The sequence below is a fragment of the Scyliorhinus canicula genome, chromosome 19 (assembly GCF_902713615.1).
Source record: "Scyliorhinus canicula chromosome 19, sScyCan1.1, whole genome shotgun sequence".
In the NCBI taxonomy this organism is placed as follows: Eukaryota; Metazoa; Chordata; class Chondrichthyes; order Carcharhiniformes; family Scyliorhinidae; genus Scyliorhinus; species Scyliorhinus canicula.
The window spans coordinates 45,181,378-45,253,466 of NC_052164.1; positions in this window are offsets into that span (position 1 = coordinate 45,181,378).

The window sequence follows — 72,089 nt, forward strand, 5'->3', positions numbered from 1 at the left end:
CTAAGTTATAGGTAGATCTCACTCAGTCATAATTTCCTGTCATTGTGGCACTGTATATGCTTTCAAAAGCTTCCTTCCATTTGATGAATGGTAATCATTTAGATTTACAAATATTTTTATTAATGCCGAATATGCATTATGCTTCCGAATATGTTTCCTCCGGGTGCTCTGGTTTCCTCCCACTGTCCAAAGATGTGCAGGTTAGGTGGATTGGCCATGCTAAATTGCACTTAGTGTCCAAAAAGATTAGGAGGGTTTATTAGGCTACATAGATAGGGTGGAAGTGAGGGCTTAAGTGGGCCGGTGCAGATTCAATGGGCCGAATGGCCTCCTTCTGCACTGTATGTTCCATGTTAATAAATCAAATCAAATCAAATCCTGCCCTTAGTGTCCAAAATGTTTGGGTGGGGTTACTGGGTTACGGGGATAGGGTGGTAGTGTGGTCTTAGGTAGAGTGCTTGTTCCAAAAACAGAGCCGGTGCAGACTCGGTGGGCTGAATGGCCTCCTTCTGCACTGTAAATTCTATAACTCTATGATTTGATGGGTTTGATGAGCAAGTTAGGTGGATTGGACATGATAAATTGCCCTTAGTGCCCAAAATTGCCCTTCGTGTTGGGTGGGGTTACTGGGTTATGGGGATAGGGTGGAGGTGTTAACCTTGGGTAGGGTGCTCTTTCCAGGAGCCAGTGCAGACTCGATGGGCCGAATGGCCTCCTTCTGCACTGTAAATTTTATAATTCTATAATATAATAATTCTATAATTCTGTATATCCCATAATATTACCAAAGCAGGGGGAGGAATGGGAAAGTGAGCTGGAGTGTTGCCATTTAAGATCCTGAGGGATCTTGACATGGTGGATGTGGAGAGCATGTTTCCCCTTGTCAGAGAATCTAGAACTAGGGGTCACTTTTTAAAATATGGGGTCGCTCATTTAAGACAGAAATTAGGAGAATTCTTTTCCCCCAGAGGGTCGTGAGTCTCTGGAACTCTCTTCCAGCAAAGGCAATGGTAGCTGAGACTTTGAATATATTTAAGGCAGAGCTAGATGGATTCTTGATTAACAAAGAGGGTGAAATGTTATCAGGGGTAGGCCGGAATGTGTGGCTGAGGTTACAATCAGGTCAGCTATGATCTTATTGAATGGCGAAGCAGGCTCGAGGGGCTGAGTGGCCTACTCCTGCTCCCGATTCGTATATTCGTATTTCAGGCCACCAGAAGCCATGGAACCTGATGATGCTCAGTGGACATGGACTGGAGGCCGCTGTGGCCTGAATATGCTCCATTTAGGATGCTGTGCTCTTCAGGGTTTACAAAGGGCAAAGAAAAGTACAGCACAGGAACAGTCCCTTTGGCCCTCCAGGCCTGTGCTGACCGTCTAAACTAAAATCTTCTGCACTTCCAGGGTCCGTATCCCTCTATTCCCATCCTATTCATATATTTGTCAAGATGCCCCTTAAATGTCAATATTGTCCCTGCTTCCACCACCTCCTCCGGCAGCGAGTTCCAGGCACTCACTATTGTAGCCACCTAAAATGGACGCTGAGCTACAAAATAAGCCAAGCGCTAAGACTGCTGGGAAACAGACAGTTTAGCCAGACCAGCAGTCTGCAAAGAGAGCATTTTTGCATTCTGCAGCAGCAGAAACCAGTTTGGGCTCAGGTGAGAAGACCTCAGCTAGGTGCAAATGGCAAAACGCTTTGCATGCTAATGAGGCAATCAGACCTGAACACCCACACAATAGATACATTTGATTCTGAATGGACACATTTGAATCAAGGCCCAGACATCGAGGCACCAGAAACCTCCAAACAAAAGGGCATAAGAAACGCCCCCCCCATCACGGAGACCCCCTCGCATTGGGGAATTAAAGCAGTATCGATGAGGAATTGACCCAATAGGTAAAGCCCGCCCAAGAAGAGGGAAGGACAATGGAATCCCTATAAAAGACAGGAACCTCGTGTTGTCCGGTCTGCTTTTCCGTGCTCCGGCTCTGACCAAGACCTTGAAGATCCAATTTGACTCCAGCCGTCGAGCACCAGCCGCCGAACCGTAAGTGCCAGTACGACGCTCGCTACGCGAACTAAGCCCGCTAGAACCCCCAGTGACCAGAACGCTTGCTGAAGGTTGCAGCCCAAGACCAGGACGAAGGCCTCGCTCCCTGACCTTGCCTGTTCCTGTTAGATAAGTATTCTGATTACTTTAGTTTAGTCATAGCTTAGTCTCTTAGTGTGTGCATGAATATTTATTATAACTGTATAATAAATATTATCGTTTGGACCTTACTAATCGGTGTATCGTCTTTATTACTTTGAACTTGACCTTGGAATACTCGTGACGTTGTCTATACGGCAACTGGCGACTCCTAAAGCTGAATAAATACATAAGACAGAGCCTAGTGGTGTTAAGCACTTGGAAGTTAATACACCCCAATAAACGCGTTTTACGCCCATAGTAAAACGTGCAACACTATCCTCTGTGTAAAAAACGTGCCTCATACATCTCCTCTAAACCTTGCCCCTCGTACCTTAAACTTATGCCCCCTAGTAATTGACCCCTCTACCCTGGGAAAAAGCCTCTGACTATCCACTCTGTCTTTGCCCCTCATAATTTTGTAGACCTCTATCAGGTCGTCCCTCAACCTCCTTCGTTCCAGTGAGAACAAACTGAGTTTATTCAACCTCTCCTCACAGCTAATGCCCTCCATACCAGGCAACATCCTGGTAAATCTCTTCTGCACCCTCTCTAAAGCCTCCTCATCCTTCTCATAGTGTGGTGACCAGAATAGAACACTATACTCCAAGTGTGGCTTAACAAAGGTTCTATACAGCTGTAATATGACTTGCCAATTTTTATACTCAATGCCCTGGCCAATGAAGGAAAGCATGCCGTATGCCTTCTTGACTACCTTCTCCGCCTGTGTTGCCCCTTTCAGTGGCCTGTGGACCTTTACACCCAGATCTCTCTGACTGTCAATACACTTGAGGGTTCTACCATTCACTGTATATTCCCGACCTGCATTAGACCTTCCAAAATGCATTACCTCACATTTGTCCGGATTAAACTCCATCTGCCATCTCTCCGCCCAAGTCTCCAAATGATCCAAATCCTGCTGTATCCTCTGACATCCTCATTGCTATCCGCAATTCCACCAACCTTTGTGTCGTCTGCAAACTTACTAATCAGACCAGTTACATTTTCCTCCAAATCATTTATATATATTATAAACAGCAAAGGTCCCAGCACTGATCCCTGTGGAACACCACTAGTCACAGCCCTCCAATCAGAAAAGCACCCTTCCATTGCTACTCTCTGCCTTCTATGACCTAGCCAGTTCTGTATTCATCTTGCCAGCTCACCCCGATCCCACGTGACTTCACCTTTTGTACCAGTCTGCCATGAGGGACCTTGTCAAAGGCCTTACTCAAGTCATTATAGACAACATCTACTGCCCTACCTGCATCAATCATCTTTGTGACCTCCTCGAAAAACTCTCTCAAGTTAGTGAGACACGACCTCCCCTTCATAAAACCGTGCTGACTCTCGCTAATATGTCCATTTGCTTCCAAATGGGAGTAGATCCTGTTTCGAAGAATTCTCTGCAGTAATTTTCCTACCACTGACATAAGGCTCACTGGCCTGTAGTTCCCTGGATTATCCTTGCTACCCTTCTTAAACAAAGGAACAACATTGGCTATTCTCCAACCCCCGGGACATCACCTGAAGGCAGTGAGGATCCAAAGATTTCTATCAAGGCCTCAGCAATTTCCTCTCTTGCCTCCTTCAGTATTTTGGGGTAGATCCCATCAGGCCCTGGGGACTTATCTATATTTTTCAAGATGCCCAACACCTCGTCTTTTTGGTACTTGTTATGGGGGACTTTAACTTTCCAAATATTGAATGGAAACGCTATAGTTCGAGTACTTTAGATGGGTCCGTTTTTGTCCAATGTGTGCAGGAGGGTTTCCTGACACAGTATGTAGACAGGCCAACGAGAGGCGAGGCCATATTGGATTTGGTACTGGGTAATGAACCAGGACAGGTTCATTAATCTTGCCAGCTCACCCCTGATCCCGTGTGACTTCACCGTTTGTACCAGTCTGCCATGAGAGTCCTTTTCAAAGGCCTTGCTGAAGTCCATATAGACAACATCCACTGCCCTACCTGCATCAATTATCTTTGTGACTTCCTCGAAAAACTCTCTCAACCGTGCTGACTTTCAATAAGATTTGGAGGTAGGTAAACACTTTGGTGGTAGTGACCACAATTCGATTACGTTTACTTTAGTGATGGAAAGGGATAGGTATATACCGCAGGGCAAGAGTTATATTTGGGGGAAAGGCAATTATGATGCGATGAGGCAAAACTTAGGATGCATCGGATGGGGAGGGGAACTGCAGAGGATGGGCACAATTGAAATGTGGAGCTCGTTCAAGGAACAGCTACTGCATGTCCTTGATAAGTATGTACCTGTCAGGCAGGGAGGAAGTGGTCGAGCGAGGGAACCGTGGTTTACTGAAATAGTTGAAACACTTGACAAGAGGAAGGAGGCTTATGTAAAGATGAGATGTGAAGGTTCAGTTAGGGCGCTTGAGAGTTACAAATAGCTGGGAAGGACCTAAAGAGAGAGCTTAGAAGAGCCAGGAGGGCACATGAGAAGTCTTTGGCAGGGAGGATCAAGGATAACTCAAACGCTTTCGATAAATATGTCAGGAATAAAAGAATGACTAGGGTAAGAGTAGGGCCAGTCAAGGACAGTAGTGGGAAGTTGTGCGTGGAGTCCGAGGAGCTAGGAGAGGTGCTAAATGAATATTTTTTGTCAGTATTCACAGAGAAAAAAGACAATGTTGTCGAGGAGAATACTGAGATACAGGCTACTAGACTAGAACGGATTGAGTTTAATAAGGAGGAGGTGTTAGCAATTCTGGAAAGTGGGAAAATAAATAAGTCCCCTGGGCCGGATGGGATTTGTCCTAGGATTCTCTGGGAAGCTAGGGAGGAGATTGCTGAGCCTTTGATCTTTATGTCATCATTTACTGCAGGAATAGTGCCAGAAGACTGGAGGATGGCAAATGTTGTCCCCTTGTTCAAGAAGGGGAGTAGAGACAACCCTGGTAACTATAGACCAGTGAGCCTTACTTCTGTTGTGGGCAAAGTCTTGGAAAGGTTTATAAGAGATAGGATGTATAATCATCTGGAAAGGAATAATTTGATTAGAGATAGTCAACACGGTTTTGTGAAGGGTAGGTCGTGCCTCACAAACCTTATTGAGTTCTTTGAGAAGGTGACCAAACAGGTGGACGAGGATAAAGCATTTGATGCGGTGTAAATGGATTTCAGTAAAGCGTTTGATAAGGTTCCCCACGGTAGGCTATTGCACAAAATACGGAAGTATGGGATTCAGGGTGATTTAGCAGTTTGGATCAGAAATTGGCTAGCTGGAAGAAGACAAAGGCTGGTGGTTGATGGGAAATGTTCAGCCTAGAGTTCAGTTGTTAGTGGTGTACCACAAGGATCTGTTTTAGGGCCACTGCTGTTTGTCATTTTTATAAATGACCTGGAGGAGGGCGTAGAAGGATGGGTGAGTAAATTTGCAGATGACACTAAAGTCGGTGGAGTTGTGGACAGTGCGGAAGGATGTTACAAGTTACAGAGGCACATAGATAAGCTGCAGAGCTGGACTGAGAGGTGGCAAATGGAGTTTAATGCAGAAAAGTGTGAGGTGATTCATTTTGGAAGGAATAACAGGAAGACAGAGTACTGGGCTAATGGTACCAAGATTCTTGGTAGTGTGGATGAGCAGAAAAATCTCGGTGTCCATGTACATAGATCCCTGAAAGTTGCCACCCAGGTTGTTTCGGTTGTTAAGAAGACGTACGGTGTGTTAGCTTTTATTGGTAGAGGGATTGAGTTTTGGAGCCATGAGGTCATGTTGCAGCTGTACAAAACTCTGGTGCGGCTGCATTTGGAGTATTGCGTGCAATTCTGGTCGCCGCATTATAGGAAGGATGTGGAAGCATTGGAAAGGGTGCAGAGGAGATTTACCAGGATGTCGCCTGGTATGGAGGGAAGATCTTATGAGGGAAGGCTGAGGGACTTGAGGCTGTTTTCGTCAGAGAGAAGAAGGTTAAGAGGTGACTTAATTGAGGTATACAAGATGATCAGAGGATTAGATAGGGTGGACAGTGAGAGCCTTTTTCCTCGGATGGTGATGTCTAGCACGAGGGGACATAGCTTTAAATTGAGGGGAGATAGATACAGGACAGATGTCAGAGGTAGGTTCTTTACTCAGAGAGTAGTAAGGTCATGGAAAGCCCTGCCTGCGACAGTAGTGGACTCGCCAACACTAAGGGCATTCAAAAGGTCATTGGATAGACATATGGACGATAAGGGAATAGTGTAGATGGGCTTTAGAGTGGTTTCACAGGTAGGTGCAACATCGAGGGCCGAAGGGCCTGTACTGCGCTGTAATGTTCTATGTTCTAAGTATTAATTTAGTACCTCGCCCATTTCCTCTGGCTTCACACATAGATTCCCTCCCCTGTCCTTCAGTGGGCCAACCCTTTCCCTGGCCACACTCTTGCTTTTTATGTACGTATAAAAAGCCTTGGGATTTTCCTTAACCCTATTTGCCAATGACTTTTCCTGACCCCTTTTAGCTCTCCTGACTCCTTGCTTAAGTTCCTTCCTACTTTCCTCATATTCCACACAGGCTTTGTCTGTTCCCAGTCTTCTAGCCCTGACAAATGCCTTCTTTTTCTTTTTGACGAGTCCTAAAATATCTCTCATTGTCCAAGGTTCCAGAAATTTGCCACATTTATCCTTCTTCCTCACAGGAACATGCCGATCCTGAATTCCTTTCAACTAACATTTGAAAGCCTCCCGTATGTCAGATGTTGATTTACCCTCAAACATCCGCCCCCAATCTAGGTTCTTCAGTTCCCGCCTAATATTGTTATAATTAGCCTTTCCCCAATTTAGCATACTCACCTTAGGACCACTCTTATCCTTGTCCACCAGCACTTTAAAACTTACTGAATTGTGGTCACTGTTGCCAAAATGCTCCCCTACTGAAACTTCTACCACCTGGCCGGGCGCATTCCCCAATACCAGGTCCAGTACAGCCCCTTCCCTGGTTGGACTATCTACATATTGTTTTAAGAAGCATTCCTGGATGCTCCTTACAAACTCTACCCCATCCAAGCCCCTAGCACTAAGTGAGTCCCAGGCAATATTGGGGGAGTTAAAGTCTCCCATCACAACAATCCTGTTGCTTTTACTCTTTTCCAAAATCTGTCTACCTATCTGCTCCTCTCTGCTCCTCTATCTCCTGCTGGCTGTTGGGAGGCCTGTAGTAAAACCCCAACATTGTGACTGCACTCTTCTTATTCCTGATCTCTACCCATATAGCCTCGCTGCCCTCTGAGGTGTCCTCCTGCAGTACAGCTGTGATATTCTCCCTAACCAGTAGTGCAACTCCACCACCCCTTTTACATCCCCCTCTATCCTGCTTGAAACATCTAAATCCTGGAACGTTTAGCTGCCAATCCCGTCCTTCCCTCAACCAGGTCTCTGTAATGGCAACAGCATCATAGTTCCAAGTACTAATCCAAGCTCTAAGTTCATCTGCCTTACCTGTTTTACTTCTTGCCTTAAAACATATGCACTTCAGGCCACCAGTCCCGCTGTTTTCAGCAACATCTCCCTGTCTGCTCTTCCTCAGAGCCATACTGGCCCTATTCCCTCGATCTCCCTCATTTTTTTCACCTTCTGACCTATTGCTCCAGTACCCAACCCCCTGCTAAACTAGTTTAAACCCTCTCGTGTGGAGCCCTCCGAGAATGTGGAGCCCACACGGTTCTCGCCAGGACTGTCAAACCTCCTAAATCTTCCAGCCACTGAATGCGGGAAGTCAATGAACAATTCAAAAGTGACTGGCTGGCCAGATTTCAAACCACCAAAAGCTGATCATTATGAATTGCAAACTACAGAGAGAGAGAGACATGAGGCAACAATAATTTAGTCTGACAGATACCATGAAGGCGGATAAACCCTGAGAGAATCTTATCGGAAGTGGCAGAATCCCCATTTTCATTTTTATTTTTCGTTTTTCGAAGAAAGAGCTTACATTTATCTCATGCCTTTCACACCTCCCTGAGCCTGTTATAGCCAATTTGTGGACAGCCAGCTCCCACAAACAGAAACCTGGTATTGAACATACGAGCACACAAAGACAAACTAGGACCAGGAGTGGGGCACTCGGCCCTTCTCGCCTGTTCCTCCATTCAATAAGCTCCTGGCTGATCTGACTGTAACCTCCCGCAGACCTCTGCTGACCTTTCACCCCCTTGTTAGTCAAGAATCTACGTAGCTTTGCCTTAAAAATATTTAAAGTCTCTGCTTCCACAGCCTTTTGAGGAAGACAGTTTCCCAGAACTCGTGATCCTCTGAGAGAAAAAAATACTCCCATCTCTGTCTGAAATGGACGATCCCTTATTTTGAAATAGTGACCCCTAGTTCTAAATTCTCCCACAGGTGGAAACATCCTTTGGACCATTGGATGTCCAGTGACTGGCCAAACCTATGGCAATGTCCTAAAAACAGCAGAGAACACTGATTCTAAAGAGTTACATAAACCTGTTTTGGACAGATGTGCATTGGTCATCCATTTTAAAGCCTCAGGGAGCTGATCAGCTAGAGACTTTTTTAAAACAATTGCCTTCCTGTTGCACCATTTTCCAGCATGAACAGGGAAATGGGCAGAAGGCAAATTGTCCCCCTGTGTCTGTACGTCAGTCAATGTAACCACACCATTAAAACCATTGTAATTACTTTGAGTTTGATTCAGCAGGAAACATTGAACATTGAACCACATTGGGGCCTCACGGTAGCATGGTAGTTAGCATCAATGCTTCACAGCTCCAGGGTCCCAGGTTCGATTCCCGGCTGGGTCACTGTCTGTGTGGAGTCTGCACGTCCTCCCCGTGTGTGCGTGGGTTTCCTCCGGGTGCTCCGGTTTCCTCCCACAGTCCAAAGATGTGCGGGTTAGGTGGATTGGCCATGCTAAATTGCCCGTAGTGTAAGGTTAATGGGGGGATTGTTGGGTTACGGGTATACGGGTTACGTGGGTTTAAGTAGGGTGATCATTGCTCGGCACAACATCGAGGGCCGAAGGGCCTGTTCTGTGCTGTACTGTTCTATGCTCTATGTTTACGGTTAGGATTAGGCCTATACTCATTAGAGTTTAGAAGAATGAGGGATGATGTTATTGCAAGCTGTAAGATCCAGAGGGGATTTGACAGGGTGATGCTGCGAGAATGTTGGGATTCTCCGGTCTCCGACGCCAAAATCGCGTTTGGCCATCGGCCGGAGAATCCCCGTTTGCGACAAAACCGGGAACGGCGCAGCTTTCATGATGCTCCGCCGCCTCCAAAGCAGCATTCTCTAGGACTATGCCGCACGCGTATCGATGGCATCAGGATGTTACCTGAAACCCATCCCCCGATGCTCCACCCCCGACCTGCTGAGTTCCCAATGGCGTTGGTCGCATGTGCTATATTTTGTTGGGAACTCAGTCCACTAGCTATGACTGCAACATTATATTCTGCAGTCTCTCCTTCCTTCCCTATGTACGGTATGCATTGTTTGTACAGCATGCAAGAAACTATACTTTTCACTGTATATCCTGGGATGATCATGAGGTGTAAAGGTTCAGGGCTGCGATGACATTGACAGCCACAACGAGCCGGTATCATCCTCCTCCGGTGGTGCCAAGACCACAAGGACATGGCACAGGTGCCGCACCATCTCCTTGTTGAGGCAGAACCTCCTGCGGCACACTCTGTCCGTCATTTGTTTGAAAGACCAGCGACGCCTGCACACCTTGGACCGTCGCTGGCCTCCCCCTCTGGGTCCCTCCCTGGTTTCCCGGCGACAGCATGGCCACAATAGAAAACCTCATTGACAGGAGGCGGGAACGGAGGAGAATCCTGCTGCCGGTGAGGTTGTGCCACCCAGGAAAACGCAGCTGGCAGACTGGACAAAACCCCACCCTACAGCTTTTCTTTCTGTTTGCGTTGACGGAAATGTCTAAATTAGCCTGAGCCAACCACCTCCCAGGGGCAAAGAACCATGGTTGCCATGGTAATTTCAAACCCGGCAGTGTTTTTGACTTCATTTAAATGTGAGATTAGAACTTGCCCTCGCCACTTTACTTCAGAGTGAACATCGGCAGGAGGCATTGAACTCTCATCTTTAACATTAAGTCACCAATTTATAAATGGATTAACATTCACTTGGTCAATGGAATCTCACGGACTAATTTTAATAACATGACGAGAGGAATTCACTGGATTTTTTTCCCCCTATTGGCCCTTTCTCAGCTGATTCCTTGGCTGTGGGACAGGAGCTTTCTGCTCACGATGGCCCCAGCACTGTGAGGTGTGGGCCAAGGTCACCCAGTTGATCTTTTCTTGTCCATCAGTCATAGAGACGTGAAGGGATAAAAACTGCTTCCAGTCTAGTCGAGGAGAAATTTGCTAAAGGCTTGTTCAAGAAGGCAGGTTTTTAAAGGAATGTCCTTGTGGTGAATGTACATCATGTAATTCACACTGTATAGTATTGCGTTCACATTGTATAGCATTGTGTCCTTGTGGGCTCTGTCTGTGAGCCGTTGCGCGGCTCTGCCCACAGGGGGAGATGAGCTTGTACAGGGCTCCACCCTTGGCTCCGCCCATGGCTCCGCCCATGGCCCCTCCCACTACCGGAGGTATGAAGTGCTGCAGCCTTGTGAGTCTGCCCTCAGTTCTTCTGGTCGCAGGCAGGCTCAGTTGTAAGTCTATTAAAACCACAGTTTACTTCCTATCGTGTCTCGAGTAAATTGATGGTCACATCAGTCCTTGATGCACCTTCAATTCACAGTGAGGCAGAGAGCGCGAGTGAACAGTAGGCTTTATTAGTCATGAACTTACCTAGCCAGAGTCAGTAGTACAGATAATGCCACCCACAAGAGGTCGGCCTATATATGGCCCCGGTGTGGGCGGAGCCAGCGGCGGAGCCATACCGGGGTTATTGTACAGTACCTGGAAGCAGTTGATATCACCACTTCCAGGTCATAGGTCACAGGTTATGGTATCATGCATGCATTATGGTGAATACATTCACCACAGTCCTAAAGGAGGAAAGTGAAGCCGCTCGGTAGAGGGAGAGGATTTCAACAAATTAATCTTTTACCTCAGGGACTGAGTTGTTCAAAAATGATTGATTTAGGGGGAATTTTCAGCTTTCTCTTGTCTTTGTTGGTCCCATCGCTCTGCCTCTGACGGGGGTACGTTGAACCCACTAGGATGGGCAGGAGAGCAAGGGTATATTTTTATAAATGGGAAACAAATGGGCAGCATTGTAGCACAGTGGTTAGCACTGTGGCTTCACAGGGCCAGGGCCCCAGGTTTGATTCCCGGCTGGATCTGTCTGTGCGGAGTCTGCACGTTCTCCCCATGTCTGCGTGGGTTTCCTCCGGATGCTCCGGTTTCCTCCCACAAGTCCCGAAAGACGTGCTGCTAGGTAATTTGGACATTCTGAATTCTCCCTCAGTGTACTAGGGGCTTTTCACAGTAACTTCATTGTAATGTAAGCCTACTTCTGACGATAAAGATTATAAAGATTATAACTCCATGGCACCTCACACTTTCAATCCCCCTGGCTGCTGAGTGAGGAACAGAGACAAAGATTTAATTGGCGTCCTGCCATTTTAAATTCAGCAGGACTTCCACATGACCAGCATTTCTGGGTTTTCCCAATATCACAACCGCTCCCTGCTCTATCCCAAGATCCTTGTCAATATTGGGACCTCTGTTGAAGTCCCTGGTCTGGATTCTCTGCCCCGCCGCACCACATTTCTGCCTCGACCCGCTGGCAGGATTCTCCGTTCCGCTGGTCGGTCAATGGGGTTTCCCATTGTGGGGCAGCTGCACGCCATCGGGAAGCCCTCGGGCGCCGGTAAAATGAAGCATCCCGCCGTAGGAGAATCCCAGCCCATCTCCTTCTCTCTCTCTCTCCTCTATTCTTCCCCTCTCTCTATTTCTCTTTCTGCCCCTTTCTTTTTGTCTCTGTGTTCCCCTCCCCTTCTTCTCACTCTCACTCTCTCCTTCATGATACTTTTCTTTTTCTCTCCTTCGTTCTTCCCCCTCCCCTTCCCGCTCTTTCTTAGTCTCCTACTCTCTCTCTCTGTCTCTTGTTTTCTCTGGGCTGGATTCTCCATTCCCCCAGCCGCGTGTATTTCTGCAGTTCGCTGGGGGGCAGGATTCTGTACGCTCGCCGCTGGCCAATGGAATTTCCCACTGAAGCCATCCCATGCCTCTGGGGAAACCCATGGCGGGGGCGCACTGTCTGCGGGAAAAGTGAATCGCAACAGCCATAGCTTCCAGCCTCTGTCTATCCATTCTTTTCTCCCTATCTCTTTCCCAGACTTCATTAATAAAAGCAAAGTTATTTATTATTAAGAATTGTTCAGCAGCCTCATCGCTGCCCCTAGTTCCCTGCATATCTTATTGCCTAAGAGGGCTGCAGCCTCTGGGGTGATTCCCTACTCTGAGCCCCCATTTGTCTTGCAGGCCTGGTGACCTTTTACCTGCAGTGCTACCTGTTATATATTTGGGGTTGTTGTTGTGTTGTCGCGTGATCACTTTAAGAGTCTAGTCACACGTATAGTTTGTGACTCCATCGCATGCTTCACGAGCTTTGCCTCAATCTGGATCAAACCTTTGCAGAGTTAACAGCTCTTCAATAAACCTGCAATGTTATTTGCATTCAACCTCACATGTTACATCTTCATTTTTTTTTGTCCTGAGCGCCAGGAACCCTGGTTCGATTTCAACCTTAGGTGACTGTCTGTGTGGAGTTTGCACGTTCTCCTCATATCTGTTTGGGTTTCCTCCGGGTGCTCTGGTTTCCTCCTACAGCCCAAAGATGTGCAGATTAGATGGTTTGGCCAATTGTTCCTCGGTGACCAAAAATGTTAGATGGGGTAACAGGGATAAGACGAGGGAGTGGGTTGGTGCAGAATAGGTAGGGTGCTCTTTCAGAGGATCGATGCAGACTCGATGGGGAGATTGACCTCCTTCTGCACTGTAAGGATTTTATAGTTCTATGAACATAACCCTTAAAGGAACAATCACCACACTCACTAATGTTGTCCCTTTCTCGCACTCTGCGTGGGATTCTCCATTGCCCCACGCCGATATCGTAATTGGCAATCGGGCGGAGAATCGACTCCAACGCCCAAATCGGGGCCAGCGCCGTGACACTGGTCAGCCATGCTCCGCTCCCTCTGAAATGGGGTCACCGCGTCACACTTGTGTGCCATTGCATCGGCAGACCCTCCCGCAATACTCCCCCCCCCCTCCCCCCGATAGGCTGAGTTCCCGACGGCACGGGACACGTGTGGTCTCAGCAGTCGGGAACCCGATGTAGCATCTGCGGACTGTGTCCAGCGCCCACACTCGGCCGGGATCGGTGCTGCTAGCCAGGGGGGCTTCCCCGAGGGCTGGGGGGACTGGTGGTGGGTGGCCTGTGGGATCACGGATGGCGGGTCGGGTCTGCACATGGTTGCTGCCATGTTGTTCGACGCCACCACTGCAGGTCATCAGCCGTGCGAATGGGCGGCCAGAGGCCCGGCCATTTTCAGCGCGGGAGCCGGGAGTTTCACCTGGCGCCGCTGCTAGACCCTCACTGGTCCCGGAATCGGTGAGAGTTCGGCTCCAATTTATTCGTCATAGACCTCCCGTGAATTCTCCGTTTGAGCCGGAACTTAGCCGCTGAAACGGAGAATCCAGCCCTCTGTCTTTTCCACCTCCGCCTTCCACTCTCTTTTTCTCCCTCTCTCTCTTTCTCTCTGAGATTTTGTATAAAGTAAGTTCTATTTGGGTAAAGATTGTAAATAACCTATCACTGGGCTAATGCCCTTTTTGGAGAAGCAGAAGTTGCTGAGACTGACAGGAGCATCATGCTGTGCAATAGGAGGTTTAGGGTTCATTCTTACCTATGAAATCGAAAGGTTAGAGCTTGAATAGACCAAACAAAATCCATGGCTGACTTTTCTTGATTATTCCCCAGGACTGGGAGCTTTGTTATCAATGATTACTTTGAATCGCTGTGTAGCTTGTGGTCATTCAGAGCTTAGGTGTGGCGTTGCTTTGAGGAATTGAAATCTCTTCTGTTCCAAAGTGGATATAGCGTAAAATAACAAAAACAAGTGACTGGGATATTAATGTTTCATTGCTTTTCTTCTTACGGGTCAGAGCACAGGCAGATGCTTCGTGAACAGGAAACAGCACGCGCACTAAAACTCTGTAAAACAACTACAGCTCGGGTGATATTGCTTCCTTAGTTTTGTGTGGCCGTGACAGATTGGAGTGGGAACGGCTTTGATAATCTTGCTTCATCCCGTCTCTACCCCAGTGATCTCAGGTGTGACCTTTTCCACCTTAAATATATACTAGTGTAACTGGCTACGTCACCATAATAAGTAACATGAGGAACGGTACCTGCTGCTTTCGCTGCCCACCCAACAGATGAGTCCATCTTTAACTCATCAAATTCAAATGTGTTCAACTTATTCGCTGAAAACAAATTGCTCTTGCACACAAAGGGAAGGGTCCCTTGCAACGGTGTTGGCGCATCATCGGCTGGCCTCCCGCGATGCTCCACCCCCGATGGGCCGGGTTCCCGATGCCGCGTGTGGTCTCAGCCATGCGGGAACCCGGCATGGCGGCTGCGGACTGTGTCCAGCCCACCCCACTCGGCCGGGATCAGTGCCCCTGGCTCTGGGGGGTGCTTGTTCGAAGGCTGGGGGGACTGGTGGGAGGTGGCCAAAGGGGTGACCAGGGGTGGGCTGTGGGGTCGCAGATGGCGTGTTGGTTTCACGCATGGCCGTGCTGTATGGCATGGCCGCTGCAGGTCGTCAGCCATGCGCATGCCATTCTCCGGGCATTTTCGGCGTGGGAGCCGGGAGTTTCACTCGGCACTGCTGCTAGCCTCTCACTGATCCGGGAATCACGTGAAAATTATGGTTGCAAATGACCACACATGCTCCGTTGGCATCAACACTTAGTCGCTGAAACGGAGAATCCAGCCCCTTATGTATTCTTGGTTGAGACAGGTATTAGAATACTAGAACAGCTGCTCCCCAGGGGAAGCATTGTTTGATTGACAGCTCAGGATGTTTTATATCTGCCGTCAAATTTAAAATGTTTGTTTACTCAAGTTAAGTTTAAAAATAAGGGGTCTCCCATTTAAGAAAGATATGCAAAGTTTTTCCTTCCCTCAAAGGGTCATAAGTCTTTGGAACTCTCCTCCCCAGAGAGTAGGAGGCAGAGTCATTGAATGTTTTTAAGGCAATGGTAGGCAAGTTCTAACATAACCAGGGTGTCAAAGGTTATCAGGGGCAGACAGAAAGTGGAATTGAGGCCAGAATCAGATCAGCCTTGATTTTATTGAATGATGGAGCAGGCTTGAGAGGCCAAATGGCCTACTCCTGCTCCTGATTCATATAGAATCATAAAAAACCTATGGTGCAGAAAGAGGCCATTTGGCCCATCCAGTCTGCACCGACCCTCTGAAAGAGCATCCCGACCGAGGCCTATTCCCCCCCCCGCCTTATCCCCGAATCCCCACCTAACCTTTGGTCACCAAGTGGCAATTTAACATGGCCAATCCACCTGTCTTGCACATCTTTGGGCTGAGGGAAGAAACTGCAGCACCCAGAGGAAACCCATGCAGACACAGGGAGAACCTGCACACTCCACACAGACAGTCACCCAAGGTGAGAATTGAACCCCGGTCCCTGGCGCTGTGAGGCAGTAGTGCTAATCACTGTGCTGCCGTGCCATCTGCAGAAATTATGAAAGTCACGTGAACCTCGACAGCCACCTTATGAGTCTTTTCATGTTCATTTTTGAACAGAAAAATCAGCTCCATAAAATTCTATACTGAATACAGTCCATGTTTGAAGTTATGGGTATGACATGCCTATCATATTATGTATGCAATATGGGTTCTTCATTTTGCAATGGTGGTGGCTCATTGGTTAGATCTTGAGGTCTGTGTGTTTAAACATAAACACTTTTCTTGGTAGGCTTTAACCATTTACAGTTCCAAGTAAGGTCTTGCATGGTGTAGCTTTCATCATGCAGACTTGCTGTTTACAGAATATTGTTCTGGACTGTTCTCTTACCATGTGACGACATGCATCACACTGTGGGCAATGCCACTCCCCAGTTATAGAATTTCCATTGCAAAAGGAGGTCATTCAGCCCATCGAGTCTGCACCAGCCCTTGGAAAGAGCACCCTACTCAAGCCCACACCTCCACCCTATCCCCTTAAACCAGTAACCCCACCTAACCTTTTTGGACACTAAGGACAATTTTGCATGACCAATCCACCTAACCTGCACATCTTTGGACTGTGGGAGGAAACCGGAGCACCTGGAGGAAACCCACGCACACATGAGGAGAACGTGCAGACTCCACACAGACAGTGACCCAAGCCAGGAATCGAACCTGGTACCCTGGAGCTGTGAAGCAACAATGCTAACTACTGTGCTACCAGTCCACCCAGTCCTACGTTAACCCTTGCTCTGCAGAGCATCTTATATTATAATGCTTGCAGGCCCATATCATCGCAATGCATCTACCCAACATGACAATCAGTCCGAATTTGCTTTTAAAGAGGGTTTAAAGATGTCAACATTTTCAGGCCTCTGTAACTAGATTACTGCGATAAGCGCAGCCCAGCTAGTACAACAAACTGCATGCGAGACAAATGTTTCTATTTATTTGACAAATTAGACACTGGTTTATTTAAGGATTATGTTCGCTGTAAGTAAGTACACCAAATAATCAGTGAGGCAAAACATCTGTCAGCATATTTCTAATAAGCATAATGAGATCCAGTAAGGGATTTAGCTGCAGAATAGCAGAATGACATTAAACTCATAGAGCCTGACATTTCTCATGTTTGCTCTTTTCGTGTCACCTGTGACTTTTTTGTCGAACCTTCGTCTCTGAATCACTGTGGGTTTAAAGCCCACTGTACAAGATCCATTCTGGTGCTTCCGCGCACCACTGAGGGAGTGCTGCACTGTTACAGTGACCGTCTTTCAAGCGAGATGGTAAATTAAGGCCCAGCAGACCCCGCAGGTGGATGTAAGAGATATCATGACACTATCTCAGGGTCTTGGCCCCCACAACCAACACCTCCAAAATGGGCTACCTGGTCACCTTTCCTGTGACAACATCCTCGCCATTGCTACACCCTTTTCAATCTGGAGGTTTTAGAGAAGCAACAATCATCTCCTCTTTCATAGTTCCTCCCTCTTGATTTGAGTTTCATACGTAGACATAGAGACATAGAATTTACAGTGCAAAAGGAGACCATTCGGCCTATTGAGTCGGCACCAGCCCTTGGAAAGAGCATCCCACTTAAGCCCACACCTCCATCTCATACCCATAACCCAGCAACCCCTCCCAACCCCTTTGGATACGAAGGCCAATTTAGCATGGCCAATCCACCTCACCTGCACGTCTTTGGACTGTGGGAAGAAACCGGAGGAACCCTACGCAGATATGGGGAGAACTTGCAGACTCCGAACAGACAGTGACCCAGCGGGGAATTGAACCTCGGACCCTGGAGCTGTGGAGTGACAATGCTTCCCACTGTGCTACCGTGCGGCCCACATATTGCTGGATCCAATCTTGTTTTAAAATAAGAAGGTCCTTCTACTTTAACCTGGCAGTCTTGACCCAGAACACAGATGCCATCCATTGCCCTGTCAATAGGAGCATTTGCGGCTTACTGCACGGTATATTATTTCCACCGATAGCCAGGGCTGAGTGGATACGAAAGCTGGAAGAAAAGGTGGGAGCGACCCCACCACAGTTATTAAGCTGTAAACTCAGTGACATCGGCTCTTTTTGTACCCACACAGGTTCATGGAAAATGGCCGAAACAATTTGCTCTCAAATCTAATGTAAATGATCATAGTGCCCATTATAGGGGTGGGCCAATGATGGAGCAGTGCTAATGTTACTACACTAGTAATCTTGAGGCCCATGCTAAAGCTCTGGAGACATGGGCCGGGATTCTTCCGTACCCGGCTGGGCGGGGGGGTCCTGGCAGGACGGAGTGGCGTGAACCACTCTGGCGTCGGGCCGCCCCAAAGGTGTGGAAGCCTCCGCATCTTCAGGAGACCGGCGCCGGATGGTTTGCGCCCCGCCGGATGGCGTGGAAGGACTTTGGCGCCGCGCCAGCCGGGGCCGAAAGGAATCCGCCAGCCGGCGCGGGTCCGCACATGCGCGGGAGCGTCAGCGGCTGACGTCATCCCCGCGCATGCGCAAGGGGGGGGTCACCTTCACGCCGGCCATCTCGGAGGCCTACACGGCCGGCGCATGGGAATAGAGTGCCCACACGGCACAGGCCCGCCCGCGGATTGGTGGGCTCCCGATCGCGGACCAGGCCACTGTGGGGGAACCCCCCGGGGCCAGATCACCCCGTGCCCCCCCCCCAGGTCCCCGGAGCCCGCCCGCGCCACCAGGTCCTGCCAGGAAGGGTCCTAGTCCAATTTACACTGGCAGGACCTGCATAGAATGAACGGGACTTCGGCTCATTGCGGGTTGGAGAATCGCCGGAGGGGGCTGCTGCGAGCGGCCGCTGACCGGCACGGCACGATTCCCGCCGTTGGCGGGGGCGGGATTCACACCCCCCCCCCCCCCCCCCCCCCCCCCCCCCCCCCCCCCCCCTCGGTGATTCTCCCCCCCGGCAGGGGGTCGGAGAATCCCGGCCAATGTTTCAAATCCCAATTTTTAAAAATTAATTTATGGGAGGTGGATGTCACTGGTTCAGTCAGCATTTATTGCCCATCCCAGTTGCCGTTTCGAAGGTGGTGATGAGTTGCCTTCTTGAACCGCTGCAGTCCTTCAGGTGTAGGTACACCCACTGTGCTGTTAGGCATAGAGTTTCAGGCTTTTGGCCCAGTGACAGCGAAGGAACAGCGATATATTTTCAAGTCGGGGTGGTGAGTGACCCGGAGAGGAACCTCCAGGTGTTGGGGTTCCTAGGTATCTGCTGCTCTTGTCCTTCTATATCGGACTGGCTGTGGGTTTGGAAGGTGCTGTCTAAGGAACCTTGGTGAGTTACTGCAGTGCATCTTGTAGATGGTACACGCGGCTGGCACTGTTCGTCGGTGGTGGAGGGTTTGAATGTTTGTGGAAGGAGGAGCAATCAAGCGGGGCTGCTTTGTCCTGGTGGTGTTGAGCTGATTGAGTGTTGTTGGAGCTGCACTCATCTAGGCAAGTGGAGAGTATTCCATTACACTCCAGACTTGTGCCTTGTAGATAGTGGACAGGCTTTGGGCAGTCAGGAGGTGAGCTACACGCCATAGAATTCCCAGCCTTTGACCTGTCCTGGTAGCCATTGTGGCACCTGGTGAAATTTAAATTCAATTAATAAATCTGGAATTGAAAGCTAGTGTCAGTAATGATCAACATCGATTGGAATAAAAACCCATCTGGTTCACAATGTCCTGCTGCCATCACCCGCTCTGGCCTACATGTGACTCCAAGTCCACAGAAATGTGCTTCACTCTGAAAGTGTCCTCTGAAGTAGCCCACAAGACATTCAGTTAAAGGGCAATTAACATCACAGTGAAGCAGTCTGGGAACAGTGTCCTGCAGTCAGTTCTTGTTGACAAAAACAAAGTGTGACTGCAGGAAAAGCAGTGGAACCAGGGAGATAAAGGAGCAGGAGAAAGAACGAAACTAAGAGCAGAGTGCAAGTTTGGAGTTTGGAACTCCTGAGGGGATATCAGGATTCAAAAGTGCCGTGGGCACGTGGAGGCAGCTGACTGGGTGAGTACAGTCGGATGAGAATTTACTACTTTTATCACTTATTATTTGTAATGTCTATATTTTGTGGTCTGTAGTTCGTAAGGGCTAAATTCTACAGTAATAAGGACCGGGGAAGAAGGCCCCAAGAGTAATTGATAGTATTTGATTTTAAGTATCTTCCAAAAAGATGATTAAAAGAGATAAATCATGGCAGGAGAGCTGAAAGCTGTGGTGTGCTCCTCCTGCTCTATGTGAAAAACTGGGAACATTTCCAGTGCCCAGTGTCAGCATGTAGCATAGTGGTTAGCACAATTGCTTCACAGCTCCAGGGTCCCAGGTTCGATTCCCAGCTTGGGTCACGGTCTGTGCGGAGTCTGCACGTTCTCGCCGTGTGCGCGTGGGTTTCCTCCGGGTGCTCTGGTTTGCTCCCACAGTCCAAAGATGTGCAGGTTAGGTGGATTGGCCATGCTAAATAGCCCTTAGTGCCCAAAATTGCCCTTAGTGTTGGGTGGGGTTACTTGGTTATGGGGATAGGGTGGAGATGTGGGCCGAAGTAGGGTGCTCTTTCCAAGAGCCAGTACAGACTCGATGGGCCAAATGGCCTCCTTCTGTACTGTAAATTCTATGTGTGCAGGAAGTATCTCCAGCTGCAGCCTTTGGAAACTCGGGTTTCAGAGCTGGAACAGAGGCTGGGGACACTGTGGAGCATCCGTGAGCTGCAGAGTATCATAGATTCCACAAAGAGAGGGGTCACACCACAGACTAAGACTCCACAGACAGGAAGGGAATGGATAACTATCAGACAGAGCAAGAGGGCTAAGCAGGCAGGGCTGGAATCTCCTGTAGCCATTCTTCTGCTTAACAGATATAATATAACACTTTCAATACTGTTGGGGGGGAAATGGCCTCTCAGAAAATCAGCAAAGCTAAACTCATTGCACCATGGTTGAATCTGCTGCACAATGGAGGAGTAAAAAGTGTGGCCATGCAATAGTTAAAGGGAATTCAATTGTAACGGGAATAGACAGGTGTTTCTGTGGCCACAAACAAGACTTCAGAATGGTATGTTTTCTCCCTGGTGCTAGGGTCAAGGATCTCTGAGTGGCTACAGAACCTTCTGGAGAGGAAGGGTGAAGTCAGTGGTTGGGACATATTGGTACAAATGACATAGGTGTTAAAAGGGATGAAGTCCTAAAAGTCAACAGTAGAGAGTTAGGAAGCAAGTTGAAAAGCAGGACGTCAAAGGATTACTACCAGTGTCACGTGATAGTCAGAGTAGAAATAACAGGATATACCAAATGGATACGCGACTGAAGAGTTGGCAAGGAGGATAGTTTCAAATTCCTGGGATTTGGGACTGTTTCTGGGGGGAGGTGGGGAGGGTGGTGGGACAAGTATAAACTGGACAGGTTACATGTGGGAAGTACCGGGACTGATATCCGAGGGGAAATATTTGTTAAAGTGGTTGGGGAAGGTTTTAACTAAAATGGCAAGGGGATGGGAATCAACGCTAGGTGGTCAGAGGAGGGGGAAACACGGACAAGAACAAAAGACACAGAAAGGGGAATCTGTAAAGTGATCAGAAGAGAAATCAAGGGCCAGAATTAGACAGGGCCACAATGAAAAATATTGGGAACTGGACAAGGAATGTTAAAAACACAAGCTTATAGGCTTTGTGCCTTAATGAGCATCCAAAATAAAGTGGATGAGTTAATCACACAAATAGATGTAAATGGGTATGATATAGTCAGAATTACAGAAATGTGGCTGCAGGGTGACAAGGGAAGGGAACTGAACTTCCAAGGTTTTTTAAATTAATTTACGGGATGAGGGCATCACTGTTTAGGCCAGCATTTATTGCCCATCCCTAGTTATCCTTCAGAAGGTGGTGGTGAGTTACCTTCTTGAACCGCCGCAGTCCTTCAGGTGTAGGTACACCCACTGTGCTGTTAGGGAGGGAGTTCCATAATGTTGCCCCAGTGACAGTGAAGGAACGGCGATATATTTCCTAGTCAGGAAGGTAATTGACTTGGAGGGGAACTCCAGGTTGTGGGGTTCCCAGGTATCTACTGCTCTTGTCCTTCTAGATGATAGTAGTCATCGGTTTGGAAGGTGCCCCACTCTCCCCTCCCTATGGGACTTTGGTGAGTTACTGCAGTGCATCTTGTAGATAGTACACAGGGCTGGCACTGTTCATTGGAGGTGAAGGGTTTGAATGTTTGTGGAAGGGGGAGCAATCAAGCGGGGTGCTTTGTCCTGGATGGTGTCGAGCTTGTTGAGTGTTGTTGGAGCTGCATTCATCCAGGCAACTGGAGAGTATTCCATTAGACACCTGACTTGTGCTTGTAGATGGTGGACAGGCTGTGGGAGGATCAGGAGGTGAGTTACTTGCTGTAGGATTCCTAGCCTTGACCTACCCTGGTAGTCACAGTATCAATATGGCTAGTCCAGTTCAGTTTCTGTTCAATGGTAACCCCCAGGATGTTGATTGTGGGAGATTCAACAATGGTAATGCCATTGAATGTCAATGGGTGTTGGTTAGATCCTCTCTTGTAGGAGATGGTCATTGCCTGGCACTTATGTGGCGCAAATGTAGCTTGCCGGAGCATCAGAAACAGATCGGTGCCTGTTTTCTCCCTGATGCTGGATTCCCCGCCGCATCAGGAACTTCGCTACTGGCGGCGTGAGGTGGAGAAATTTAGTCCTTTGTATTACGTAATGTGACAGGATTAATTAATGAGTAAAAGCATCCCTTGGTAGCAGCGACCGCAATATGATTGAATTTTATATCCAGTTTGAAAAGGAGAAGAGTGGGTCTACGACTGATATTGTAAACTTAAATAAGGGCAACTGCTTTGGAATGAAAGATGAGCTAGCTGAAGTGAATTGAGATATGAGGTTAAGGGATAGATCAATAGAGAAGCAGTGGCAGGCATTTCATAATACCCAGAATAAGTACATTCCTACTATAAAGAAACATTTTGAAGGACTGGCCCACCATCAACAGTTAATTAAAGTTAAGGAAAGCATCAAACTTAAGGAAAAAGTATATAACTACACAAAAATGAGTGGCAGGTCGGATGATTGCTCAGAATATAAAGAATGGCAGAGAATGACTGAAAGATTAATCGAGAGAAAGGAATTAGAGTATGAGAGGAAGCTAGCTCAAAATGTAAAAATGAATGGCAAGGGTTTCTATAGATATTAAAATAAGAAATGAGTAAGTAAAGTGAGTGTTATAATAATAATAATCACTTATTGTCACAAGTAGGCTTTAATGAAGTTACTGCGAAAAACCCCTAATCACCACATCCGGCGCCTGTTTAGGGAGGCTGGTATGGGAATTGAACCCGCGCTGCTGGCCTTATTCTGCACTACAAGCCAGCTGTTTAGCCCACTATGCTAAACCAGCCCCTAAGTTGGCGAACTAGAGAGTGAGAGTGGGGTGTTAATAGTAGATAATGGGGAAATGGTGGATGAAATCAACAGATATTTTGCTCTTACATTCACTGTAGAGGGTACTAGGAACATTCCAGTAATTGTAAATTGTAAATTACAATCACTGGGGAAGCTGTACTGAGAAACTGATGAAGCTGCCGATTGACAAGTGTCCACGTGCCTTAAAGGATGGGTTGATGAGATAGTGGACGCATTGGTGTGAATTTTCTAAAATTCGTTAGATTCTGGAATGGTTCCACCAGACTGAAAATATAACCCCCTCTATTAAAAAGGGAGGGAGGCAGAAAACAGAAACTATAGGTCAGTTAGCTTAAAATCTGTCATGGGGAAGGTGTCAGAATCGATCATTAAAGATGTTGGACACTTAGACAAGATTATGGTAATTGGGAAGAATCAGCATGGTTTTATGAAAGGGAAAGCACGTTGAACTAATTTAGAGTTCTTTGAAGGAGTCACATGTGCTGTGGGTATAGGGGAGCCCGTAGTACTTGGATTTCCAGGTAGAATTTGATAACATGCCACACCAAAGGTTATTGCAAAAAATAAATGCTCATGGTGTAAGAGGTAACATATTAGCCTCTGAATTGAAGGCTGGCTTGCTGGCAGAAAACAGAGAGTTTGCATTAATGAGTCTTTGTCTGATTGGCAGGATGTCCCGCAGGGGTCTGTGCTGGGGCCTCAACTTTTTAAAATTGACATCAATGACTTAGATGAGGGAGCGAAGGCAAAGTAGCTAAATTTGCAAATGACGCAAAGGTAGGTAGGAAAGTATGTTGTGAAGAAGACATGTTTTGATGAAGAAGGATATAGATAGGTTGAGTGAGTGAGCATAAATCTGGCAGATAGAGTATAATGTGGTTAGTGTGAAGTTGTTCCCTTTGGCAGGAAGAATAAAAAAGCATTACTGGAATGGAGAACGAGTGCAGAACTCTGAGGTGCAGAGGTATCTAGGTGTTCTCGTGCATGAATGACAAAACGTTAGTATGCAGATGCAGCGTGTAATCATGAAGGCTAATGGAATACTATCCTCTATTATTAAAGGAATTGAACATAAAAGTGAGGATGGCGGGCAGGATTCTCTCAGCCTGGGGTCGGGCCGGAGAATCGCCGTGACCGGCGTGAATCGTGCCACGCTTCCCCGACACCAGGACACGATTCTGCACAGAGCAAAGAATCAGCGCCATTGGCGCCGGTGTGGTCAGCGCAGCGCCGGTCGGGGGCTGCACTACGCAGCCCCCCCCCCCCCCCCCCCCCCCGCGATTCTCAGCCTGGGATGGGCCGAGCAGCCGTAACAGAAAACCCGAGTCCCACCGACGCCGTTCTAATCTGCTCTCAGCCGGCAGGACCTCGGCGTGGAAGGGTCTGGAGTGGCTTGTGGCGGGGGGCGGGGGGGGGGGGGGGGGGGGGGGCGGGGGGGGGGGGGGGGGGGGGTCTCCATTGTGGTCTGGCCCGCAATCGGGGCCCACCGATCAGCAGGCCAGCCTCTCGGGCTGGGGGCCTCCTTTCTTCTGCCCCGGCCCCTTTAGCCCTACGGTGCAGAGAAGGGAGCCACTGCGCATGCACGCGTTGGCGCCGGTGTCATTGCGCATGCACGTGTTGTCGCCGGTGCCACTGATCATGCACGCGTTGGCGCCGGTGTCATTGCGCATGCGTGGACCCTGTGACGCACAGTTGATGCCGGGATCAGCAGCTGGAGCAGAGTGGGTTGCTCCAGGGCCGTGCTGCCCCCCTGTAGGGGCCAGAATTGCTGATCCTGAGGCCGCATTGACGGCGTCGCATTTCACGACGACGTTTCCGACGGGTAAACACTTAGCCCTAGGATCAGAGAATCCAGCCCGGCATCCTTCAGTTACACAGGGAATTGTGGTGAAACCGCCTCTTAAGTACTAGTTTCGGTCTCCTCATTTAAGGATTGATGTAGATGTATTGAAGGAGGGTCAGAGGAGGTTTACTAGATTGTTACCCGGAATAATTCGGTTGTTTTATGAGGATAAGTTGGAAAGGCTAGACCTGTTTCCATTGGAGTTTAGAAGAGTGAGGGATGACTTGATTGAAGTTCATAAGATCCTGAATAGTCTCAATGTTGGAAGGATGTTTCCCCTTATGGGCGTGTCCAGATGTCAGGGGCACTGCTTTAAACTTTTGGGTTGCCCTTTTAGGACAGAAGTATTTTCTCTCAGTGGGTTGTGCGTCTTTGGGACTCTGCCTCAGAAGACAGTGGAGGCAAGGTCACTGAATATTTTTAAAGCTGAGATAGATAGATTCTTGTTGCGCAAATTAATCAAAGTTTATCGGGGGTAGATGGGAATATGAAACTTGAAACACAAACAAACCAGTCATGTTCATATCAGATGGTGGAGCCGGCTCGAGGGGCCGAATGGCCAACATCTTTTCCGATATCGAATGTTTGTATCCGGTGTTATCTGACATGGAGTTCCTGGTGAACAGATATACTCAGCAGGAAGCTTTCAGCAGCCAAAAGCACAGCTAATTAAAAGCACAGCTAATTAATGTCAGTCAGGAGGGGTGGTTGGACCCAGGGGTGACACACTCCCTCCCAGATTTCAACTGTAAACTATTACTGTCACATCCACTCAGTAACTGTAACTATGAAGAGAGAAGACTTTATCTGTGCTTCCCAAAGGAACTTGAGTCACACAGCCCTCAGGGAACCTGGTGTAAATTTAGTTCCTGCATAGTCACTGATAAATACATGGTTTTACAATGCAAACCGTCTCTGTGCACGATGAATGGTGTCCTCCATGACTCGGACTTAAAAATTAAAGGGAGTGACTGGATATTTTCTCTCCCTTAACACTCCTTGTCTGATTCCTGTGATGGATCATTTGTGCGGATGGTAACCAGCGCCTCTTCTGAGTGTTGACTGTTTAAAAAGCTAGTAGTTATCAGTCGCGATTTAATCACAGTCTCATTTGATATCTGTACAGCCACATGCACACAGGCTGGCATACACAAACCCAATACACACAGTCCTTTTGCCCAATAACTCTGCCGTACGGACATGGACTTACACAGACTGCACGCATACGCATGTGTATTAGTGATGCCATGCCTGGAGTCTTGTGTATAGTTTTGGTATCCTTATCTGAGGAAGGATGTTCTGGCTCTGGAAGGGGTGCAGCAAAGGTTTACCAGGCTGATTCATGGGATAGCAGGACTGTCACATGAGGAGAGACTAAGTCGGTTAGGATTATATTCATTGGAGTTTAGAAGAGTGGGATGGGATCTAATAGAAACATATAAAATTCTAACAGGGTAGATTCAGAAAGAATGTATCCGATGGTGGGGGAGTCCAGAACTAAGGGTCATAATTTGACGATAAGGGGTAAACCTTTTTGGAGTGAGGTGGGGAGAAATTTCTTCACCCAGTGAAGGATGAATCTGTGGAATTCGCTAGCACAGAAAGTAGTTGAGGCCAAAACGCTGTGTAATTTCAAGAAGGAATTAGATATAGCTCTTGGGGTTAAAGGGATCAAGGGATATGGGGGGAAGATGGGATCAGGGTATTGAACTTTATGATCAGCCATGATCATAATGAATGGCGGAACAGGTTTGAAGTGCTAAATGGCCTCCTCTATTTTCTAGGATTCTATGATTCATACAGGGAGTGGTCAGAAACACAGCCTGATTTCCCCTCTCCCTCAAGATGCTGAATCCAGTTGACTCATCCGTCAGGATACACCCAGGCCAGGAGCTGAAACAGAAACAGTTTGGCCAGTGCCTCACTGTACAATATCCATCCACTAAAGGCACAATGGTGACTCTTATCAGTAATTGTGAGTGAAATGCATCTCAGGAAATGTCACACGCTCCTTTCTGCAGGTGCAGCAGGCGGTAAAACAGGCTCATGGGATGTTGGCCTTCATTGAGAGAGGTTTCGTGTACAGGAGCAGGGATGTGTTGTTGCAATTATACCGAGCCTTGGTGAGGTCATACCTAGAATATTGTGTGCAGTTTTGGTCTCCTTTTTTGAGGAAGAATGTTCTTGCTCTCGAGGGAGTGCAGCAAAGGTTTACCACTAGTTACTGTCTGTCAATTTGTAAGGGACCCATTAACCCCTACTCTTTGTTTCCAAACCAGTTTTCTATCCACCTCAATACACTTCCACCAATCCCATGAGCTTTAATCTTGCACAATGATCTCTTATGCGGGACTTTGTCAAATGCCTTCTGAAAGTTCACGTTCACGTTGCTCCAGACCTGTTGTACACTTCGCCATCGTGATGTCACATTGCTCAGGAGTGAAATCCAAATGTGCGGGAACGATACAGCTGGGAAACCCGCTAATGATATTGAAATGTATTTAAATGTACTTGCAAGCTTCCTGGGTGGAACCGCGTTACATCAATGGCCGGAAGGATGGCAACGATTCGTATCACAAAATCTCGTTGGCGAGAATGTTGTTTTAGGCGCCTTGCGGGATTTTGTGCCCACGTTGCCATTCGCTCCCTTGTTTGCCGGGGACGCAAAACCCCGGCCACAGGAATTGCAGGCAAGGAAATTGGACGAATTAGAGTCAAATCAAGAATTTGAAAAGGATGAAGCAATTAATTTAAGCACAATTAGGTCTCAGTGAACAATGTTTGGCCTACAGGTTGAAGATTAGACAGAGCACAAGGGCTAGACAGCTGCTTTAAGGTGACATTGACTCCCAGGTATTCAGGCTGCTCATCCTCCTTAAAGCGAAAATGAGCTGTTAGTAAGAATCCTTTTCCTGATGACAGCATCTATTTAAATGGGGGGTGAGCTCTGGAGACTGGGATGGCCCTGGTTTTCCTTCCTCGTTGCTGACTGTAAATATGAACCTCAGTAACAATTGGAAACCATGGGCTGGATTCTTTGTTACTGGGATCCTCTGCCGGCAGTGCACTTCCCACCCGTGGATTTTCTGACGGTGTGCGGGTGGCCACAATGGGAAACCCCATTGGCCGGCTGCCGGGATGAAGGACCCCGCTGCTGGTGGGGGCACCATGCATCATGTGAGAGTACCTTTAAGAAATGGATGTTTAAGCAATGTACCTTTAAGAAATGGATGTTTAAGCAATGTACCTTTACGAAATGTAGCAGCTCATATTACTGAAGTGATGTCAGAGTGTGGGTGGAGCTGGGTTTTTAGTTCTGCCATTTTGCAGTGTTTAGTTTCAGTTTGAGAAAGAGCAGCTGAAAAGTGCCTGGCTGGTTTGCTGTGAGCTGTTTGAAAGGAAAAGCTAGTTTTGCATAAAAGAGCTTGGGTGTGTCTGTGTTTGCAGTAAGCTGGAGCTGCTGTGATCTCTGCCATGAAAGACTATTTCTGAATCATTTGGGTGATTTAAACTCATAATAGTAATGTATTTAACCTGATGTGTTTCTGTTTAAAGGTGTTAAATCTTTTGGAGGTTTGAAGGACCATTTTGAGGGTTTATTTAGTGTTGTATTATTTTCGGGGTTATCTTTGAAGTAAGGGGTGTTAAGGGATCCAATTTTTATTTAAAAAGGTTAAGTTGAATTCATGGAAGAAACATTGTTTTGTGTTTAAAAACCCCTGTGTCCATAATTGTAATACCACACCTGGGGACCAAGCCGCGTGTTTCAAAAGCAACAATACATTAAAGGGAGAGGTTGGTTGAACTCCATGATACGATTTGGGGTTCTGAAAATGCCGCTCCCATAACACATGCCGGAAAATGGTTCTGACAGGAGAGAGAATCCCCAATTGTTTGACAAGGCCTCAGAGTTGAAAAACCCATTTTATCCAATGAAATTGGCTTGTCTGAGGATGATCATATGGTTCAAGTTTCAGGTGCAATCTTTACAGTGGTTGTAACCTAAATGCATCAGATAATGGGAATAAAGAGCCTCGACAGATAGCCAGTAATCTTGAGAATGAAATTTGCTGGATTACAGCTCCTATCTGCCCCCCTACGCAGAGAACACTATCCTGTAATCACCATCACGGCGCCTGGTAGAGATAAATAAAAAGTGTAAATATCAGTTTGATCAGTGTTTCACAGTCAGTCACCATTTCCCAGTGTTAAGGAGAGAATTGATGTGGTTCCTTCTAGTCTGTAATCAGGATGTTGTGTGTAAGGTGTGTGTTTCCCTACCTCAGAAATAAATCCCAGCAGCAGGATCTCTGGTTGTTTTAAAAATAAAGAAGGTTATTTATTAACGGATACTTGCCCCAGATGTTTGAAATGCAACGTCTCAAACACTTGTCTCACACTATTGCAAACACAAAGACTGGGTACACATTAAGTTAAAACCGTAATGATAAAAGTGGAATTTATAACAGTCACCATGACGATGCAGGTCTGATGACACTTTATTTGATTTCACAGTTGGAGTGAAAGGTCTTTGAGAAACAAAGGATTGATATGAGGCTGTGAAGCTTCTGGTAGACAAATAGCCAGGTGATTGGTTCTCAGGTGGCTTGGAATTTCAAACAAGCACAGTATTTTGGCTGCATTGGAAGATTTTCAGCTATGATAGTTCAGCTTTCTCAAATATTTAAGGTATTTCAGATGTTTCTCTCCTGGATTTGCTTTATTCAGGATATTTTGCAGTCCCTGAAAGTTAGTTTCAGTCACATGACTGCAGAGTTAACATTCTGGGCTCCAGGCTGCCTCGATAAAATTGTAGTTGGCAATGGTCATTTTCTCTCATCACTGACCCAACCTGAGCTCAAATATTCCCCTTTGCTCAATGTGACACTCAGAGACAATGGAATGGATTCTCTGTGTGGGAGACTATGTGCTGATGCCGGCGTGGGAACAGTGGCGTTTTATGCCCGATAAAATGGCGCAAAGGCTGCACAGATCCTCCACCTGGTGGGGGGCTAGCAAGCATGCAACGTAGAGCCCCCAGTGCTAGCTATGAACACGGCCGGAGAGTTGCTGGGTGCATGGTCGGGCATGCACATGATGGCGGCCTGCAGCGGCTGCGCCATGCAACATGGCACCCGCCGCGTGCTGACCCGGCTTGCCAAATAGTGACCCCCTTAGGCCAGGATCACCACCCTCGGACCAACCCCCCACCAGTGCCCCCAGCCCCCGCCAACGGATAGGCTCCCCCCCGACTGCGGCAGTGCTGGACTCAGTTCACAGCCGACACACCGGGTTCACGCAAAAAATAGCACATGCAGCCCACGCTGTCGGGAACTCATCCCATCAGGAGCAGAGCATCGGGGGAGGACCTCAGGTTACGTCCAATTTCTGAGACCTGAGAATCCTGCCCCAAGAGTCCAGAGGTCCCATATTCCACAAACCCTGGTTCTTCCTACACAACGTGTAAACGTCACAGTGGCTGCAAAGTACCCTAAATCAGGTCCATGTTAAATTAAATATTGGCTGCACAATGGAATACTGTCCACATTTTTAATGTCCATTTCACATGTTAAGTTGCAGCCATCCTAACAGGTTTTCTGGCCATTTTGATGAAGTATGATCTTATCCAATATTCCCATGTTGTACTGAGCATAACACAAACTTTATCAATGTATCCGCGGTCTTTGTAATTAGGTCTGATAAACAGTCTGTTAAAGTCACCTCACAATGTTTTGAGGTGTTTGTTTGCATCCTAGAATCCCATGAAATGTCTCTGGGTTCACTGTCATAACAAGGCTGACACTAAGATCCTGAATTTAGAGCGGGAGAGGGGATACAGTACATGTGAACCCTGAAGTAGTTATTGAGCAGCAGAATGTAATGGTCTATCTGGCGGCCTCCAATTCCAGTATGAAATTCATTGGATCATCACCTGACCAGAGGGTAGGAATGGAAATTTGGGTGGCAAGAGATGAGCCAGAGACTCACAGGAATTGTCCTTGGCTGCCAGTTGAGGTACATGGGTGTGATTTTGGCCATGAAGTAGGGGGAGCTCAGAAGAAAGGCGGCCCAAGGTTTCCTGGTGGAACACTTTTTCTCAATCTGGCATGCAATGAAGCTCATAATATATTTACAAAACCATTCTGTTGTGCCTCTAGTTCAGTCGGCCAGTCTACATTGGCCAAGTCCCACTTGGGCCTCCAACTAATATTGGAGATCATTGGCCCACAGGTCCCAATGGTCAACTGATACCTTATTTTTGGCCCATTCATCAAGCATGATTCAGGGAAGGTCAATTACGGGCAGCATCGTAGGCAAATCCAAAACCAACAACCATGAGAAACATACATACACTCACCCAATAGAGGCACATGTATACCAACACATACCGACACATAGGAACACATACACAGAGGTGCACTCATTGACACTCACCGGCATAGGGCAGCACAGTATCACAGTGATTAGCACTGTTGCTTCACAGCACCACGGTCCCAGGTTTGATTCCCAGCTGGGTCACTGTCTGTACGGAGTCTGCACGTTCTCCATGGGCGGGATTCTTTCAGCCCAGGCAGGGCCGCAGAATCACCGGGCAGGGCGCGAATCGCACGACGCTGGTCTGCTGATTCTCCGGAGAGCGGAGAATTGTCGCCATTGGCGCTGGTGTGGTCGGCATGGCGCCGGTCGGTGGCCGCTCTATGCTGCCCCTCCCCGGTGATTCCCCAACCGGGCCGGAGAAAAAATCCGAGTCCTGCCGGCGCCATCCATGTGTGGTCTTACCCGGCGGGACCTCGGCATCCATCCATCCGGGGCGGCCTGGTGGGGGAGGGGGCGGGCGGGGGTCCGACCCCGAGGCGCGGAGGTCCGACCCTGATGCGGGGGGCTGCGCTGTGGCCTGACTCGCAGTCAGGGCCTACCGATCGCTGGGCCGGCCTCTCGGGCTGGGGGCCTCTTTTGCTCTGCGCCAGCCCCTGTAGCCCTATGAGATGTGGCATCGGGCCGGCGTGGAGGAGGGACCCACCGCCCATGCACGCAATCGCGCCGGTCGCACTGCGCATGGGTGCATTGGCGCCGGTCGTACTGCACATGCGCATACCCGTGGCACCCATTTGACGCCATGAAACATGACGGCGTTTATGATGGCGTCAACATTTAGCCTCATGACCAGAGAATCCCGCCTGCTGTGTCTGTATGGGTTTCCTCCGGGTGCTCCAGTTTCCTCCCCACAAGTTCCGAAAGACATGCTGTTAGGTAATTTGGACATTCTGAATTCTCCCTCCTTGTACCCGAACAGGCACCGGAATGTGGTGACTAGGGGCTGTTCACATCGCACTGTTAATGTAAGCCAACATAGACACACACACTGACACATAGATACACGCCAACACATGGACACTCACACTGACACTCACCAACATAGACACACATACTGATACATACACACAGACATATTGGGTGGGATTTTCTGGTTCTGCCCACTCTGAGACCAGAAATTCCTGCCCAAGGTCAATGGGCCTTTAAATCAGGGTTTTTTAGAAATGTGGTGGGTCATGTTGGGCATCGGAAGGGTTGCCGAACGATCAGTCACAACTTTCCTGATTGCGGGACAAGCACCCAACAGCCCTACTGTCATTTTTATGAAAATGGCGGCCGCTTCCGCCTTTTAAATGAGAAGGAAATGAGGCTGTGTACAGTCTTCTGATCATAAGCGGCAGCAGTGAGCAGGTCATGTAACCTGAAAGTGCACTTGATGTCGTGCCCTCTATGTAAGTGCTTTTGGTATGAAATCACGAAGGAGAGCTTCTCCTGCTTTCTAGCTGTTGGCAAGCAAGGAAAGAGGACTGTGAAGATTAATTGTTTTCTTCCAAGTAAGAACATAGAACATAGAACATAGAACAGTACAGCACAGAACAGGCCCTTCGGCCCTTGATGTTGTGCCGAGCAATGATCACCCTACTTAAACCCACGTAACCCGTAACCGAACAATCCCCCCATTAACCTAACACTACTGGCAATTTAACATGGCCAATCCACCTAACCCGCACATCTTTGGACTGAGATGGCCAGAGATGCAAATAGGCAGAGAACCTACTGGCCAGGACCTCACAACTGAATCTGGAGAGAGCTTCACAGGAGAGTCCAGGACAGGACACAGCAGTTCTGGTGTTTGCTCTGAACAGAGCTGCCGGGCCTCTGGTTAACAACCTACAAAGAAGAAACTTACCTTGGGAACAAAGCAGTATACAAATATGGCCGGAATTCTCTGTTTGGGAGACTTAGGACGGGATTCCCGCCCGACGCCGACATGTCGAGAATCCCTTTTCACGACCGAGCCAGGGGCAGCGCCTGTTTTCAGATGCTCCGCCCCCTCATCAGAGAGTACGCCGCACACCTCAGGACATTACCAGAAGGCCCTCCCCTGATGCTCCACGCCTGATGGATCAAGGTCACGATGGCACGGTTCACTGTGTTCTCAGTTTTCGCTAACCTAACCCATCACCAACAGTCTGTCCTGGTCCACTCAAGTTGATGCAACAGTCAAGAAAGCCCAACAGCACCTCTACTTCCTATGGAAGCTAAATTTGGCATGTCTGCATCGACTCTCTCAAACTTCTACAGATGTGCCATAGAGAGCATCCTATCCGGCTGCATCACAGCCTGGAATGGCAACTGCTCGGTCCAAGGTCACAAGAAACTGCAAACTGTGCTGAACTCAGCCCAACACATCACACAAGCTTGCCACCCCCACATTGATTCTGTATACACCTCCCACTGCCTTAGGAAGGCAGTCAGCATTATCAGAGACCCCTCCCACCCAGGCATTGCCTTCTTCCAGACCCTGCCATCAGGCAGAAGGTATAGAAGTCTGAAGACCCGAACATCCAGACATAGGAACAGCTTCTTCCCCACAGCTACAAGACTCCTCAACGACTTTCCCTCGGAGTGATCTGTTTCCTGTAAGAACACTATTCACGATGCCCTCTGCTGCTCTTGCTCATGTATTTGCTTTGTTTGGCCCCTTGTTCCGCACTGTAACCAATCGCTGTTTGTCGATGTACCATTTGTCAATGTTCTCTGTTGATTATTCTTTTTGTCTACTATGTACATTCCTTAGGCAGCAGAAAAATACTTTTCACTGTACTTCCATACATTTGACAATATATCAAATCAAATCAAATTAAATAGGTAACAAAGCTAGTTGTAAGACTATGAAAGTCATAAATGACCGGGTTACTGGCTAAAAAGTGGCTGATGTGGGGCAAAGGCAAATACATATGATTCAAGCTAGATTTTTATTCTGTTCATGGGCATCGCTGGCAAGGCCAGTATTTGTTGGCCCATCCCTAACTGCCCTTCAAAGGAGTGGCTGGGCCACTTCAGAGGGCAGTTAAGAGTCAACCACATTTCTGTGGGTCGAGTGTCACATGTAGGCCAGACCAGGTAAGGATGGCAGATTTCCTTCCCTAAAGGCCATTAGTGAACCAGATGGGTTGTCCCGATAATTCATGATAAGTTTATCGTCACTATCAGTGAAGCTAGCTTTCAATCCCAGATTTGTTAATCAAATTTAAATTCTACCCTGTTCCATCTGGGATTTCAACACATATCCCCAGAACTTTGGCCTAGTCCTCAAGGTTACTAATCCAGTAATTCATTGCGCGAAAAATGGGGGATAAATATCCATCATCCTGATTGACCAAATAGTCTATCTCTGGATTTTTGTGTCAAATGGAACTGTACGCTTTGTGGCTGGTCAGCTTTTCTTAAGCATGGAGGTGTTATTTTTCACTGTCTTTTACCGGACATTAACGGGACAGCAATGGCCTCAAGGTGGGGTTGGCTACCAAACCATTCTATTAACATCGGCGATGTGTCTGGGGCCACTTTCAAACGGGCCATTAAGTGATCAAAATTCCTGAAGGTTTCAGGCAACACGTCACTTTTAATATATGGAGACCGTGGTCCAAAAATGTAATTTACGCTCTGATTTCCATTTCTGGTTGGAAGTGGTCAGGGCCTGGGCTATTAAACACTCTACCAGTTTCACACATGATGGAAGAGAGAAGCTGCCAAAGGTCAGAGTTCAGTGCACAGGCTTTGGAGCAAATCCTGAGTGCTCCTCCTCAGCCACAAGTCTAATTTAGGCCACTGTCACCCACGGTCACACACTCTGTGATCATAGCACACTCCATCAAGTCCCCTGGAGTGTATTTTGATGCCGACCACTCTGATATTATTTTGTGGCTTCAATCCAGTGAACTAAGATTGCTTGGCTCCTCGAAGCCTGCCTGCTTGCCAAATGTGATTGTGGCCTCAAAATTATTTCACCACCAGTACTGGCAGCCAACCAGCTCTCTCTGCCAAATACATCTGCCAAAAGTCAAAGGAGATCCCTATTTTTTTTCTTAATAGCTGCATCAGGCATCCTGCGCTGCATTTACAAAGCGGCACAGAATGAGGACCTCGTGTGGGAAGGAATTCAAAATTGCGATCCCAGAGATTGTGTTAGGATCCTGAACCCTCTTGGGAATTTTGAAAGGGCTGGCATAGGCAAGGGAGCGTGAAACACAATTTCCACCAATGAAGTGGTCTTTAAACGCATTAAGCAACTCATTAAGGAGCCTATCCATACTGCAATTTCAATGTTTCCGTGAGCAGATCCAGTTTTGAGCATGTTTGTGTTGAGTTTGCTGGGAGGATGGTTGAGTGGGGACATATGTCTTTGCATCTGCTATTTAGTCAGATGAGTAGGGCCTACTAGCACTGGCACAATCACTGCCCCTTACCTCGTCCTCTTTTGCTTCCATCCACCACTTTCTACCTCCTAGCTTTCCGAGGAGCTGCATACTCCATTTGTAGCAGCAGCACCCAAAATGGCTGCCGTCTGCCTATGCCACTAGCACCAGAAAGGCAGCTCACAACTCTTGAATGTTCTTGGCACTATTTATTGGGCACCAAACATCCATCCCCGTTAGGCCACTGCATTTACAAAAAGTATTGTGAGATCAGTACTGCTGGGGGCAAGGGGTTCATCAGGATATTTGGTTCACGATCCTGCATTAAAAATCCCCCCCTCTCCCAACAGTCAGCCACTGCCTTCATGATCTGGAATCCTCAACGTTACCTTATATAGCCCAGTGCAGTATATAAAATCACAGAAGCCACGCACATCTCAATTCCCAATATGTTTTAATAGCAGATGAGCTAACAGATGGAAAGATAAATTCCTTCTCTCATCCCACTTCCCCCACATCACTTCTGACCCACAGGCTGCAGATGATGTAAGCATACACTTCTTACTTTCTGCTCCCTCTCAGCAAAGCCCAACCCTGAGCCTTCAAATCAATAGAAAAGTACTTTGTGCCAGCCAGTCGACTGCCTGAGAACATACAACCAATAGGCAGCTATAGAAAATCACTGGAAACGCATACAATTGTACCTGAAGCCCAAAAATAATAATGCAGTGACTAACATGTAAGCAGCTCATGATTCCTTTAAGTGGTGCTGGTGTGGTATCAGAGAGTTCCATCGTGTCAGTTAATGTTGAGTTCATATGTGTGAGGTCAAGACATTTTGGCTCGAGCATGGGGCCTGGAAATGGCAGCTCCTGTCAAATCGCTATTGGGTATCTTCAGCTGCCTCCTCTGGTAGGTGCCAGTGGTCACTGGGTGCATGGGCACAACCCCCCCCCCCCCCCCCCCCCTTGCTAAGATGGGCATCCAGCACACTTCCTGTGGAAAATGTGCACGGGTAGCTTCGTCCTATTTTCAAGTGCCAGGAGGCCATGGAGAAACTATTAAAAAAACTGGTGCCACAAAGCTTAATCTCTCACCCATCACATCAGATATTCTGTTGTGAGTCTGATTCTCTGGCCCAGCTGTTCGAATATACATATAACATGCAGTTCAGAAGTGCAGGTTTAATTATGTATCTGATATTCTGCTAAATGTACATATTTTAAAATTATTTTGTAGGATGTAGGCAATACTGGATAGACCAGAACTTGTTGCCGATTCCTAATTGCCCCCACAGATTGATTTATTTTTTCTCCAATCAAGTACAGGGAAGGCAGAGTCACTTTATTTATTTATCAATACCATTGTTTTTGGGGGCGCTAGCCCCAGGCGTTAATCGGGATGGCCTGTTGAATTGGGCATGAGGGTCAAAACGAGATTCTCAGCAGGCGTCAAACGCATTGTGAGTCTTCCGGCCTGCTCAGCTGGCCCCAATCAGGTTCCCACCAGCCGTGGGCCGAGAAGCTGCAGACTAAATTTATATTAATGTGATTATTGGGCAGGACGCCCCATTCACTGGCCTCCTGGGATGCTCCAACACCACCAGCCATGAATATTGTGGGCATGAATTCGGGCAAGTCCTGGCAAATGGTGACCTGGTGCCTTGGACACTTAGGGGGGAGGGGGAATAGAGGTGAGCACCCTTCTACACTTGCCTCCAAGGTGCAAGAGGGTCCTTCAGGGAGGTGGGGCTCGGGGAGAGCTGGTGCTGGGCTGGAGGGGCTCTGGTCAGAGGTCTTCCGGGATGGGGGCTGTGCGGCAGGTCTTAATTCGATAGCCGTTGAAAAATCATTAAACTGTCTTCCAGCATGTCAAGTTGTAGATTAAAGTTTACCCTCCTCTATGTTGGAACTATTTGATGTCTCTCCCAGCATGTGAAGTTCAAAGTTAGCTAAATGTGAACATCTTCTCTGTGATGCCAGAAAACTTTGAAGTGCTTTTTTCACAGTTAATTTCATTCCCCTTTAACTTTTTCAAGCCTCTTGACATGCTGAGAAGCCAAAAAGCTTTGAACTGTGTTATTTACATTTAATTTCACAATCCACATTGGCAGGTCCAGGCCAATTCAAAGGAGGGTTTAGCAAGACTTGTTTGTTTATATATCTCTTCAGGGTCCATTAATTCTGAAGTGCCTCTAATTTGAGCAGGTATTCTTTCTAACTGCAGTATCTTTAAAGAGTCTGTCGCTTTTCCTCGAAAAAAAAGGTCCGGTGGCAGCACTCTGACAGAGCATCTGCTTAGACTGAATTGGGGACAATCATGCCCATAGTATGTTTCTAAATTCATCTTTCTCTGTGGGAGAAACAAAGAATCTTCTCACTCCACTCAGCACTTGGGATGGTGTCCAACCAGGAAAACATGATAGTGGAAGCTGATTGTTGTCATTATGACCTTGCCCAACCCATGAGGTTGTTGATTCATGCGGGATTGACAGCGGATACAGAGGGTGACTATCGCAACCGTTGGTTCTTATCAATATTTGGGGCTTGGTGGATGCCCAGCTGTATCTAGACACAACCCTTTCAAGCTGTGCTGTGAAGATCTTGAGCTGGATTCTCCGCCCCACATTTCTGTTTCAGCACGCCGGCGGGATGTTCCGTTACGCCAACAGGTCGATGGGGTTTCCCATTGTGGGACAGCCCCACGCCGTCGGGAAACCCCTGGGCTGTCAGCAAAATGGAGCATTCCGCTGGTGGAGAATCCCGCCCCTTATATTTGCAGTCCTTCTTCAGTATCAGAGGAGTCTCAAATGTGATTAAACTGTTGGTGCTGGTGGTGTCCTGCCCAGGTAACAATGGACCATTCGAGAGAAGCAGCCAGTCGTAATAATAAAATGTTTACTTTTATTGAAGGAAAAGCTTCCATTCTATAGCATATGTCGTGATCTCATGTCATTCCAAAGCGCTTTATGATGGCCTGGTGGTATTATCACTGGACGAACAATCCAGAGAGCCCTGGGTTAATGCCCTGGAAACTAGGGTTCCAATATCACCATGGCAAACGGTGAAATTTGACTTCAATAAAAATCCGGAATTAAAAGACTAATGATGACAATGAAACTATTGTTGTAAAAACCCGGCTGGTTCATTAATGCAGTTGAGGGAAGGAAATCTGTCGTCCTTACATGGCCTATGTGTGACTCCAGACCTACAGCAATATGCTTGACTCTGAAATGGCCTCGTGGCCAATCAGTTCAAAGGCAATTAGGGATGGGCAATAAAAGCTGGCCCAGCCAGTGATTCCCACATTCCATGAACACATTAAAAAAAATCCAATTAAATACCTTTGAAGCATAATCAGTGTTATAATTCAGCTCCCAATGTGATCATAGAACATAGAACAGTACAGCACAGTCCAGGCCCTTCAACCCACACTGTTGTGCCGACCACTTATCCTAATCTAAGATCCACCTAACCCCCAACCCTTCAATTTACTGCTGTCCATGTGCCTGTCCAAGCGTCGCTTAAATGTCTCTAAGGACTCTGACTCCACCACCACCGCAAGCAGTGCATTCCACACACCCACCACTCTCTGTGTAAAGAACCTACCTCAGACATATCCCCTATACCTTCCTCCAATCACCTTAAAATTATGTCCCCTTGTGACAGCCATTTCTGTCCTGGGGAAAAGTCTCTGACTATCCACTCTATCCATGGTTCTCATCACCTTGTACACCTCTATCAAGTCACCTCTCTTCCTTCTTTGCTCCAGTGAGAAAAGCCCTAGCTCCCTTAACCTTTCTTCATAAGACATGCCCTCCAATCCAGGCAGCATCCTGGTAAATCTGCTCTGTACCCTCTCCAAAGCATCCACATCCTTCCCATAATGAGGTGACTAGAACTGGACAAAATATTCCAAGTGTGGTCTAACCAGGGTTTTATAAAGCTGCAGCAAAACCTCACGGCTGTTCAGCTCAATCCCCCTGTTAATGAAAGCCAACACACCATATGCCTTCTTAACAACCCTATTAACCTGGGTGGCAACTTTGAGGGATCTATGTACGTGGACCCCAAGAGCCCTCTGTTCCTCCACACTTCCAAGAATCCTGCCTTTAACCCTGTATTCAGCATTCAAATTTGACCTTCCAAAATGAATCACTTCGCATTTATTGAGATTGAACTCCACCTGCCACTTCTCACCCCAGCTCTGCATCCTGTCAATGTCTGTTGTAACCTGCAACAACCCTCAACACTATCTACAACTCCACCAACCTTCGTGTCATCAGCAAACTTACTAACCAACCCTTCCAGTTCCTCATCCAAGTCATTTATAAAAACCACAAAGAGCAGAGGGACCAGAACAGATCCCTGTGGGACATCACTGGTCATCGACCTCCAGGCGGAATACTTTCCATCCACTGCCACTTGCTGTCTTCTTTCGGCCAGCCAATTCTATATCCAGACAGACAAATCTCCCTGTATCCCGTGCCCTCTAACTTTCTGAATGAGCCTACCATGGGGAACCTTATCAAATGCCTTACTGAAATCCATATACAACACATCCACTGCCCGACCTTCATCAATGTGTCTCGTCACATCCTCAAAGAATTCAATGAGGCTTGTGAGGCATGACCTGCCCCTCAGAAAGCCAAATGATTGGAAGGAGGCGAATGTTTAAAAATAAATTTAGAGTACCCAACTCATTTTTTCCAATTAATGAGCAATTTAGTGTGGCCAATCCATCCACCCTGCACATTTTTGGGTTGTGGGGGCAAAACCCACTCAAACACAGGGAGAAACGATGGGCGGGATTCTCCGACACCCTGCCGGGTCGGAGAATCGCCGGGGGGCGGTGTGATTCCCAGCCCACCGCTCCGACGCCAGCTGCCGGATTCTCCGGCGCCGGTTTTTGGCCAGGGGCGGGGTTCACACCGCGCCGGTCGGGCCCCGATGGCCGAGAAGCTGCCTGTTTTCAGTCAGTTCCACCGGCGTGAAATGGACATGGTCCATCCCGCCGGGACCTGGCTTGGAGGGTGGCTAGTGGAGTCCTCGGGGGGTGGGGGGGGGGGGGGGGGGGGGGGGCGCGCGGGGGGATCCGGCCCCGGGGGGGGGCACGGTGGCCAGGCCCGCGAATGGGGCCCACGATCTTTGGGCGGGCCTGTGTCGTGGCGGCACTCTTTCTCCCCGTGCTGGCCTCAGTAAGACTCCACCATGGCCTGCGCATGCGCCAGAACACACCGGCGGTTCTGCGCATGTGCCAACTCGCACTGACCCACGGTGGCCATACGCCGCCAGTTGGCGCGACGCCAACCCCGCCTGTGCCGGCCTAGGCCCTGGAAGTGCAGAGGATTCCGCAACTTCCGGGTGGCCCGACTCCGGAGTGGTTCGCGTAGCTCTTGGCGCCGGCATTGGGCCGTCCCGCCAATTGCGGGAGAATCCCAGCCTATGTTTTTTCCAAATAATCATAAAGCCTATCTCTCAGGATCCTCTCCAATATTTTGCTCACAAAAGAAGCAAGAGTGATGGGTCTGTAATTGCCAGGGATTTCCCTATTCTCTTTCTTGAACAGGGGAACAACATTCGCCTCCTTCCAATCATTCAATACTCCTCCACTGGAGAGTGAGGACGCAAAGATCATCGCCAACTACGCAGCAATCTCTTCCTCGCTTCCCGTAAAACCTTGGGTATATTCCGTCTGGCCCAGGGGACTTATCTATCCTGATGCTTTTCAAAATTTCCTGCACATCCTCGTCTTAATATCAACCTGTTTCAGCTTATTAGCCTGGTTCGCACTTTTCTCACCAGCACCAAGGCCCCTCTCTCCAGTGAATACTGAAGCAAAATATTCATTGAGAGCCTCCCCTACCTCCTCAGACTCTAGGCACAAGTTCCCTCCACTATCCCTGATCAACCCTACTGTCACTCTGATCATCCTCTTATTTCTCACATAAGTGTAGAATGCCTTGGGGTTTTCCCTAATCCTTCCCACCAGGACTTTTTCATGCCCTCTTCTAGCTCTCCTCAGTCCATTTTTGAGTTCCTTGCTGGCTACCTTGTAACGCTCTGGAGCCGTGCCAGACCCTTGCTTCTTCAACCTTACGTAAGCTTCCTTCTTCCTCTTGACTAGAAGCTCCACTTCTCTAGTCATCCAAGGCTCCTTCACCTTATAATTCCTTCCTCGTCTCAGTGGGTCAAATCTATCCAGCACTCACAGGAGGTGCCCTTAAACAACCCCCGCATTACTGTTGTGCATTTCCCTGAGAACATCTGTTTCCAATTTATGCTCCTTAGCTCCTGTCTAAGAGCAATATTATCTCCCCTCCCCCAATTAAATACCTTCCCATACTGTCTGTTACAATCCCTTTCCATGACTATGGTAAAGGTCAAGGAGTTGTGGTCACTGTCACCGAAATGCTCTCCAAACCGAGACATCTGACACCTGGCCTGGTTCGTTGCCGGGCACCAAATCCACTATGGTCTCCCCCCTATCTGCATATTGAGTCAGGGATCCTAAGTGAGTCCGTCTCTACTCTACTTTCAAATTGTGTCGTAGAGGGAGCACAGTTTGCTTATAGTCTCATCTCAAAGAAACATCTCCAACAACATAGGGGCTGGTAGCACGGCGGGCTAAACAGCTGGCTTGCAATGCAGAACAAGGCCAGCAGCGCGGGTTCATTTCCTGTACCAGCCTCCCCGAACAGAATTGCCTTCTGGATTCATACGTCCCCCTGAGCCTGGGGTTCCAGGACCCAGGTACCTTCGGAAAAATTGTCCTTCTTTCCGGCTACAGAAAAGGAAGCAAAGAGCAACAGCAGCCTCCAGGCATTTGCAGCCACCAGCAGGAACAAGCAACAAACACAACCTGAAGCTGTGAAGTGCTCTCACAACTAACAAGGTCAATTCCTCATTAGTAATAGCCTTCAGCTGTGAAGCTAGAGGCTGGTTACAGTCAAAGGGAGTTAAGGTGACTTTCAGCATGGAACCAAGAGCAGGGCTCTGTCCTGGAAGTATTTGGTGGGACAGACAGGCAGTCGCTATAGTTTCCTCTGTTATGAGTATCCACCATATTTAAAGATAGTTTGAAGGCCTCACAGACAAAAAGCTGCTCACCGCCCGCTCCCCCCACCCCGCCTAGAGGCGGCCCCCAACTTGGAACGCTTCAGCCCCCTGACCAAGCTCAAACCCCCCCCCCCCCCCCAGCTAGCACCAGGGCAGCAGCTTCAGTGCCCTTGAACTGCATGCCGGAAGATGGAAATGGCTACTCATCTCCTCCGTTCTCCTCGCTGGAGAGCCAGTTAGTTCCCAGGAGGCCATTGCATTTGACATCAATCTAGCTAATGAGATGTAAATGAATGTCAATGATGTATTCGCCATGATCCAGACGTTGCCATCAGGAGAAGGCTTGGTAGATAGCAAACGCAAATCTCGATTTTGGCCTTTCCCAGTAGTTAATTGGTGCACCCAGATTGGTGCCAGGCACAACACAGTGGTTAAAACACCCAATGTCTCTGAAGTGGGGCTTTAATCCACAACCTTCAAGCCCAGGGGTAAGAGCAGATCTTACTGAGCCACAGCTGAAACTCTGCCTTCTGCTAAAATAATTTGATGAACATTCAGGTACAAGAAGCAGCCAGCGTCTAAAATAGATTCCAACGCAACAACCTAAATAAAGGCACATTTTTTGAACTAAATATTGGTATTAGATCATAGGTTTTTATTAACACTTTGCAATGTTTCCATTAATGTTCTATTCCCAATATACTCTCCGCAGCAGCTTGAGTGTAATAAAAAGAATTCTTGAGGCGAAGACAAAGCTCATTTATCAAAGGTTCTCACACAGTTCCAGGCAGCTTTTGCTTCAAGTACTTGAGAGATGGCTGGGAGTAAGCAGGAAAAGATTGGGTGGAAATGCATGGAAAGAGTTGGGGAGGAAGGAACTCAGGAATTGTCGGGTGGAATGGGGGGCAGGGGATGTGGGCAAGTGGGGGGGGGGGGGTGGTGCGTGGGGGCGGGTGGAAAATAAGGGATGAGAAGGAGAGGTAAAAAGGGTGGGTGCAGAGACAAAAGGAGCCAAAGAGAAAGAGAGACAGGATGGGCAGGGAGGAAGAGGGGGAGGGAGGGATGTGGAAGAACATTGAAGGGAAGAGAAAATTAAAGAAATGTAACAAATGGGTCTACTGGTCATTGGGATAAATCTCCCTATTATCTCCCCGTGGACTCCACAGTGTTGGTGCCAGCTGATTTGAAAATGGCCTGTATTCCAATCTTGTACAGAATTAAACAATTTTACTGAAATCAACATAGATTCTGATAAATAAAAGTAATATACTGCAGATGCTGAAAACCTGAAATTAAACCAGAAAATGCTGGGTAACCTCAGCAGGGTCTGAGAGCACCTGTGGAGAGAGGAACAAGTTAACGCTTCACGAACGTGTGACTCTTGTTCAGGGTTCTGATAAACGGTGTGATGTGGGACAGATTGGAGAAGTTACTGTACAGAAGAATGACCCGGTAACACCCGCTTTGTAAATACCCCGGCACCCCAACCATCGACAGCACTTGGCCCGCAGGAGTGTCAGCAGCTGGATTGATGAACTCTTCTTCAGAAAGCTGCAAACAATTCTCAGCAGCTCAAATGGAAGAATGTTAATGGAACTCTGAACTGATGATGTGAATTTTGGAGGTGAGTCGTAGAGCATAGCAAAGCATGTGGAGAGGGTCACTGGCTGGTGCAATGGGTTATGTCTCTTTCCTGGACTGCAGGAAAGTGGAGCAATTGGCGACTGGGCAGAGTTTTTAATTATTCTTTCATGGGCTGTGAGTGTCGCTGGCTGAGTCAGTATTTATTGTCCATCCCTCATTGCCCTTGAACTGAGTGGCTTGCTGGGCCATTTCAGAGTCAGCCACATTGCTGTGGGTCTGGAGTCACATGGAGACCAGAACAGGTAAAGAGGGCAGATTTCCTTCCCTGAAGGGCATTAGTGAACCAGATGGGCTTTTACAGCAACCGACAATAATTTCATGGTCATCATTAGCCTTTTAATTCCAGATTTATATTGAACTCAAATTTTACCTAGTGCCATTGGGATTGAAACCCAAAGGATTATCCAGGGTCTCTGGATTGCTAGTCCAGTGGCAATATCACTCTGCCACTGTATCATATTGAAGATAAGTAGATTAACAGTTAATATCCACTTCATAGAATCACAGAATCACAGTGCAGAAGGTGGCCATTCGGTCCATTGAGTCTGCACTGATCCATTCCACCCTATACCTGTCACCCCGTAACTTGGTTTATGTAATTTATTATTAGGTTGGATCACCTTAATCACCTTAATGTTATGGCAGGGATTTGGGTGGGCTCCTCACCTCCCCTCCCCAAACCCCAGCTCCTGTCCCCATCCCAATCTCCTCTCCCCATCCCCACCTCCTCTCTCCATCTCTCACTTCCTCTCCCCGTACCCCACCTCCACTCCCCATCCCCACCTCCTCTATCCATCCACCATCTCTCCCCATTGCCTACCTCATCTCTCCATAACCCATCTTCTCTCCGTAATCTCCCACCTCCTCTCTCCATCCCATCTCCTCTCTCCATCACCTGCCTCTTCTCATCATCCACCACCTCCTCTTTCCTCCCCCACCTTCACTTCCCATCCCACCCCCTCTCCCCTCCCCTCCTGTCCCCACCTCTTCTCCTCATCCCCCAGCCCCTCTCCCCTCGCCTCCTCCCCCCCATACATCACTCCTCTCCCCTCCCCCACCTTCTCTCCCCTCCCCATCTCCTCTCTATGCGAGCCCAACATTCAATAATTGTTTGCAGTGAATTGGTTGCCCTTGCATCGTAATGTCAGTGGACAGCATGAAGAAAGTTTTGTCTCAACGCTTCTTCGTTGAATTTTAAGGATCTTTAACGCAGCAATTTCTCTTTAATAGCAAAGTATTAGTCATGTTTTGTTTGGAAAAAATAATGGATTTCATTTTAAAATTAAGACTCAATTAAATTGCAATAGCTTTGCTGCTTCAAAAATATTCACTTAATTTCTTTTGAATTAGCTTCCCTATTTCACATTTATTTGTTTTTAATATATTCAGTGCCGGAGTCGACTTCCACATGCTGGCTCTTCTGAGGTTTATTGCTTTTTTATGGGTGACTTTTGTAATGTTGGAAATGCAGTTGTTTAATTAAATTTTCCATTTTGACGTTCAATCAATGTCAAACAGCCAGAATCAAATCGAAACGTCTTATGTCTCTTCTGCTGTAATGCTGGCCTATTCAGGTAAAGTACCATCGGTGACATTGTCCTGTGAGCAAAGGAAAGTACTGCAGAGGCTGGAAATCTGAACCAAAAACAGAAAATGGCGGAAAAATCTGTGGAGAAAGAAAGGAGTTGACATTTTGAGGGAAATATGTCTTCCTCGGAGCTTCAAAATTTGATTCAAAACATTAACTGTCTTTTCCTCTCCACAGATGCTGCCAGGCCTGCTGAGTTTTTTTCCATCACTTCCTGCTTTTATGTCAGGTTGTCTATAAGATGGCCAATGGTATTACCTGGGCGGTAAGTGCAGGGGATTGCATACGCTCACGACAACCATGCCTACTGCCTGCTGTGTATTGAGAAGTCACTCGCCGCCGCAAGGAAAAGATGCTATTGCACTATTTGAAGGGAGGTGCAGCCGGATTGTCTGTTCCTGAGGCCAAGTGTTGACGCCAGGGCAGGATTAGTGGACTTCTATGATAGCAAAACTGGGTGCCGCAACTGGACTAATTCAATGACCATTCAGGGGCTAGCACCGGCACCACGTGGAACACAATCGATTCCAATGAGAAACGGTGCCGGATTCGCCAGGGTCACTTCGACACTCAGGAGGCTGACAAGCTGCACCCGCACATATACACTTCACTCCCCACACACACACCATCCCAGCCAACAAGATGGCAGCAAGACACACGGCCCAATATTCACCAACGCAGACTGGAGATCCTGCTGCACGCCGTGGAGGAGATGTGGGCCACCCTGTACCCCAGGGTGGGCAGGAGGCTGCCAGCTGGCGGCGTGCGCCGATCCTGGGTGCAAGTGATCAGCGCCGTGGAAAACACCGCCCGGACCGTCCAGCAGTGCCAGAACAAACTGCACGCTGTCCTGAGGGTGACCAGGGTGAACAAGCAGCAGTGTTCCTGGCACTGACCCCCAGCCATAATACTACCCCCCCCCCCCCCCCCACCCACGCGGAGGGCGGCAGAACCCCACCCTGCACCACATGCAAGCACCCATGTCAGCCGCCATGGCTGGTTGCCCTGGCCACTGAAGCCACCAGCTACCCATTCCCTAGGCTGTATGCATCGGACCAACTGACAGTGCTTTTTTGTGCCCCCTCCCCCCCTCCAGGGGTGCACAACAGCAGAGAATGGGAGAAGACTGAAGGGGGATCATCGGACCTGCGGCCCCTTACTGCAGCAGAGCAGAGGGCACTGGATGTGGTCAGTGGGCCCGAAGAAAGGGAATCGCCGGGGCGGAGGTCAGCATAGGGTGAGGGACTGTGACCCCGCTGGGGATCACTTTCTGGCAAAACTGTGTATCAGGGTGAGACAGCTAGCCTCACTCTAATGTGCAAATTCCTGTGGTACCTGAGGCTTTGGAATCATCCCCTTTGCCTCAGAGAGTTCGGGTGAGTGCTATTCAGCACAGGTCTCCACAAACAGGGACCAGGCAGAACAGCACTTGTGCAGGTTTCCCAGGAGATCAGAGGCCCTCAGCTGTATGCCCTTTGGGCAGGATGGTGTCCTGGCCCTGCTGGTTACCATGGCAGTGCCAGCCTGGAACCCTAGCAGTGCTAGCCTGGCATCTTGGCAGTGCCACCTGGATGCCAACCTGGCACTGCCAAGGTGCCAACCTGGCATTTTATGCTCTACCACGATCTGGCCGGGGGTGCCTTGCGTGGGTGTTTGGGTGGGTGTGGGGAGGCCGAGGACCCTGCCATAGTGCGTTCGGGCCGGGGGCAGTTCGGGGATCGCTTTGGGGGCCTCGGATATCAGGACGTCATTTAAAAATGGCGTCCGGATTTCTCGCTACACAGGAGAGTTCTGGCGAGCGGAGCTCCCCAGTTTACAAAACGGGGCTCTGTGCGGCCTCGGCCATGTGTTTCCCACTGAGGCCCCCTTATAAGCCGCGTTGTATAGCCATGTGTTTCTCGGCATTGCGAGTGCCGGGAAACACGCAGCTAAATGCACTCGCTATGGGACTTTGTTCCCCTTTGGGAGAATCGCGGCCATAATGTGAACACTCAGTACAACTCGCCAATTATTCATATATTCCTGATGAGCCTTGAACTGGATGTCAGTCAGGTGGAGTCTCATCCAAAACCTAGCACCCCCTTCGTCCTACATTGGAGTGCCAGCTGAGATTATGTGCTCAAATGGGGAGGGGAACTCACAATTTGCTGACTGGCATGAGGTCTACCACTGAACCATGGTTCATGCCCAAGAATGTACAAGAGGCCACTTTCAGTTCAAGTGAGTGTGCCACCGTTTAGCAGGAAATGTCTCAATGATTCTTTGTTGCAAATGAGCTTCTTCTTCAAATGAGTTGGAATCGGTGTGCTACAACACTTGTTACAACACTCGGATCAGTGTCATTCCAAATGAAACCCAGATGAAGGGTCTCATTCACCCGCTCCCCCAAAGCAGTCATTTGAGGCTTGTGTTCTCTTCAGATTGTCTTTAGGTGTTTTTCTGTCCAAACTACACAAGGGCATGGATGCAATCCCTACTCCCAGGATACCAGTGTGAGTTTGACACTGAGAATAAGTCAAGATGACTTGGGCAGCCCGGTGGCAGAGTATTAGAATGAATGCCTCACAACGCCAGGGATCCGGGTTCAATTCCAATCTTGGTCCTTGTCTGTGTGGAGTTTGCACATTCTTCCAGTGTCTTCGTTGGTTTCCTCTGGGTGCTCCAGTTTCCTCCCACAATCCAAAGATGTGCTGTTTAGGAGAATTGGCCATGCTAAATTGCCCTGTAGTGTCCAAAGTTAGATGGGGTTTTGAGGGAGTGGGCCTAGGTAAGGTACTCCAACAGGTGGTTGTTGCAAACCCACTGGGTTGAATGGCCGCCTTCTGTACTGTAGAAATTCTATGATTCCTAGTCTACACGAATGATAGAAGAAAGATCTGATCGGAGTTATCCAAGTTCCACTTATAATCTGTAACACTGCAAGAAGCATTCCTCCTAAATCTCCTACACTACCCTTCATGTTGTTCTCTGGAAGAGATCCAGAATGTATTTCGTGACTTAGTTATTCAGGGCCTGGTGACGAACTCACCTTTGGCTCCCAATCTCTGAAGAATTCATAATATTAGAAGTGAAAAGCCAGATAATGTAAACACAGATGGCAATGCAAGTCTCCAAAGATAAATGACTCTGGCTCTGCAGCATTGACACAGTTACTGGGAAAACTTTACCATTTGCCAAATGCACTCAATTGATCAAATGTTTGCAACTAATAGGCTGAAATTGAAAGCACTTGTACTTGAACTGAAATTAAGTTTTGGTTTATCCCCCTAAATACTTCCTGACTCTCCTGATTGTTGTCATGGACACTACTGGTATGGTGGGTGTGCGTCAACCGGGGTGCTGGGTGTGGGAGGGTGCAGCATGGTGGCACAGTGGTTAGAACTGCTGCCTTACAGCATCAGGGACCCAGGTTCAATTCCCCTCCATGTCCATAGATGCACAGGTTAGGTGGAGTTGAGGGGATTAGGCGGAGGAGTGGGCCTGGGTAGGGTGCTCTTCCGGAGGCTCAGTACAAACTCAACGGGCCGAATGGCCTCTTCCTGCACTGTAGCAATTCTATGGTTCTGAAGTTTCATCATAGTATTCACTTGGGAACTGCCAAAGCTGCTTCATCCGCACCTGAGCAGATGCGCGTCCAACCCAGAAGTGTGTGAAATCACACGAGAAGGTGTCGGGCGTGCGTTCCCGATGTCATTGCGCCCTCACTCAACATTACGGTTGTTGGGCATGTGTGGGGGTCTGAAGCAGGCCCACCAATAATTTAGGAGGAAATTAAGCTCATTAGAAAGGCAATTAGTGGTGATTTTGTCTGGCCTGCCCATTTTTATAGTTGACAGAAGGGCCAATCAGATTTCTGCAACAAACAGGTTCCAGGGTGGGATAAACCATCCAGGGTGATAAAACAAAAGACAACGTTTGAGCGCTGAGGTCCTGTGAGGTCCAGTGCTTGAATGTGCAGTGCGGACACAGGTTGCGGCATTTCTTGAGCTCATTTCATTCATACAGTCGAGCAGCTCCCTGAGGCAGCTCTGTCGCGGCTGTCAGCCTTCACAGAGCACGCTGGATACGCCAATCCGCACCCTCACAAAGCTCATTACCTGCTCTCTTCCTGCCACACCCCCTCCCTGGCAGCCCTGGGACTTTCTCAGTGCGTGTGTCAGACAGGCTGCCAGTTAACTGACCAGCCAGCATCAAATCGGGCTCGGGGTCCGATGCAGCCGGGTGTGCCTATTATGCATGTCCGACAAGCGCAAGATTCAGGCCCACGTGTCCTTATAATCCAGGGTCACCTGACATGACACCCAGAATATGGTAGAGAATGGCAAAATGAATGTCAATGATGTCTCAGAACCTGAGGAAATAAAAAGCTTTATTAATGTAGAATTCAATGTCACGATTCAACTAAAAAAAATCTCTTTTGGACGGGTTTGGCGGGGTATTTTCCAATTGCTTTTTGGGTGAGACCCACACCGCCATTCAACTCGCTTAGGGCTGGATCCTCTGCCATCGGGATTCTCCATTTTGCCAGCAGCCCGGGGGTTTCCCGATGGCATGGGGCTGTCCCACAAAGGGAAACCAGGGTCTGCAAGTTTGCAGCCATGGAGCTCAGGGAGTTGGCCATCCCTGTCTGGGTCTGTGCAACGCTGGCCAGCACCTGGGCAATGGCGCTGATGCTCTCAGCAATGGCCTGCTGAGACTGGGACACAGTGCTGAGCGCCGCTGCGATCTGCAGCTGGCTCTGGCTCGTGGCTGCCTGTGAGAGGGCAGCCTTGTCCTGGGCCACGGACGCCGCCTGCACAGAAAGCCCCAGGCTTTGCATACTCTGACCCATGGCCAACACCTTCGCCCCCATTGCCTCCACCGCAGACGCCACCTGATGTACCATCAATTGGACTCGAATCGTGAAGAAGTTCCATATATCAGGCTTTAATCAACTAGTTGTGTGCCCGACAGTCGACTTACAGAGAAAGGCCGACTGGCGGGTCCTACGGGTTCTTATACCCCGCCTCGTAGGCGGGACTACTTGCCTCTCAGCCAATGGGTGAGCAGTCACATGACTAGCCTCAACCAATCAGCAGAGAGGCACATGACCGACCTGAGCCAATGGCAGATATGTACCGTAAACCTCCTAGTTATACCAAAACACCACCCGTGTGGTTTTGGCCTGGGTGGCATGCATGACCGGCACCACTCCCTGCTCCTGCACACGGTTTTACTCCTCCACCTGCATCTGCAGGTACTGGAGGCTGGCCGTCATCCCCTTCACTCGTCCCTGCGTCCCTGACTGTATCAGGTCTATGGGTGGGTGTGGGAACTCCAGGAACCCGGGACCCACCTGGGCACCAGCTGGGTGCTGGAGCTGGTCTGCCCTCCGACCATCTGGCTCCTACCTCCGCCTGCTGTCGTGGGACTGCTGTGTGACGCGCACCAGTGAGTGTCCCAGAAGCCTCATCACTAAAGTGCCCAACCGAGGTGAGAGTCTCTGCAATGGTGGAGGGTGTAGGAGATATCAGTGGCGTTATGTCGATGTCCTCATTGACACCACCCACCTGGTGTGGCCTGTCCGACCGTCCCCTGTGTGTGGGTGTCCTGTCCGTCCGTCCCATATGTGTGGGTGTCCTGTCCGTCCGTCCCGTGTGTGTGGGTGTCCTGTCCGTCCGTCCCCTGTGTGTGGGTGGCCTGTCCGTCCGTCCCCTGTGTGTGGGTGTCCTGACTGTCCGTCCCCTGTGTGTGGGTGTCCTGTCCGTCCGTCCCCTGTGTGTGGGTGGCCTGTCCGTCCGTCCCCTGTGTGTGGGTGTCCTGACTGTCTGTCCCCTGTGTGTGGGTGTCCTGTCCGTCCGTCCCCTGTGTGGGTGTCCTGTCCGTCCGTCCCCTGTGTGTGGGTGGCCTGTCCGTCCGTCCCCTGTGTGTGGGTGTCCTGACTGTCCGTCCCCTGTGTGTGGGTGTCCTGTCCGTCCGTCCCCTGTGTGTGGGTGGCCTGTCCGTCCGTCCCCTGTGTGTGGGTGTCCTGACTGTCTGTCCCCTGTGTGTGGGTGTCCTGTCCATCCGTCCCCTATGTGTGGGTGTCCTGTCCGTCCGTCCCCTGTGTGTGGGTGGCCTGTCCGTCCGTCCCCTGTGTGTGCTTGTCCTGTCCGTCCGTCCCCTGTGTGTGCGTGTCCTGTCCGTCCGTCCCCTGTGTGTGGGTGTCCTGTCCGTCCGTCCCCTGTGTGTGCGTGTCCTGTCCGTCCGTCCCCTGTGTGTGGGTGTCCTGACTGTCTGTCCCCTGTGTGTGGGTGCCCTGTCCGTCCCCTGTGTGGAGGTGGGGGAATGGGGAAGGGATGGGGGAGGAGGTGGGGGAGGGGTGAGGAGAGGAGGTGGGGGAATGGGGAAAGGGGTGGGGGGTGGAAGTAGGGGCCAGGCAGGGGGGGGGGGGGGGTTCTCACTTGGTGGCGCGGCCCCGATCCCGGCATCGACAACCTCCCGGTCCTCAGGTCCACCTGCAATGTCCAGTGCCCTCTGTTCATGCACGGTGAGGGGACACAATTCAGGTGGACCCCCTCTGGTCCTGGCACGCTCCCGGTTGTTATAGGGACACTTCCCTTGGGGAGGGGGGAAGATCAGCAGTGTTAGGCGGACAGATACATGCAGCCCAGCAGTTGGGTCTATGTTGGTATAGGTTCACAGGCCATCCTGCTAATGTGGCTGGCATAGGTGGGTGCAGCCATGTGGGTCACATCTGGGGTTGTACCACCCCCCCATGCGGAGGAGGGGTGGTGCCACATGTGTGGGGGGTAGGGGATTTGGTGCCATGGGGACAGTGCTGGCTGCTCACCCTGGCTGCCCTGACTAGGTCGTTGAGTTTTTTGCGGCACTGGCTCCCTGTCCTGGGTGTAATCTCTACGGCGCTGACTGTTTCGCCCGCCTCCCTCCACAGACGGCGGGTGGTGTTGGCTGCGACTCTGCGGCCGTGTCCGGATAACACAGGGCCTCCCTCCTCTGCTCCATGGCATCCAGGAGTGTCTCCATATCCCAGTCCTAGAACCTCGGCACTGTGTGACAGGTGGCCATCTTGCAGCATCTGCCTATGTGTGTGTGTGCGTGTGGCGTCTATTTGACTGCGACGCGGCGCAGCGTCGATTACGCCGCGCGTGTCTGTGACGCCGTTCTGGGCCGCGCCGTTGCGCTTCCTGTGATGCCCGTGCTAGCCCCTTCCGTTATGCACAATAGGCGCACTTTTGGACCTGTCGGCGCCGGCGTGGGTTGCTCCGGTTTTTACGCCAGCGTTAACACTTGGCCGGGATTTCGGAGAATCCTGGTCCATATCTATCGCTCTGTACATTCCACTTTACTGTGGAATAAAGCATTTTAACCATTTGAAACAGGTCTCATCTATTGCAGCTTGGTCCAACTTGAGATCAAAGAAACAGTCTTGCGGAGGATTGGACATTTGTTCTGACTGCAGGGATAGGCAATTATTACCGTCCTGGGTTATGCTGCCATGTATACATATTTGAAGTATTGTGAGCAAGCTTCCCTAATGATAAAACATTCACACCATTTAAAGGACTAAGTGGTGCCATTGTATCCTTGAAAGCATCTTCAGGAAAATGGAACTGGTGTCAACATATCGACGACATCAGGAATTCTTCCTGGCTTTGAATATCGGATGCACAGAGAGCCCACAGATGTATGACTATCACTAAGAATAGTTCCTGGGAGTAATATCTTTGATATAAAAGCCAAGATAATGAGATGTATCCAAATTGTTAATTCAGAACCTATTCGCTTGAAAGATAAAATTTATTAAAGTATGCATAGATCTTGAGCATAAAATAACTCCTTGAATCTGCAATGCTGAATGCCTGTGTGGAGGAGAATAAGTGAGGCCTTTTTATATGTTGTACAGCTTATTCTCATTTCACAGCAGTGAAATTGAATTCCAGAAGCAGATACATATTGCAATATTCAAAATGATTTGGATAAAATATTCTGAAAAGTGCTGTAACAGTGTTATTTTCTGCACAACTTAAAAAAAGATGTAAATTAAATATTTTATCACCGTGGGGGGGGGGTCTATTTTTATCTTACTTCTGTATAACTCGATGGGCCGAATGGCCTCCTTCTGCACTGTATGTTCTATGTTCTATGTAACCGTTAATCTGGTGAATAAATGTGATCATTAGCTTTCGCCTGAACAGTATGATCTGAGGCAATGGTGTCTTCACTATATCAGAAAGACAGGATAATATGATGAACACACAATTCAAATTCTGCAATAGTGTGGGTGTGGGGGGGATGGACAACCAACCCATCAAAGTATTCAAATTACTCATTTAAATATTTTGTGAAATGGTGTGCTTCATATTTGTTTGTCTTCTAGGTTTAACGTGAGCCATGGCAAAATTGATAGCAAAATAGTGGGGGAAGACGGCTGAAGGAAGAAACAAGAGTTTTTCCAGTCTTGCTTGTGGGCCTGGAGCAGGAGGGGAGCTTCCTATCCCATGACAGGACCACTGTCCGTGTGGTAAAAACGCTCTCCCCCATTATCATCATGTGATCTGGTAACTCCCATGATTTGTCGCACCACTACCCCCCACCCCTTTCTGCCCCAGAACTCTCTCTTTTATCCCTGATGATCACCTCCAACACAGCAGCCACTTTGTACCCAACCACCTACTGCCCAGCCCACTGCCACAAGCCATGTCCCCCTATTGGTCCCTCCTTCCTTGCAATTTCTAACCAGAAGCAGCACAAATTTAGCTGCTTCGAGGCTGTAGCCTCTTCTGCAGCATTCATTCTCCTACTGGGAGCCAGGCCTGTCAACCAAGCTGGTTACCCGTTGAAAGAAAAGCACAGAAGCTGTAGATCATTTCATAACTCCTCCCATTATGGACAGGAGAGGGTTAATTTAAAGATCACTCATTGCTCTTCTCACTACCTGCCGTAGCACAGAAAGGTGCTTTGGTTTATTCCCCTCTTTATAAATGGTGGCCTATTTCCCCAACCGCTTGTTTTTTGTGCGATACAATGTTCTGGTAATAGCCCCACAACAAACCCGAGATAGGATGAACTCAAAGGGTTAGTTTAATTGTGCACATTCAACATATGGGCGAAGGGTCGCAATATCACCTCCTTTGCATTCATACAATAAAAGACAGACAGAGAAAGAAAAGGTTTGCAGTGCAGAGAGGAAAGAAAAGGTTTGCAGTGCAGAGAGCACAGGGCAAATAAATATTTGTTCACATGGGTTCCAGACTCAAAGTCCATTATTTCTTCACGGAGGTCGGCAGGCTGAAAACGGATGCAGCATAATTCACATTACTGGTGATGTTATCTTCACACAATGGGGTAGGTATTCAGAGATTAATCAGTCTTGTAGGTTACAGTACAGAAATTCCAGCAGAAGCTGTGTTGAAGGGGCCAGGTGTCCAAGTTGGGTCAGAGCTTCTTGTCTGCGAGGCGGCTAATCAGATGATAAAAAAGCAGATTGTGACTTCACAATTCAGCAAGGCCATATTACTTGTTAATAAGCCAGAAGTCCATGCCACATGACTCCCATCACTCCACACTTCCTTTGAAAATGGATGTGTATCCTTTCCATCCCGTGGAGTTAAAACCATTGTTACAACAAATGTTACAACCATTAAGAATTGAAAGTAAGGTTGCAAGGCCCTTTGTCTTTGCAGGAGAGCAGACACCTGTTCGTCAGCCTCGGTGATGAAATGCAGATGACCTTTGTACAGTTCTCTTTGAATTTGGTCTGTGCAGCCCACAGGGTTAGTGGCTCTTCGGGGATAACGACGTGTGAGTTTCCCTGATATTGCTGGATAGCTTCTTACATTCGGGATCACATACAGACATAGATTCAGCCATTTTAACTCTTCTTTTCAGTCTTGAATTTTATAGAGCTAGCAATCAGCTTATTTCTGTTTATTTTATTAAAATATATGTAGGCTGGGGGCTCACACACCCCTCTACTCACTTGGAAATTCTACCTCAGTAAAGCCTGGGGCCAATATATTTTGTTAAGTCAGTGGCATGCCATTAAATTCAATTTAAACATTAAAGATTCAGATCTTAATGGATTCAGGTTTTCCTACAGAATACACATTTTGCTATGATTAGAAATGTGGAGGGGATTCAAACTGCGATATTGTTCATGTCAATATTTCAAAGAAAATGCATTAAGATATAAAATGAATCATGGAATGCCCACAGTGAAGGAAGCAAGGATGAACAGAAGAACATAAGAACTAGGAGCAGGGGTAGGCAATTCAGCCCCTCGAGCCCACTTCGCCATTCAATACGATCACGGCTGATCTCATCTCGGCCTCAACTCCACTTTCCTGCCCGTTCTCCATAACCCTTCAACCCATTACTCATTAAAAGTCTGTCAATATCCTCCAATAAACCGGCACCCACCGCACTCTGGAGCACTGGACTCCACAGATTCAGAACACTTTGAGAGAATTCTCATCATCTGTGTTTTAATCTGCTACCCTTTATCCGAAAACCATGGCCTCTTGGACTAATTTGCCCGACAGCAGGAAGCACCAGCTCTAGTGAACACATTCCTCAATTAGATCCCCTCCCCTTTTTCTAATCTCTTCTAAATTTAAAGGAGTATCGGCCAAGGGAGGGAGGGAAGGAGTAAGGGAAGAAAGGCAGAAGGAAGGGAGGAAGAGAGCAAGGGAGTATGGATGGAAGAACCAGAGGAAGGAAGAAGTGGGGGAAAGATTGCAAGTATATAACACCTTTCATGACCTCAGAATATCTCAAGGTGCCTGATGGACAATGAGGGATTTTTGAAGTAAAGTCATTGTTGCCCTGAAGGGATAGCTAAAATTGCATTTACGCATTGGCAAGATCCCACAAACTGTGAAATAATGACCAGATAATCTATTTTAGGTGTTGGTTGAGGGGTGAATATCGGCCAACACACGAGGGAGAACTACCCTGCTCTTCTTCAAAATATTTGGTGTTTGTGTGTCCATCTGAGAGAGGAGATTGAGCCGAACCTCCCACCTGAAAGACAGCCCCTCTGACAGTGCAGCACTCCCTCAGTACTAAACTTGAATATGGTGACTGTAGTGTGCTTATTTACAAATGTGGTTGACCATGCAACACCCTCATTCTTATGTCAGGTAGTCAGAAAGGTTTCTTGGGGAAGGGAGACAATTTTCTCTGTTCTTGATATGTTAATATTAATAACCTTTATTGTCCCAAGTAGGCTTACATTAACACTGCAATGAAGTTACTGTGAAAAGCCCCTCGTCGCCACATTCTGGCGCCTGTTCGGGTACACAGACAGAGAATTCAGAATGTCCAATTCACCTGACAGGACGTCTTTTGGGACTTGTGGGAGGAAACCGGATCACCCGGAGGAAACCCACACAGACACAGCGAGAATGGGAAGACTCCGTACAGACAGTGACCCACGATGGGAATTAATGTACATATGGTGGGAGGATTCCCCCGTTTCAGACTGTCTGTAAGTGTGACATTCTAACGTGCCAGCAGAGAGATCTTTTAAGAAGGAATTCATAGAATTGAAGTATCATAGAATTCTTACAGTGCAGAAGGAAGCCATTCAGCCCATTGAGTCTCTACCGAACCTCCATAAGAGGACCACACCGAGGCCCACTCCCCCACCCTATCCCCGCAACCCCATAGCCCCAACTATCCTTTTGGATACTGTGGGGAAATTTTAGCATGGCCAATCCACCTGGCCTGCACATCTTTAGACTGTGGGAGGAAACCGGAGCACCTGGAAGCAATCCATGCAGACATAAGGAGAATGTGCAAACTCCACATAGACAGTGACCCCCAAGGCTGGAATTGAACCCGGGTCCCTGGCACTGTGAGGCAGCCGTGCTAACCACTCTCTTGTTTGAGGTGGGTGAGCTCACAAGTTTACAAATGACTCCAGAGCTTAGTAGAGCCTAAAAGCATTTATTAGAAATCATAGAGTGACAACAGTTCAACATAAACTTGTACATATGTGAATGTAGTACACACAAAGCACACACAACAGTTCAGCAGAGAATTCGAAACAAGCTGCAGTTTCCAAGCTGCAGCCAAATTGCCCTAACTCGATCCAAACTCCCTCCCCTTGCAGATATGTGATGATTCTCAAGCATATTCAAAGGTGGCCGTAACAAAGAGAGTTTCTTGTCGGTTAATGGCTGTATCCCTTTGGTACTTGTCTTTAATTCCCAACAATTGAACTGGTTATTGAAACGCATTTTTGGCAGTCAAAGGTAAAAGTTGATGTGAGGAAAAGTCAGGACAATTTAATGAACCCTTCCCTTATGAACCCGGCAGCAAATTGAGGGACAAATCAGCAAACCCCAGTAAAGCAGACACAAACAACCGACTCCAATCCCAGGTGAGACAATGTGGAGCTGTAGCCATGTTTGGGGTCCTGGATGAACTCACCATAACACAGATAATCTGCATATCACTTGATCAACCTCAATTTTATTTAATCGTGGTATGTTGCGAAATGTTTTACTTTATTATGAATGCAGTGTGTAACCTTTCTACTACAACAACTTGCATATTTATAGCACCTAATTATAACAAGGTGTCCACAGGGGTGTTGTCAAACAATATTTAACAGTGACTGTTATAAAACCATGTTTTGTCTCAAAAATTACTTTATTTATTTATTGAGTGAGATGGGTAGGTTTTAAAAAGTTTTAAAAAGGTTTTAAAAAGACTGGCAACAAGATTTTAAGTGGCCTAAGTAGCAGCTCTCAAAATGGCCAAAAATGTCACTTTGTAAATTGACAAAGCTATCAGAATGGAATCATGTTGTCTAGAAGTAACACACCAGGGCAATCAGCTTAAACGAGTGTGAATGGATCCTCCCTGAACTATTCAGACATCGTGGCATAGGGATGGATTCCCCTCAACAACACGCCAAAATCGCGTTTGGCACCGGGTGAAGACCATGGCGAAGGCGGAAGAAAAAGAGTGCCCCCACAGCACAGGCCCGCCCGCCGATCGGTGGGACCCGATCGCGGGCCAGGCCACCGTGGGGGCACCCCCCGGGGTCAGATCGCCCCGCACCCCCCCCAGGACCCCGGAGCCAGCCCACGCCGCCAATCCCGCCGGTCTGGTAGGTGCTTTAATCCACGCCGGTGGGAGAGGCCTGTCAGTGGCGGGACTTCGGCCCATCGCGGGCCGGAGAATCGCCACGGGGGGGCCGCCGACTGGTCCGGGGGGCCCGCTGACCGGCGGAGAATTCGGGACACGGCGGGGGCGGGATTGATGCCAGCCCCGGGCGATTTTCCGACCCGGCGGGGGGGGGGGGGTCGGAGAATCACGCCCCATGACTCCATTAATAAGATCAATACATGCTGAATATTTCATAGCGAGTGTAGAAAATGCTTAATCATTTATACATTAATAGGACTATCATCAGCTTCAAATAATAAAAACAAAATAAATATTTACACTTTGGACGCAGAGGGAGTGCACGGTTTTCACAGTCTATGTTGTGAGCAATCACCATACATCTCACTTCACTCACCCATGCTTTAGGTGCTGTCACTTCAGCCATACTGGTAGGAAAAAAAACTCTGTGGACAGAAATCAGCAGAATGTGGCAACCCTGCACATGGGAGACAGTCATCAGAATGCATTGTGGGCTGCACTCAGAACCCAGATGACCTGCATGTGCTCCCTGGGATGCAGGTTCCCCAGCACTGCTTTAAACCATCTCTGCGCAGAATCCAGAAACGTTACTGAACATAGCTTCAAGCCATGCAACGCATCAACCATCAGGATCTGTAAATGGTTGACTTTGCTTTGTGCATACTTAGCAAACTAACTTACCCTCGCTCCTTGCAACTTACTTCTGTGAAAGTGTGAGTCTCTTGGGTGCATATGTGAGTTGGAGTGGTTTTATTCATATTTATCAGGTAGAAATACTATTTCCTTTCCTTTTAAAAACTTACAAGGATACCTGTCAAGTGTCTTTTACAGTCACAGCACTAAAAATAGTTAAACACTCGCTATATTGACAAGCAAATTCTTTTAAAACATCAATTACAGTCAACCGAAAGGCAGACAGGAGGGCAGCCATTCCACCAATACTCACCCGGCTATAACACTGAGCCACCCCAGGTGACCAAAAACTTGATCAGAGTGCCAAGTGGTGAATGTAGGCAGTTCAGATAAATGTTGTATTATTACTGCTGGTGCAGTAATAATAATAATAATAATTGCTTATTGTCACAAGTAGGCTTTAATGAAGTTACAGTGAAAAGCCCCTAGTTGCCACATTCTGCCGCCTGTTCGGGGAGGCCGGGACAGGAATTGAAGCCACGCTGCGGGCATAGTTCTACATTACAAGCCAGCTGTTTAGCCCACTGTGCTAAACCAGGCCCTGAATGGTGAAAAGTGAAAAGTGAAAAAAGTGAAAATCACTTATTGTCACGAGTAGGCTTCAATGAAGTTACTGTGAAAAGCCCCTAGTCGCCACATTCCGGCGCCTGTCCGGGGAGGCTGGTACGGGAATCGAACCGTGCTGCTGGCCTGCTTGGTCTGCTTTAAAAGCCAGCGATTTAGCTGAGTGAGCTAAACCAGCCCCTAGTGAGCTAAACCAGCCCCTAGTGAGCTAAACCAAAAGCTTGGGATAGGGTGTGTGTGCTGCAGACATGTTTTTTAAAATCCTTATTTAAAAGGCAGACAGATACTGGGGCTACAGCAGGGATAATGAAACCATTACAAAAGTGAGATCATCATTGGTGCCAGCCATGTATACGGTTTACTGAAATTGGGCTAATGGAATTTTGTTTATGGAAAGAAGGTTCCCCGGGCTGTAGATAATTAGGATCACTTAGTGAGATGGTCATAATCCAGTTAGTGGGATAGAGATGATGCAGTTAATGGGAGGAGCGAGGGGCTGAAACAGTCAGGTGTGGAGTTTTCCGGGTTTTTTTTGGCTGGAAATCAAACTGAGAAGCAGTTTCTGAAGAATACAGACAAAATTCTGCATTATTCTGAGGGGTGTCAGGTCTCTCTCTTCAAGCCATCTCAATAGATATCTATCCAATGTTTGGCAAGTAATCCTGTGTTTGCGAACCGTATATAAAAGTAGATTTTGACCTGAGATGGGTTTTGCTTGATTGGAGATACAAAGATAGCAGCTAGGAGATAATGGGCGGGATTCTCCGACCCCCCGCTGGGTCGGAGAATCCCCTGGGGGGCTGTGTGAATCCCACCCCTCCGCTCCGACGCCGGCTGCCGTATTCTCCGGCACCGGTTTTCGGGCGGGGGCGGGGATCACGCCGCGCCGGTCGGGGGCCGTTGGCAATGCCCACCCCCCCCCCCCGGCAATTCTCCGGGCCCCGATGGGCTGAGCGGCTGCCGGTTACTGGCCAGTCCCAGTGGTGTTGATTGGACATGGTCCCACATGGCGGGACATGGCTGGTAGGCTGGCTGATGTGGTCCTCGGGGTGGGGGCATGGAAGGATCCGTGGCCTGACCCGTGATCGGGGCCCGCCGATCTGCGGGCGGGCCTATGCCTTGGGGGCACTCCTTCCTTCCGCACCAGCTTCTGTAGGGCTCTGTCATGGCCGGCGCGGAGAAGACACCCCCCTGCGCATGCGCTAGAATACGCCGGCCGGTCTGTGCATGCACGGGACCACACCGCCGGTTCTGCGCATGCGCTAACATGCGCTGGCCCTTCAGTACCGGTTGGCGCGGCGCCAACCCCTCCGCCGCCGGCCTAGCCCCTGGAAGTGCAGAGGATGCCGTCGCTTTTTACTCTGCCGTCGGGTCATCGCGGGGATTCTGGAGAATCCCGCTGAATGTGTTTCATTTTATGATTTGGTAATTCAAAGCTATTTTCTGTATGATGTGTTCCCACACAGTTTAATTCTGTGTGAGTAATAAAGTTTGTTGAATATTCCATGGACTGGATTCTCCAAATTTGAGGCTACGTCCGGAGGAATTGTCTAGTTCTACGAGGCCCCAGCACCGATGCTCCAACCGGGGAGGGGTTAGTAGCCACGCCATGTCAAACACACAGGCTTTACAAAATAAACGGCTGGGTCCGCGGCTGTTTTGTCGAGGCAGAGAGAGCACCCAGAAACCCATAGACACAGGGAGAATGTGCAGACTCCGCACAGACAGTGACCCAAGACTGGAATTGAACCTGGGTCCCTGGCTGTGAGGCAGAAATGGTGACCACTGTGCCACCCAGCCACCCACTTAGAATCATAGAATTTACAGTGCAGAAGGAGGCCATTCGGCCCAGCAAGTCTGCACTGGCTCTTGGAAAGAGCACACTACCCAAGCCCACACCCCCACCCAACAGGGGCGATTCTCCAAAATGGAGACTAAGTGTTTACGCCGTCATGAACGCCGTCGCGTTTCACAATGGCACGAAATGGGCACGGGGACGACTGATTCTGTCCACCACAGGGGACCAGCACAGCACTGGAGCGGTTCACGCCGCTTCAGCCTCCCTTCCCGGCACCAAATAGGTGCCGCGCCAACCCGTGCATGCAACGTTGGACCGCGCCAACCCGGTCATGCGCGGGGGACTTCTTCAGCGCGCCGGCCCCTACACAACATGGCATGGGGGTTCAAGGGCCGGACATGCAACAAAGTAGGCCCAGGGAGGGAGAGGCTGGCCCTCCGATCAGTGGGCCCCGAATGCGGGCCAGACCCCATCGGAGGCACCCCCCTGGTGAAGGAGCACTTTTCCCCTCCCCACAGGCTGCCTCCCGACCCTTCGCGCAGAGTTCCCGCTGGCAGTGACCAGGGGTGAACGGCGCCGGTGGGACTCTGCTGTTTCCGCGCGGCCGGTGGGCCCATCTGGGCCGGAGAATCGGCAGACGGCGGAAACGGCACAGATTCTCCGCACTTCGGAGAATCGCATGCCGGCGTTGGGGCGTCTTGGCACGGTGGCGGTGATTCTCTGGCCCAGCGCGTGGCCCCACGTCTTTTACCCAGCAACCCACCCAATCTTTTGTTTTGGACACTAAGGGCAATTTAGCATGGCCAATCCACCTAACCTGCACATCTTTGAACTGTGGGAGGAAACCGGAGCACCCGGAGGAAACCCGCGCAGACTACACCTTTATGATTAAATGGATTTGAGTGGTGGGAGTTGGGGGCTGAGTTGCGCAGTAGGTGAAGAGAGGCCTCAAATGTTCCTGGTTCATGGGGCCCCAAGATTTCCAAATGCGGTTCTGGCAATGTACCACTGCTTTTCATACTCCACTCATCATGTTGTTAAATGTCCCATTAAATGTCCCTTTGTTTCTTGAAGTTACACCTGATGAGAATCGATGAGAATGAAAACCGAGACCCCCCTCATTATCTCCAGTGGCTGTAAAAGATCCCAATGCATTTTTGCAAAGAAGAACCAGGGAGTTCTTTGGCGCACTGGCCAACATTTAACCCTCAATCGACATCACAAAAGCAGATTGTCTTGCCATTGCCACACTCAGGTTTCGAGGAACGTATGTGCAAATTGGCTTTTGCATTTCATACATTACAACATTGACTACACTGCAAGTGTACTTCATTGGCTGAAGAGTGCTTTGGGACATCCTCTAGTTGTCAAAAATGATACATAAATCCAAAACTTTTCTGACTGTAGGAACTTGCGCCTACATTTATCTCTCTCTCTCATTTGAGAAATGTAAATTGATCCTATTGCTTATATCGCTTATATATTTAGCTCACTGAGCTAAATCGCTGGCTTTTAAAGCAGACCAAGCAGGCCAGCAGCACGGTTCAATTCCCGTACCAGCCTCCCCGGACAGGCGCCGGAATGTGGTGACTAGGGGCTTTTCACAGTAACTTCATTGAAGCCTACTCGTGACAATAAGCAATTTTCATTTTCATTTCATTTCATTATACAAATTGTAATTCATGTTATATTGATGGTGTGTTTCGCAATAATCTCCTGGGTGGCTGATGACAGGTAATCCTTTTTTGCTTGACTCATTATTTAAGAAATAGATTTTTTTTTAAAACGCAATATGGGGCTGTCGTATCTGATTGGCTGATTCCTGAGTCGTTACTGAGGGAATATTTTAAATCTTTACATACCTCTGGCATTTGAGGAGGTGGATTAGTCATGTTGCAAGCACTGCTTTCCCAGTTGATCGTCCATGGATTGCTGCTTTGTTTTGGAATTAATTTCCACTTCCACATACCCTCCTGTGCCAAAGGGATTTTTTTCCACCTGTACACAATGCCTTATCTTGCCCTATGTTTACACCTTGCATGAGGATCTTTCTAATCCATTCACATTTCAAAACCTTTTTAAGTTCGAGAAGTCAGTTTGGGAGGCGTAAACACCAGAAAGTTCCTGGCAATGTGCTCTTGTCAGACTATTTCACTATCTATTCCTTACTATGTATCATAAATTGGGCTCTTTTGCTGAACAGAGTAAGAGATTAATGGTAATGGTTCTCTACAAAGTGACATCCGATTTCCAAATGACTCAGAGTACTTTTTTTTCATAAATTTAGAGTACCCAATTATTTTTTCCAATTAAGGGGCAATTTAGCGTGGCCAAACCACCTACTCTGCACATTTTTGGGTTGTGGGGGCGAAACCCACGCAGACACGGGGAGAATGTGCAAACTCCACACGGACAGTGACCCAGAGCCGGGATCGAACCTGGGACCTCAGCGCCGCGAGGCGGTTGTGCTAACCACAAGACCACCGTGCTGCCCGACTCAGAGTACTTAAACAGTACAAAACCTTTTCCATTCTGTGGAAAAACGTGGAAGACTTCCTCGTGCCCAGCTGCATAGTATTATTCAATATAATCATTTCATACAAGAGATTCTCCGGTCTCCAGCGGGCGGGCCGTACCGGCGGCTAAGAGTGGCGTGAACCACTCCAGCGTTGGGCCGCCCTAGAAGGTGCGGAATCCTCCGCACCTTCGGGGGCTAAGCCGGCGGTGGAGTGATTGGCACCGCGCCAACCGGCAGCGAAGGGCCTCCGCCGGCCGGCGCGAGTTGGCACATGCGCAGGAGCGCCAGAGTGTTCCCAGAACTGCTGCTGTGATTCCTGCGCATGCGCAGGGGGTGTCTTCTCCGCGCCGGCCATGGCTGAGCTTTACAGCGGCCGGCGCGGTGGGAAAGAGTGACCCCACGGCACAGGCCTGCCCGCTGATCGGTGAGTGCCGATCGTGGGCCAGGCCACCGTGGGAGTACCCCCACCCCCCCCCCTCCCCGGGCCAGATCCCCCGAGGGCTCCGTAGGCCACCTGCAGAGCCAGGTCCCGCCAATACAAACCTTGTGTAATTTATGCTGGGGGGACAGGCCGAAAACGGGCGGGCGCTCGGCCAATCACGGAGCGGAGAATCGCCGGCGGGTGGGGGGGCGGGGGTGCTGCCAACAGCCCCCAACCGGCTCAACGTGATTCCCGCCCCCGCCAAAAAAAATGGCGCCGGTGAATTTGGCAGCTGCCGTCAAGGCATCTAATTCAGAAAAAAATAGAGTGAGATATTAGGTAAGTTGATAAATAGGACAACATTTTGAATAATATAATAATAATCTTTATTGTCACAAGTAAGTTAACATTAACACTGCAATGAAGTTACTGTGAAAAGTCCCTAGTTAATAGAAAGAATCATGTGTTCTGTCAAGCAGGTTCATAATTCACTATGGGCCTATTATACACTACTGGAAATTTCAGCTCACAAGGTGTGCTCAGTAAACTTCCATTCGGAATAAAATAAACACAACTTGATTCCATCCTGGGTTTGCAAGATAATTGTGGGTGAGAGAGGTCATTTAGCCCAGCTCATCTCATCCATCCAGAATTACTTTAAAAATACATTCCCCCCCCCCCCCCCCCCCCCCCCACCTCCCTCCTCACCGAGCAGTATCCAATTGTCTCTCAACTGATTCCAGGGAGTTCACCTACAATTTATTGACCAAATTTTTAACTAAGAGTACTCTCATTGCTGAGTCAGTGAGCCGTGAATCCACGTCGTATTCTGGAGACTATAGCACACAGTCCAGCCTGATTCACTGGTCCAGTAGAGAGGAAGTGCTGCACTGTCAGAGGGCACTACTCAGGGAGTGCTGCACTGTCAGAGGAGCAGTACTGAGGGAGTGCTGCACTGTCAGAGGAGCAGTACTGAGGGAATGCTGCACTGTCAGAGGAGCAGTACTGAGGGAGTGCTGCACTGTCAGAGGAGCAGTACTGAGGGAGTGCTGGAAAGACCTGCTTGTTTCGTTTGCTAAGCCTGCTTGACAAAGGCTAGCTGCATTTCACAGCCCTCTCCTGCAGCTGCTGTTAACCCTTCGTGGGATTTTTCCCTACATTCTCTCATGTTTCTTAGGTCAGGTATTGCCAGACTTCCATGTTTCAAATGAAATTTCTTTCCATCCTTTCAATTACAGTGGGAAGTTTGCTAGAGCTCTTCGGAAGGGTTCAAACTGGTTTGGCAGGGGGATGGGAACCAGAGCTGTGGAACAGAGGATAGAGTAGCTGTTGAACAGGCAGAAATAGTATGCAGCAAGTCTGTGAGGAAGGATAGACAGTTGATAGGGCAAAATTGCACTCAGTGGAATGGGTTAAAGTGTGTCTGTTTCAATGCAAGGAGTATCAGAAATAAGGGAGATGAACTTAGAGCATGGATCAGTACTTGGAACTACGATGTTGTGGCCATTACGGAGACATGGATTTCACAGAGGCAGCAATGGTTGTTAGACGTTCCGGGGTTTAGATGTTTTCAGAAGAATCGGGAGAGAGGTAAAAGAGGAGGGGGCGTGGCACTGTTAATTAGGGAGTGCACCACAGCTGCAGAAAAGGAGGTAGTTGAGGAGGGTTTGCCTACTGAGTCAGTATGGGTGGAAGTCAGAAACAAGAAAGGAGCAGTCACTTTATTGGGAGTTTTCTATAGACCCCCCAATAGCAGTAGAGAGATAGAGGAACAGATTGGGCGGCAGATCTTGGAAAGGTGCAGAGGTAACAGAGTTGTTGTCATGGGTGACTTTAACTTCCCGAATATTGACTGGAACCTCCTTAGTGCAAGTGGTTTGGATGGAGCAGATTTTGTCAGGTGTGTACAGGAAGGATTCCTGACCCAATGTGTAGATAGGCTGACTAGGGGGGAGGCCATATTGGACTTGGTGCTCAGCAATGAGCCAGGCCAGGTGTCAGACATCTCGGTGGGAGAGCATTTCGGTGACAGTGACCACAACTCCTTGACCTTTACCATAGTCATGGAGAGGGATAGGAACAGACAGTTTGGGAATGTATTTAATTGGGGGAGGGGAAATTATACTGCTATTAGACAGGAGCTGAGGAGCATAAAGTGGGAACCATTGTTCTTGGGGAAATGCACAACAGTAATGTGAGAGTTGTTTAAGGAGCACTTGCTGCATGTGCTAGATAGTGTTGTCCCACTGAGATGAGGAAGGAATGGTCAGGTGAAGGAGCCTTGGATGACTAGAGAAGTGGAGCTTCTAGTCAAGAGGAAGAAGGAAGCTTACGTAAGGTTGAGGAAGCAAGGATCTGACTCGGCTCTAAAGGGTTACAAGGTAGCCAGGAAGGAACTCAAAAATGGACTGAGCAGAGCTAGAAGGGGGCATGAAAAAGCCCTGGTGGGAAGGATTAGGGAAAACCCCAAGGCATTCTACACTTATGTGAGAAATAAGAGGATGAACAGAGTGAAAGTAGGGCCGATCAGGGATACTGGAGGGAACTTGTGCCTAGAGTCTGAGGAGATAGGGGAGGCCCTAAATGAATATTTTGCTTCAGCATTTATTAGGGAGAGGGGCCTTGTTGTTCATGAGAACAGTATGAACCAGGTTAATAGACTCGAACAGGTTGATATTAAGAAGAAGGATGTATTGGAAATTTGGAAAGCATCAGGATAGATAAGTCCCCTGGGTCTGACAGGATATACCCAAGTTTGCTACGGGAAGCGAGAGAGGAGATTGCTGCGCCATTGGCGATGATCTTTGCGTCCTCACTCTCCACTGGAGTAGTAACGGATGATTGGAGGGAGGTGAATGTTGTTCCCCTGTTCAAGAAAGGGAATAGAGAAATCCCTGAGAATTTCAGACACATCAGTCTTACATCCGTAGTGAGCAAAATATTGGAAAGGATTCTGAGAGATAGGATTTATGATTATTTAGGAAAGCATAGTTTGATTAAAGATAGTCAGCATAGCTTTGTGAAGGGCAGGTCATGCCTCACAAGCCTCATTGAATTCTTTGAGGATGTGACGAGACACATTGTTGAAGGTCGGGCAGTGGATGTGGTATGTATGGATTTCAGTAAGGCATTTGATAAGGTTCCCCATGGTAGGCTCATTCAGAAAGTTAGGCGGCATGGGCAACAGGGAAATTTGGCTGTCTGGATACAGAATTGGCTGGCCGAAAGAAGACAGCGAGTGGTAGTGGATAGAAAGTATTCCGCCTGGAGGTCGGTGACCAGTGGTGTCCCGCAAGGATCTGTTCTGGGACCTCTACTCTTTGTGGTTTTTATAAATGACTTGAATGAGGAAGTGGAAGGGTGGTTCCGTACATTTGCCGAATATTGGGGGTGTTTTAGATAGTGTTGAGGGTTGTTGTAGGTTACAACAGGACATTGACAGGATGCAGAGCTGGGCTGAAAAGTGGCAGATGGAGTTCAACCTTAATAAATGTGAAGTGATTCATTTTGGAAGGTCGAATTTGAATGCTGAATACAGGATTAAAGGGATTCTTGGAAGTGTAGAGGAACAGAGGGATCTTGGGGTTCATGTACATAAATCCCTCAAAGTTGCCACCCAGGTTGATAGGGTTGTTAAGAAGGCGTATGGTGTGTTGGCTTTCATTAACAGGGGAATTGAGTTTAAGAGCGGCGAGGTTTTGCTGCAGCTTTATAAATCCCTGGTTAGACCACACTTGGAATATTGTTTCCAGTTCTGGTCGCCTATTATAGGAAGAATGTGAATGATTTGGAGAGGGTGCAGAGGAGATTTACCAGGATTCTGCCTGGACTGGAGGCATGTCTTATGAAGAAAGGTTGAAGAAACTCGGGCTTTTCTCACTAGAGCGAAGAAGGTGGAGAGGTGACTTGATAGAGGTGTACAAGGTGATGAGAGGCATGGATAGAGTGGATAGCTAGAGACGTTTACCCAGGGTGGAAATGGCTGTCTTGAGGGGACATAATTTTACGGTGATTGGAGGAAGGTATAGGGGAGATGTCAGAGGTAGGTTCTTTACACAGAGAGTGGTGGATGTGTGGAATGCAGAGGTGGTGCAGTCAGAGTCATTTAAGCGACTCTTAGACAGGCACATGGACAGCAGTAAATTGAAGGGGTGTCGGTTAGGTTAATCTTAGATTAGGATAAATGGTCGGCACAACACCGTGGGCTGAAGAGCCTGTACTGTGCTGTACTGTTCTATGTTCTATGTTCTATTATCAAGCTCCCATTACTCTACCCAATGTGCCTTCACTCCCAATTAAGAATGTCCCCTTATTGTAGTAGCATGTCAAATCCATTCCACACCACAGCTGGTGTTATTACTTTGAGCGAGACTAAGGAATAATAGGATTTCTCAATATCTTTTCAATATTACTGTCATATACTGTGAAACAGGTTTGGGTACGTGTGTATGGGTGTAACTGGTTTAATTTAACTAAAGACTGTTCGATTGCAAGCGTCCAAACATGACTAAGGGATGGTTGAAGTGGAAATGAACAGCGCTTAGATTGAGGCCACCAGAGCAGCAGGAATAGGATTTTACATGAGGCAGATAAGGGGATTGATTTAAAGCTACCTGTTGTATTTCAAAAGGAATATATACAATTGGAAGATGAGCAAGGGAACATAGTAAGTTTATTATTACAAATATAGTAGCCACAAAGTCACATGAAAGAATGGTAAATTCTGGGAGAGGAACTTCTAAAGGGCTGTAGAAACAGTAGAGTGGAAGATCAAAGGGAAAAGGAACATATTTAAAGAGAAATGGAAGACTGTTAGTATGAAGTGGTTATGAGATCTCAGAGAAAGATGTTTCTGTCTGCAAGGCTGTTGACACAACCAGTGGCTTCCCAATATTAAGTAAGAGGGGAGGAAAAGCCATTGTAAGATTCCCCGAGAGCAGCAGACCATTTTAAGGTAACATTGCTGGAATTCTTTTACTAGTTTAAAAATCTATGATGGGATTTAGCTCTGAGTTTTACTTAAAGCCAAAATATTGTGGGGAAATGTTTGTCCTGTTAACTGTGTTCGGGTATTCTGGTATCTTCAAGTGTAATTTTATTTTTCTTATTTAATAAATGTTTAAATTTAATATTAAAATCTTCACAAGTTGTCTGAAATGTACTTCTCCTGACCTCAAATACTTCCTCCTAATATACAAGTTGCAAACAGTTGTGTTAGTTTGTTCAACTTACTCTTTGGAATTTGGACAAGTAGCACATCTGCCACATCATAACACAATCTTACTTTTGGAAGATGCCATTTCTCAATGGATGAAGTGGAAATAAAGATCCCATGGCACTGGTTAAAGGTGAAGGAATTCTCTGGCCTTTTGGTCAATATTTCACCATAAATCTCACTAAGGACGGGATTCTCCGGCCGTGTCTGCCCGCCGACTGGAGAATCCCACCCGAGGTCAATGGAATTCTCCATTGTACGCGGCTCGCCCGTGGCAATCTTGCAGCAGGCGAGGTGGGAGAATCCAGCCCTAAATGATCAATCCTTTCATTGTTGTATGTGTGATCTTGTCTTGCACAATATGGTTTTCATTTTTATCTGCAACATTCAATGCAATTAAACATAATTAGTTTTGTAAGTTGTTGCAGAGAGCTGTGATATAAGTAGGACCATAGAATCCCTACAGTTAAAAAGGAGGCCTCTGAAAGAGCATCCTACCTAGGACCAATCCCCCACACAATCCCTGTAACCCCACCTAACCATAAGACACTAAGGGACAATTTAGCATGGCCAATTCACCGAACCTGCACATTTTTGGACTGTGGGAGGAAACCGGAGCAGCCGGGGAAACCCACACAGACATTGGAAGAAAGTGCAAACTCCAAACAGTCACCCGAGGTCGGAATTGAACCCGGGCCCCTGGCGCTGTGAAACAGCAGTGCTAACCACTGTGCCATCACGCTGTCACTTATGAATTGACAAATTATGTGCAATACCATCTATGGTTTATTCCTAATGTGATCAGGTTGTTGGTGATGGGACAATGTTTAGCTGAAACTAAACAAAGCAGGGAGAGCAGAGAAAGAATTAGCTTCAAATAGGCAAGTCATGGAAGCATTGCGTTATGCCCAGTGGAGGCATGGTCCATCTGTGACCTTGTGGAAGCTCCTGGAACTGTCTTCTATTTTTTTCAAATGGGCACTCACCAGGCAGCTAAGGTAGCTTTCAAGAGTCAGGTGAACTTTGTTTATTCAACACAGACTATCTTAATCCTCTGAAAAGTTCTAATTGATTCACACTGGATGGGACCTTCCCCGGGAATGGACGTATTAAGATGCATGGTATCTCTGGGATTCACCTGTGATGTACCCAAAACTTAAAGTCAACAGAATTCATCTCCAAGATCAATGCTTCACAAAAGAGAGCTTAAGAGACTAGTTATTCATAAAATAATCGTGAAAGACTACCATCTGTCACCTATTGATATCAATGACTTTAATTTTGAGACATCCTGGGCGGACAATGATATTAATCATGTGACTGAAACAGGCTTCTGATACTGAAATCATTTATGATCCCAAGACACAGGAAAAGGTTGTGGTAGGCTGCAAAAGACCAAATCAAGGTGACAGCAGCTTCAGAAAAGGCCATGTCAACCTGGACTTTTAAGTACTGACTCCTCGATTCCTTACTGATATTTCCAGGACCAGTAATAGAACAGAGTGTACAAGGTGGCAGGAATATAACTTCAGGCAAATCAATAAAGCTGACAA